The sequence below is a fragment of the Cryptomeria japonica genome, chromosome 8 (genome assembly GCF_030272615.1).
Source record: "Cryptomeria japonica chromosome 8, Sugi_1.0, whole genome shotgun sequence".
NCBI lineage: Eukaryota > Viridiplantae > Streptophyta > Pinopsida > Cupressales > Cupressaceae > Cryptomeria > Cryptomeria japonica.
In genome coordinates this window covers 271442241-271514329 of record NC_081412.1, presented here as the reverse complement: position 1 = coordinate 271514329, position 72089 = coordinate 271442241, and positions in this window count along the sequence as shown.

Below are 72089 nucleotides of genomic sequence, written 5' to 3'. Positions count from 1 at the left end.
TTAACTGCTTTATGCTTGATAGTCGACATATGGAAGAATCTTGTGTTCCTATCACCTTCCTTAAGCCAGATGCTTCTTGATCTCTCCTTCCAAAAGTATTCCTCTTTGGCAATGATGTTGTGATATTTTTTGAGAACCTCATTTTCTTCAGCAATGGACACAGTTCTAAAACCATCTTTCTGGATCTGAGTTTGAATTTCTTTGAGATCCTCTTGGACTTTATTTTTTGCCTAAAAAATGTTCCCAAAGCCAGATTTATTTCAGATTCTTATGTTATCCTTAATACTCTTAAGCTTCTTAACAACTCTATACATTGCAGTTCCTTTCACTTGGATGCTCCACCATTTCTGGATATTACTTTTGATGTCTGGGTGGAGGGTCCACATTTTTCTAAATCTGAAGGGGAAGTTTCTATTTCTGTTGATGGATTTAGCATTAAAGGTAATGGGAAAATGATCCCAAAAAACCCGAATGTGAGCCGACAGAGAACAGAAATAATGACTAAACCAGTCATTGGAAATGAGAGTCCTATCTAGGCGGACTTGGATGAGGTCAGTACCAGTTCTCCTATTAGTCCAAGTATAATTACATCCCTGAATTTCCAAATCATTGAGGGCCTAAGAATTTATGAAGTCCATAAGGGTCAATCTACTTTCACGCTAGGGGGGGCTTCCTCCATATTTTTCATCTTCTCTCAAAGGAGTGTTAAAATCTCCCATAACCAACTAGCTAAGATTCCTAAAGCAGTCCCTAGCTTGAATAATATTTTTTTAAAAGGAATTCCTTGCCTTTAAGGTGTTGGGAGCATAGATGTTAGTAAGGACCCAAGTAGTACCATCTTTCAGATGCTCGAATTTGATACATGAGAAATTATTGTTCTCGATGATAATTTTCCCTTTGACAGAATTGAGATTCCAGATGGTAGCAATGCCTCCTGAAGCACCTTCAGAACTTCCACCACTGACTTTTCCAGTTTTGAAAAACTTCAAAGATTCAACTTTCTCTTTACAAATTTTGGTTTCTTGAATTAGAAAGATATCAGGTTTACTATCCCTTATTATATTCCTAATAATGTCTTGCTTATGGGGGTTATTAAGTCCCCTAATATTCCAAGAAATAATCTTCATAGGTACTTACCAATTCCTAACTCCTTAAGAGTCTTCTAGGTTCCATCTGCAATGTTCTTGCTGGCCTCCTTAATTCTGATTGTGTGGTTAGAGGGACGGCTTGGGGAGGAGGTATACCCAACATCCACTTGAGCAATTCTGCTGGATTTTCTTATGAGAGAAGTCGATGGAGTTGATCCTTTCTTATTCCTTTGCTTTTGCATTTTCCATTCAACATCTGTCTTAGGATCCGCTATCGGGTTGGTTAATATTTTAGAGATTTCTTCTTCATTTCCCCATTTAGGAGATCTAGAAGCATCTGAGTCATTAAGATCATTGTTGGCTGATTTTGAGCTCAAGACTGAATCTGAGAGGTTCAGGTCCAAAACTGCACATTTTTGAGCTTCTTGGATTTCAAAGCTAGGCATGAACGATGAGGAATCAGTATTTTCTTCTTGGGAAACAATGATTTCCCCTTCCTCTGGTTCATAATTTTCCTCTTTCAGCTCATTTCCTTCACAGGTGTCAGCCACCACTTCTGAAATGTTGTTAGGGTGGTTAGTCTGGTCTTTCTGCTCCCCCGCTTGAGAAGTGATTAGGAGGTTGACTTTGTCTGGATCATTTATCTAAGCTTCCTACATAAGAGGCCTGGAGATAGAGGTCGCTTCCATCTTCTCCCCCAAGGGGTGATTGGGGATTTCATTTTTTCTGTCTAAGCTTTTCACTTGCCAAACCTTTTTATCTGGGGCCCTTTGGTTCTTAGACGGGGGCTTGGGTTGCCTGGATTCTGCCTTGGGTTTGGTGGGACATGACTTCGCCCAGTGCCCCACTTTTTTACAATGGAAGCAAGCAAAGGGAATAGATTCATATTCAATATGTTGCTTCCATGTTCCCAGCTTTGAAAAAAAGAAAAAGAAAACATCCATATTCATCTGCATTACATTCATCACTACTGAAAAGATATGCATACATATAGAATAAATCATATAGAACAACATCTCATAATCAATCAATACAAGTACGATGAAATCAAATCAAGAGCTCATTTATATTATCATAATATCAGTGTCTCAAAGTACAAATGATATCAACTATCAAATACAATGTCTCATCAGAGCTAGACTCGCATAGGCTACAAAAAATGGGGTATATAACAAAATCTAGGAGATATAACAAAGCTATCTCTCTGCCTCTCCCTCATCATCGGGTGGAGGAGGTGGTTCCTGCTGACCAATGTCCTGTCTAGGTGCCCTATCTCCCTTAGATCAAGTCATATATTGAGAATACGGAACAACCTGCTGCACTACTGGGATCGCTACACTATAAGCTACAACGTAATAAGTTGCATGACTCATCTGATGCAAAACCTATCACTGAAGAGCATCACACTTTTCTCTGACCTCTGCAAGTTGTCGATCTCACTCTACAAGCTGCATCTGTGCCACTATCAATTATAACAAGCTAGGTGGAAAGGCAAGGTGATAAGCCATAGGACCAATCCACTCCAAAATTTTGAAAGGTCCAACAAATTGAGAAGCCAACTTTGAGCCTTTTTCGTAATGGATCGGACTCTTTCGCAAGCAAACTCTCAAAAATACCCTATCACCAACAGAAAACAGCCTATCCACTCGATGAGCATTCGCATATTTCTTTTGTCTATCCTGAGCGGCCAACAAATACTCTCTAATGCAAGCCACCTGCTCCTCCATATCCTACAACATCTTTGATCTAACACGCACTCTATCCTCTAAACGGTCCAAACTCAAGGGCATGCGAAATGGTCTACCATATAATTCCTAATAAGGAGACATACCAATAGAGCTATGGTAACCATTATTGTATGCAAACTCAACCAAATAGAGATAATCCTCCCAACGAGACTGCTGATCCATCACTTACATCCTCGAAATATCCTCCAAAACCTGATTCACCCTCTCTGTTTGTCCATCTGTCTCGGGGTGATAAGATGAACTAAAGTTCAACTGTGTACCCAAATCATGTTGAAGAGTTGTCCAAAATGTTGATGTGAACACTAGATCGCAATCTGATATGATCCATCGAGGAATACCATGCAACCTCACAACTCCTTCCAAGAAAACCCGAGCTACTGTCACTGCTGTATACGAAGACCTAATCGGAGAAAAGTGCGATACTTTGGTCAATCTGTCTATAGTGACCATAATAGCATCATGACAACATGAAGACATGGGAAATCCAACTATAAAATCCATAGATATAATATCCCATTTCCATCTTGGAACCAAATGTGACCGTAATAATCTTGCTGGATGCTCATACTCTGCCTTCACTCACTGACACTCTAGGAAACATGCCATAAAATCTGCAACATCTCTCCTCATACCAGACCAATGTTATATCTATCTCAAATCCTAGTGCATCTTCTTGACACCTGGATGTGCTGAGTAAGGTGCACGATGTACCTCCGACATGATCAAATCTTGAAGATCGTTTGATGGTGGAACATATATACGTCCCAAATGCCTAAGACATCCATCTAATTCCACTAAGTAACCTACATATATTTCCTCAAGAGCTCTACCTATGAAAACCTTTGCAATAATCTCCTAATACCATACATCTGAAGGAAGGGCACTAAGAATATGGCTCCTCAAATCCACACTAAGAGACATTGTTGAAATATCATGCCTCCTACGATTCAATGCATCTGCTACCACTTTCTCCTTACCCTGAATATATCTCACCTCAAATTCGTACTCACATAAGAACTCCATCCAACGCCTCTACCTAGCATTCAAATTCGACTGAATTCGACTGTGTGAAGATATACTGCAAACTGCGATGATCACTGTGTAACTCAAATCTATGTCCAAGAAGGAAGTGCCTCCATCTAACCAAAGCATGAACCACTGTCGCTAACTCAAGATCATGGGTGGGATAATTCTTCTCATGATTCTTAGATTTACGTGACTCATATGTAATCACACGACCATCCTACATCAACACTGCTCCTAGACCCTCCAAAGAAGCATTTGTGCACACCACAAAATTCCCCAAAGGATCTAGCACTACAAAAATAGGTGCACTGGTCAAACACTCCTTAAGGATCTGAAATTCTAGCTCACACTACTCTATCCAAACACACTTCTTTCCTTTTCTCTGAAGAGAAATGATAGGATGAGCTATCTGGGAGAAATTCTAAACATATATGTGTTAATATCCTGCTAAACCCATGAAACTAAGCACCTCTCCCACATTAGTGGGTGTTGGCCAATTGACAATTGCCTAAATCTTTGAGGGATCAACTGTGGTACCCTCTCCAAAAATCACATGACCAAGATACCTCACCTCTGTTTGGAATAACTCACACTTTGTCAAATTGGTGTATAGCTGATTCTCCCTAAGACACTGCAAAACCTACCTCACATGATCCTCATGCTCCCCAACCAATCTTGAATAAATTAAAATATCATCCAAAAATACTAATACAAATTTGTCAAAATACAACCTGAATACACCATTCATCAAGCTCATGAAAACCGAAGGTGCATTCGTGAGATGAAAAGTTACTACTATGAAGACATAATGACAATATCTAGTGCGAAAAGTTGTGCGATGAATGTCCGCCTCCTGAATCCTCAACTGGTGATACCCAGACTTAAGGTCAATATTAGAGAATATTTTGGCATCCTTAATCTAGTCAAATAAATCATCTATCTGAGGCAAGGGATATCGGTTCTTCACCATCACCTTATTAAGTTGTCTATAATCAACAAGTGCACCCCAAGGGGACACACTAGGATGAATAAATCCATTCGCCAACAACTCCTCCAACTGAACCCTCAACTCATTCAACTCCTACGTGGTCATCCGATAGGGAGCTTTAGAAATAGGCTCAGCTCTTGGCACCAAATCAATCCTAAAATCTATATCTCACCGAGGGGCCATACCTGGAATCTCACTAGGAAAGACATCTGCAAACTCCTGAAGAATGGGATGTTTCTGCAATAAATCCTCTAAGCTAACTCCCTTATCCACATCCTTCACTCTAACTTCAAACAACTAGCAACCCTTATGCGCACACCTCTTCATCTACATAGCAAAAATCATGCGAAGAGAGATAGGTCTTTGAATACCTACAATCTCCACACTCTTCCCACTATCATCCATCCACTGCACTCTCTTACCTCTACAATCTATCTACGCTCGGTAAGATCCAAGAAGCACATCATAAGATCCCAAAGACATAACACGAAGATCCACAAAAGTATGGAAATCTCCTAAAACTAAAGGACAATTGAGCACAAGGGAATCCACTACCACTTTGGACCTCGTAGCTAACTCTACCTACTACCTATCATCTTGCTTTGTCGTAGCAAGCCCGCATCACTCTACTAGAAAAGGAGAAATAAAAGAGTCTGACGCTCTAGAATCAAATAACACTGAACAAGAGATACCACCTATCCCACTCGATGTCTCTACAATGGTGGCCTAATTCTCAGCCTGATGGTTATCAACCGTGGAAAAAACATGATGAGACCTGCCTGCATCTCCAACTATAGGCTCAGAAGTAAATGGCTTCCACTGCCCTGACATTTGAGAAGTACGCTAAGGACAATGAATGACAATGTGACCTGGTTGTTTACATGTGAAGCAATCTCTCCTGACAAACACTCTGCTACCAGGTGTTGTACTCGACTGCTGAACACTACCTCTACTAGAAGTTGGTTTTGAACTCTGCGCTGGATGAGAAGGATTAGATCTCCTGTCATGCTGACGATTGTGACTCCTATCAACCTAAAATCTAGCACCTCGAGTAAAGCTCTACCCCTGAGAAAACCTCTTCTTAAACCGCTGACCACTACGGAAAGAAGAAGGATAGCTCCTAGCATATCCTAAAGGCTATTGTTGTGGTCCTCTCACCATAGATCCTGTAACAGGTGCACTAACTATCTATCCTCTAGTCGCTCCTCCCGATTCTAATGAAAGATTCTCCTCTTCTAGTCTCGCCGTCTCCACAACTACCTCTAAGGTCATAGGTCCGTGCATCCGAACCTCTCCACTAATAAGATCATTGAGATCTCTAACAAAGTGTTGAATCAACATCAACTCATCATCTGCATATCCAGCATACTATCTAAGCTCAAAGAATCTGCGCTCATACTGCTCCACAGTCATCCTCTACTGTCTCAAATCATGGAAATCATTGGCCTTCCTCTGCCTTCAATGATCTGAAAGAAATCTAGCACGAAACCACTCCAAGAATAATTCCCAAGATATCATCGATATATCCAAATGCAACTTTTGTTCCTCCATGTGCCACCATGTCCTTGCAAAATCATGAAGATGTAAAATCACACATCTTGCCTTGGTGTTACTGCTACACTGATGCATAACAAAACACCTACCTAAGTCCAATAACCATGTCTCTACCTCCATGCCACTTCCTAAGCCATCAAAGGTAGGAGGATGAGGACTATTTAGATATCTGATGTGACTAGCTGCGAGCGCCTCCTGATCCACCTCCATTCTCCTCCTAGAAGAACGCAAATTCTCTCTCTCCTGATACTCTGAACGATGAGATCCCTCCTGCTGGTTCTCCTCCTGTCTCGATCCTAGGTGACCAAGAAGCTCTTGAATCACATTCACCAACTGTGGAATCAGATCATCTCTAGGCTTCTCCTACTCCTATTCCTCATGGTGTGACTCTTGATAAACCTCAGGGTGAAGGTTCCTACGAGTACCCATGTGACTAGCATGACGATGATCTCTACCCCTAACATGCATCTTATCTAAGAAAATGCAAAGGAAACTATAAGCTAAACTTCTAAGGGAACTATAACAAGGAAAAATAAATAGTAGGGATAAAACCACTAGGCTACCCCATGCCAAATGATAAAATGCACAATAGGCTCAATCGAAACCAAAGTACCCAGTGTTGAACATGGGCTGTGATACCAAGTTGTAATGCCTACCAAAATACCTTAAAGAAACTAAACAATAATATACAAATGGAGATAAAAAATTTCTTAATTAACATCTAATAACAAATAATGCAACATATATAATCTCCATCTATTTACATTCATTAACCAATTTACAAATATGAACATACATCAATGCTCATTTCATCAAATAACGCAAGCGGAAATAACACAACATCAATAATCTTTCTCTAGGGTACTTTAACATCATTACTTAATTCATTTCCACAATAACATACTACACACACGATAGGTATATTTCACCTTCATTAATGCACCATATTCTAATTCTTTCACCATGAGATATGTAACCTACAACATTATTTATTCCTCATGATATACATAATTTCCTTTCTACCAATGCATCTATGTGAATCATTCCTATTTACTAGACCCAATTAACATCTTCTAACATATTCACTTATTAATCTACGAATATTCCTCTTTCAAGATTATTTAACATTCTAACTAGCCTCTAAATATTCCATGAAATAATACAACTAATCCATAAAGAAATTCCATTCTATTCTAGCTATAATCCACTTTATTTCTATGATTCATAAGATCACATCTCTACAATAGTACAAATACAATATGCCTAAATTCCAATTTCCAACTATAATTCATCTTACAAATACAAGTACATTAAATACATCATGAGCATAGCTCTTTCTACTATAAGAATCCATCTACTATATACAATAATGTTACATTACATGCATTCTATTTTATCCATTACATAAATCTACTACAAGGTGATAGTTCTGATACTTAAAGATAAGTACAGATGCTAAGCTAATAAGATGAGAGGCGGGGAGTGAATCATACAAACTTAATCTTTCATAAAAACATCAGATTCAACCTCGGTAACATATGCTAAAGCAGATTCTTATTTGCTCAATACAATCTAGACATAGAACTATCTGCAACTTCACATCTAAAATGCTAAAGTAGATTCTTATTTGCTCAATACAATCTAGACATAGAACTAATCTTGTCCATATGTTGGGCTTCTATACTCTGTTATTCAAACAGGTCTTCAAGCTTCTGTGCTCGGTAATCACTATGTAGCATCCCTGTGCATACATTTGCCCGCATGCATTGTTTATCAACAGCTCCCTATTTATAAACAATTAGCTAACCGTTTAATCTCTTTGATCACATTTTCCATGATCAATCATAGCCATCAGATCTTCAATCTTGTTCAGGTTCAATGTATCCTTTGATCTGAAAAACATTTTACCCCGCCTAGGAACTTGCATACATTTCTTGGAACTTGTGCTAGGGTAATACGGTTCAATCTGCGCTGTAGATCTTCATGCCGATTTTTCTTTGCCATAGATTCATTAACAAACTTCATGCACAACATACCAATCATTTAATCAGTTCCAACTCATCAGCTTCCTTCATTAAATAACGCATGTAACCATTTAATGTATTCTGTTACAGCTCGGTTACAACTCGGTAACAACTCGGTGAATACTAAACTTTACTCGGTAGATATTCTGCCTTCATTAACCGATAGCGATAACCTTAGGGTTTACCGACTAGGTTCTTTGCTCGGTAACATAGTATAGTATTAACCTTACAATTTACAACATATGTATGATGTTAAAACAATCTAAACATCATGATCTTATCATTGTCTAACTCAGTAATAGTTGCCCATTGAATACCTTATTCATCATCTTCTTTCTATGTGTTTTACCGACATCTTTATACTCATCAAATCAAACTTCTCAAGATATGGCAACATCATACTGAATTAGAAAATCAATTTCTTGACATCAATGGCAAAATAATAATATTAAGACAGAAAATCATCCTTAATTAGTTATATCCATAATCATCAACAACCTTCTCAATACCCTTATTGAAATGCCAACAATCTCCCCCTTTGGCATTGATGGCAAAACCAATTGATTTGACCTAATTGATTCGGATTGCTGTGAGTTGTTTGTGAGATTTTGAAATGCTGTCTTCCTGTCATCAGAATTCTCCCCCATACATTAGACTTCTCCTCTTTTCTCCAGTCTTCTCCCCCTTTTTCTTCAATCTTCTTCAGTCTTCTCCCCCTTTGACAACAATGCCAACAAAATAAAAATAAAGAACTAAAACATAATTTCTTCCTGTATGAAGTGAATTCCTGCTGTAATGTGTCAACTTAGTCTCGGTCAAAGCATTTTGTCTTCAATTTCTGTTTCCTGTATTGTATCCTGCATTGTTTCATGCACACCTTTAGAAAACATCCTAAAGTGTGTAAATCAGCATCAACTCCTAAAAGATATTTTGTAGAGTCATCGAATTGATGCTTTCACCGAACTCGGTCAGTGAGTAGAAGATAGGGGTAGGACCCCTAACTTACTTCTGAGATACTCAAAAGTGTCCCTTGGTAGTGGCTTGGTAAAGATATGTGCTATTTGTTCCTTTGTGCTAACATACTCCAACACCACTTTCTTCTCTTGAGCTTCTTCTCTAAGATAATGATATTTGATAGAGATATGCTTTGACTTAGAGTGCATAACAGGATTCTTCGAAATGTTAATGGCACTAGTATTGTCACAGAATATAGTTACTGGCTCGGTAACTTTCTCATTTATACCTTCCAACAATTGTTTGATCCATGCTATCTTGGTACAATTCAATGTTGCAGCAATGTATTCAGCTTCTACTGTTGACTGTGAAACACATCCTTGTTTCTTGCTAAGCCAACTCACTAGTCTTTCTCCTAAAAAGAAAGCTCCTCCACTTGTGCTTATTCTATCATCAATGTTGCCTATCCAATCAGCATTAGTATAAACTTTTAAATCAAAATCATTTCTTTTCTGATATACTAAGCCATAATCCTCAATGCCTTTCAAGTATCTAAAAATTCTTTTGATTGCTGTCATGTGTGTTTCCTTAGGATCTGCAGAGAATCTTGCAACTATACGTATTGCATGTGCTATGTCTAGCCTACTGTGAACAACATATTGCAACTTTCCAATCATGGATCGGTAAAGTGTCTCATCAACAGATGCAGATTCATCATTTTTTGATAGTTTACAGTTGGTAGTCATAGGAGTACTTACTGGTTTTGAATCCTCCATTCCAAATTTCTTCAAGATTTCCTTTATGTACTTGGATTGAGTAATGAAAATCTCATTTTTCATTTGTAGTATCTGTAAACCTATAAAATACTTTATCTCACTAATTAATGACATCTCAAATTATTTTCTCATTTCATTTCCAAAGTTCTTGAATAAAGAGTCATTTCCACAAAATATAATATCATCAACAAATATGGCTGAGATCAGTATTCCATTTTCATCATTCTTCATGTACATATTGTTGTTCTCACTTGTCCTTATAAAACCAATCTTAATCAAATAAGAGTGAAATCTTTCATACCATGCTCTAGGTGCTTGTTTCAGACCATATAATGCTTTGTTCAATTTACATACTTGATCTTTACTCTTGTCTTCAACAAATCCTTCAGGTTGTTCAATAAAAACTTCTTCTTCTAATATTCCATTCAGAAATGTAGATTTGACATCCATTTGATATATCTTGAAGTTTTTGAAAGCAGCATATGCCAACAATGTTCTTACTCCTTCAAGTCTAGCCACAAGTGCAAAAGTTTCACCATAATCAATTCCTTCTTCTTGAGCATAACCTTTGCATACTAGTCTTGCTTTATTTCGAATGACCTCACCTTTTTCATTTAGCTTGTTTATGAAAATCCACTTTGTACTGATTACATTTTTGTCCTTCGGTCTTGGGATTAGTGTCCATGTGTCATTCTTCTTGATTTGATCAATCTCTTCTGTCATAGCATTTATCCAATCTTCACTGTTAAATGCCTCTTTCACTATTCTCGGTTCAAATTCAGATATCAAACATGTGTTCTGTCTCAGTTTGCTCCTTGTCATCATTAGATCATCCTTATCTCCTATAATCTAACTTGGTGCATGATTTCTTTTGACATACTTGGCTAATATAGGCTCGGTAGGCTCTGTATGATCTTCTTCATCACTCGGTAACTGGATATTCTCTTCATTTTCTTCAACAATTTTCTCGATAGGACTTGTCAGTTGAACATAGACAAATTCATCATAATCTTCTGGTTCTTTGGAATTTCCTTCATCATTTCTTTCTGCAAATTCATCAATTTTCACATTTGCCCTCTCTACTATTTTATTAGATGATTTGATCAGACATTTAAATGCTTTGCTTCTAGAAGAATAACCTAGAAATGTTCCTTCTTCACTTTTCTGATCAAACTTGCCATTTCTATCATCTTTGTGTACATAGCATCTACTTCCAAAGATTTTATAATAACTTACATTAGGTTTCTTGTCATACCAGATTTCATATGGTGTCTTCAAAGTACCTTTCTTCGGTTGTACTCGGTTTAGGGTGTAAACTGTTGTGCTTATTGCTTCTCTCCAAAATGTTTGTGGCACTTTCTTTTCAATCATCAGGGTTCTGGCACAATTCACAATAGATCTATTTCTTCTCTCAGCAATTCCATTTTGTTGTGGAGTTCTTAGTGCAGAGACTTTTCTTTTAATACCATGATCATTGCAGAATAAGTTGAACTCATCAGATGTGAACTCTCCTCCTCTATCTGATCTAAGACATTTCAGTTGTCTTCCTATTTCATTTTCAACTCTTGCCTTGTACCATTTAAACATTTGAAAAGATTCTAATTTTTCTTTTAAAAACACTACCGACATCATCCTTGAATAGTCATCCACAAATAATATGAAATATTTATCACCATAATAACTCTAAACCTTCATAGGACCACAAAGATCAGTGTGCACAAGATCTAAAATTCACTTAGAAGTGTAAGCCTTACTTGTAAAGCTTGATCTTGTCATCTTACCCATTCGGCATCCTCGACACATAGTATTCTCAGGTTTTTCAAGACTCGGTAGACCTCTTACTCGGTGTTTCTTGCTTATTTTGATCAGATTATCAAAGTTTACATGACAAAACCTTTTATGCCATAACCAGGTATCATCTATCTTTGCATACAAGCATTTATTCTGAGTTGAGTCAAGGTGAAATGTGTTACCTTTTGTTTGTGTCCGGGTAGCAGCTAACTTTCCATGCTTGTCATGAACTTTGACAATTCCTTTCTAAAATTCTATTCGGTATCCTGTATTGTTTAGCTATGCTACACTCAAAAAAATGTATTTCAAACCTTCAACCCAATAAACATCATTGCATCTTGCATTGTCAAGAAGTGTTATAGATCCTTTACCTCTTACTGGACATGGTGCATCATTACCAAATCTTACATAGCCTCCATCATAATCTTCTAACATAACAAACTTGTGTTTATCAACTATCATATGATGTGAGCATCCACTATCTATGATCCAAGAATCATTGGTATTTATGTGAGATATTAGGGATTTTTTTTCATACCTTTCTTCATTTGATCCATATTTGATAGCCACATAAACTACTTCCTTTGTATCAGTTTCATCTGATTTATCATCGTTGGATTCCTCATCGGCTATTAAGCATGTCTTTCTATCTCTTCTTCTAAAGTCTCGGTGTCCTCTGTAATGATTATCTTTCTGTCTGTCATCTTGGTAGTCTCTCTTCTAAGTAGAATCTTTGTCAGGATAGTTAAAAGCCCTATGTCCTATTTTATCACAATTGAAACATTTCAAAGGTAGTTTTCCTTTATACTTACCTTTGCCTCTTGATAACCTTCTGGATAATAGTGCTTCAAACTCTTCCTGCTTTCTGATTTCCTCATATAGTTTGTGTACTTCTTCCATGTTCTTATGAAATATTTCACTTGCTCCACTATGATCTCCTTCAAAGTACTTGTACTTTCTTTCATTGTAATCATTAGATTCATCAAGATGAAAAGAACTAAATGCAGATTCAACTTTATTTACCAAAGATCCACTGTTATCAAAGTTACTTAACTCAAATGCATGTAGCTTACCAATAGTAGCATCTAAAGAAACTGGCATATTAGGTACAAACCTCAATTCATTGATTGCAGAGACTTGGATTGCATAAGCCAGTAGAAGGGTTCTTAACAACTTGCTTGTTATATCCTTTTCTTCAATAGTTCCACCTGCTCCTTTGATTTGATTGACAATCTCCTTTAGTCTTGTACTGTACTGGGTTATGTTCTCACCTTCATTCATCCTCATAGATTCAAGTTGTCCTCTTAGACTATCTACTTTTTCTCTTTGAACATTTTCATCACTGCCAATATACAGATATGAGCTTGTCCCACAATGCCTTTGCATCATTGCAGCCTTCTAGATCATTAAACTCTGAGTCGGTCAATGCAGATGTTATTTCAATCATTGCTTGGATATGTTCTTGCTTTGGCTTTATTTCTTCCATAGTCAATGGATAGGTGCTCGGTGTGATGAAATCATTCTCCAAATAATATACAACATATTCTCCAACTCCTGATAGGTGTAGCTTCATCCTTTTCTGCCATGTAGAGAAACTTGACTTGTTCAACTTCGGTGCATCCCTCTTATACATCTTTGGATCTTTGCCTCAAGTACCTTTAAACTTTTCTTCCAGAGTCCAGAGCTCTGATACCAATTGATAGTTCTGATACTTAAAGATAAGTACAGATGCTAAGCTGATAAGATGAGAGGGGGGGTGAATCATACAAACTTAATCTTTCATAAAAACATCAGATTCAACCTCGGTAACATATACTTTAGTAATATAACCAAAATTGCTAAACATGCAAACTCAAAAGCATATAAAAATCATCAACCTCATAACACTAGATTTAACGTGGAAACCCAGGTAGGGAAAAACCACTGTGGGTTTTCGGACCCACTAAGAAATATACTCTTCTAGAGTATGCTCGGTTAAAAGCAAATCTTGTTAAAGATTACAAACATATTGCTAGATGTGACCCGGTTAAGGGATTTCCCTCAGATTTGTTAGGGTCTTCACCTTGTTAGAGGTGACCTTGTTAAAGGATCTTGAACACTCAATTAGAATGTCACCTTGTTAGAGGGTTTTACAAATAAGACTGTTAAGTCTACTCGATTAAGAGATTTTCTGTCACTTTCACAAAATAACAGTAATAAAAATCTATCTACAACTTCACATCTAAAATGCTAAAGCAGATTCTTATTTGCTCAATACAATCTAGACATAGAACTAATCTTGTCCATCTGTTGGGCTTCTATACTCTGTTATTCAAATAGGTCTTCAAGCTTATGTGCTCAGAAATCACTATGTAGCATCCCTGTGCATACATTTGCCCGCATGCATTGTTTATCAACAACTCCCTATTTATAAACAATTAGCTAACCACTTAATCTCTTTGATCACATTTTCCATGATCAATCATAGCCATCAGATCTTCAATCTTGTCCAGGTTCAATGTATCCTTCGATCTGAAAAACATTTTACCCCGCCTAGGAACTTGCATACATTTCTTGTAACTTGTGCTAGGGTAATGCAGTTCAATCTATGTTGTAGATCTTCATGCCAATTTTCCTTTGCCATCGATTCATTAAAAAACTTCATGCATGGCATACCAATCATTTAATCAGTTCTAGCTCATCAGCTTCCTTCATTAAATAATGCATGTAACCATTTAATGTATTCTATTACAGCTCGGTTACAACTCGGTGAATACTAAACTTTACTTGGTAGATATTCTGCCTTCATTAACCGACAGCGATAACCTTAGGGTTTACCGACTAGGTTCCTTAGGGTTTACCGACTAGATTCTTTGCTCGGTAACATAGTATAGTACTAACCTTACAATTTCCAACATATGTATGATGTTAAAACAATCTAAACATCATGATCTCATCATTGTCTGACTCGGTGATAGTTGTCCATTGAATACCTTATTCATCCCCTTATTCATCATATTCTTTCTGTGTCTTTTACCGACATATTTATTGGTGTAGGAGAACCCTTCAAAGGGCTCCCACCATTTGTTTTTTATTGTGTTTTTGCTTCTCTATGAAGCCATTGTACATAAAATAAAGAGCCATGTGCTCATTGGTCCTAGTTAGGGTCCTAGTTGAGGTCTTAGGGTCATAAGTCAAGATTGATATTTTCTTGAAAATAGAGAGTATGTGTGCCTTTGAGGTGTTTAGAGGCCCTTCATAGCATGATGGTGTCCTTAGGTTAGCCCAATATGGGTCTAGGAGTCAAGAAAAGCGACATTGAAGAAGTTGCTCAAAAGTTGCAAAAGTTGTCAAGCAACTTTTCCACCATGAGGTCAAAATATTTAATGTAGGGTGGAAAACCCTAATATGGGAACATAAACCTAGTCAAAGGTGCCATAAGTAATTGTAAACCCTAAGTTAAGGGGTTGGATGTCAGATATTGTACGGCCCAAGAAAAGTGACTTGACTGTGACTGCAATTTTGTTGCCAGTCAGCACAAATGGAGTAAAGGAGGATTGTTAATGGATTGATTTTCATGCAAAACTATGTGGAGTGTCTTGTATGGTGTGGTCACTTTCATTTTGAGCATTTAGATTAGGTTTTGGTTTGTAAGTGAGGTGTGTTTGTAAATATTTTGTAAATTGCATTCTCTTTGTCCAGTTTTGGACTAGTTTGTGTCAATGGGCTCATAACTCCATTCCCCATTGTGGAATCACCATGAAACCATGGGGAATGAGAGTACAGACCCTGTACTATACTTCACAGTAGGTAGGGCCCTTGAAAATGCAAGGAGGCCATTTGAAGACCCACTCCTAGGCGAGACTGGACAGTGCTCGGCTAGGAAGGGTTAAGTTGTAGAGGTCTTGGAGAGCAAGGAAGGTCAGAGGAGGAGGAACATTTTGAAGGAGCTATATAGGGGTGAGTGAAGCACAATTGGTGTGAAGGAGGAGCTTCCACCAATTCAGACAAGGTGGCAATAGCACCAAACCTACATTGTGACCCTGGCAAGCCTAAAAATGCTTAAAAACCTTAAAATCCACCTAGGGCAGTGTACGAACACTTGGAGGCCTAAAACCTAAAAAATCCTTGAGTCCTTGCCAAATGAATAGCAGGTCTTTTGGGAAGTTTCACAAGAAAGTGCATCATTTGTGAGAGGGAGCCCTAAAGGACCAGGTAGGAGGCCTAATTGGTCATAATCCTTGTAGCCCTGTTTTGTAGGCAAAACACAAAATAGTGAAATCGGTAAGGGGTTGGAAGCTTCAAACCTCTTGGGGGCACATGAATGGGTGGAAAAACCATGAATTAGACCTAACCTAACCTTTCTAAGACCTAGGAATATGTGGAACAAGCCTAACCCTTATTGGCCTAAGTAAGGGTTTCTTGAATCTCATGAGTAGGTGAGCCTTAGGAGTAGTTTTTCAACTTGTTGGTGGGTGGATTGGGCAAGGTCAGGGGATTCCACAAGCAAGGGGAGTCCTAGAGACCCCAGGGTGTGGTTAGAACACCTGGTGATCCAAGGAAAGGATTCAAGAGCATAGACTAGGCTAGTCTATCCCATTCTCCATCCCATTAGATTCGTATTAGAGCAGATTAAAGATTTGGTGGACTGTGTATGTCTCTGTATTATGGTGAATCAGTAGGGGAAAGCACAATGGTCACTAATGCAGAGCTGGCTAGGGAGGTAGAAGAGTAGAAGGAGAAGAATAGACTCCTTGAAGAAGCTATGAGTGAGATAAGGGATAAGTTTTAGGAAGTGGTGGATCAGAGGACACAAGGACCTTGGGGTGAAGACACCAAATATAAAGGCAAGAAAACCATTGACATAGATGACATTATACCTAAACCAAATCCCTTGTTTAATGAAGAACCATTTGTAAAGGCTATTAAGGCTTTGAACACCGAAGCTTTTGAAGGATTGGCACATTTTAGTGGAAGGATGGACATTGACACTGTCATGGAATGGATTGAGGGTATGGAAAACCACTTTGAGTGTGAGGGAGTGACAGAGGCTCAAAAGGTTAAGGTTGCCAAATCAAGATTAAGGGGAGCAACTTTAACATGGTGGAAGTACCTGCAAGAAGAGAGAGTTAGCATGGGGAAGCTACCTATTGCCAATTAGAAGGCCATGGTGAGTAAGATCAAGGAGAACTACTTACCAGAGGATTATGAAGTTCAAATTCATAAAAAGAGATAGGGATTGAAGCAAAAAGACCTTGATGTGACCTCCTACACCGAATAATTTCAAAAACTCTGTCTTAGATCCAAAGTCCAAGAAGATGAATCTATCAAGGTGGCTAGGTATCTAAGCAGCCTAAAGTGGAACATTCAAGAGGAGATAAGCCTATGGACTCCTAGTACTGTTCAAAAATGTCATCATCTTGTTGTCAAGGTGGAAGAGAGGAACAAAAGGAAAGGAGACTCCAATACCAGGGGTAGAGGCAGAGGTAGAGAGAAAATGAATCACCAGGGTGGTTACCAAAGCAAGGCAAATGAGCAGAGGAACCAAGGAGAAGCCAAGTTGACTGAACATGGCAGTGAAACCAATCTCAGAGGGGGCCATTCTAGAGGAAGAGGTACACAAGGTGGTCCAAGTAGGGTTAGAGGTACCGGCAAGGGTAACTCCTACTTTGCAACCATGAAATGTTACAATTGTGGTCAATTGGGACACCCGGCATATAAATGCCTTGACAATCCTACATCATCAAACAGTGGAAAGAGGGTTGCTTATGCACATGAAGACTCTTCAAGTAGCAAGACACCTGAGGTGGACCATATTGAATCAGAGATTGGATAAAATCTGATGTTCAATAGGGTCTTGATAAGACAGCCAGTCAAGAATGAACCTAAGCATAGGAGAGCATTGTTTAGGGTGAGATGCAAGATCCTTGGTAAAGTTTGCAAGGTGATAGTTTATTCAGGGTCAACTGATAACATAATATCAAAGGAGGCAACCAAGAAGTTGAAACTCACAAGGATACCCCACACTAACCCATATAAGGTGACATGGTTGAATCATGAGTAGAGTGTGCTTGTCAATGAACAAACTTGGGTAGAGTTTTCTATTGGAGGATACAAGGATAAGATCCTTTGTGATGTGTTACCCAATGATGCCTGTCACCTATTACTAGGTAGACCCTAGAAATTTGATAGGAAGGTGATCTATGATGGAGATGAGAACTCCATTTCCTTTAAGAAGGATACAAGACCTTCAAGATTCAATCTTTGATAGAGAATGAAGAGGGAACTTCAAGAACACCTAGTGTCTTATTGGCTACTGGTAAAGAGTTCTTACACTTTCTACATGAGGAGGAGATAGTGAAGTGTGCCATCTTTGTGAAGCCAAGGGAGATGGAAGACAAGTTGTAGGCAGAGGTACCCAAGGAGGTGAAACACATGTTGCAAGAGTATAAGGACATAGTGAGTGATGGAGCACCTGCAACACTCCCACCAAGAAGGTCTATAAGTCATCAAATAGACTTTGTTCCCAGAGCATCCCTACCTAGCAAAGCTACATATAAGCTCACATCTGACCAAAACAAGGAGGTAGCAAGGCAAGTGCAGGAGTTATTGGAACAAGGACTGATTAATAAGAGCATCAACTCATGTGCAGTCCCAGTAGTGCTAGAAACAAAGAAGGGAGGCAAGTGGAGACTTTGCACTGATTCAAGGGAAATCAATAGGATCACCATAAGGTATAGGTTTCCTATTCCTAGAATAGAGGATTTGATGGACTGTTTAGGAGGTGCTATGTATTTTACCAAGTTGGACCTTAAAAGTGGTTATCACCATATTAGAATTAAGGACGGTGATGAGTGGAAGACTGCTTTCAAGACCATAGAAGGACTGTATGAATGGCTTATGATGCCATTTGGACTCACCAATGCCCCAAGCACCTTCATGAGGTTGATGAATGAGGTGTTAAAGGATTTCACAGGAAGGTTTGTGGTGGTGTACCTAGATGACATACTCATCTATAGCAGAACCAAAGAGGAGCACCTTGAGCATTTGAGGTTAGTCTTAGAGAGGTTGCATGAGTAGAAATTATCCATCAACCTAGAGAAGTGTGACTTCTTGAAGCAAGAGCTAGTCTACTTAGGATTTGTGGTGTCTAAGGGAACCTTGAAGATGGATCCAAGCAAAGTGGAGGAAATCTTGAATTGGCTTGCACCTAGAACAGGGACTGAAGTTAGGAGTTTCCATGGTTTAGCCCAATTCTATAGAAAGTTTGTGAGGAACTTCAGTGGCATATGTGCACCAGTCCTTGACACCATAAAAGGAGGCCTTAAAACTAAGTTTAAATGGACTGAGTAGGCTGACAAAGCATTTCAATTGTTGAAGCAAGAAGTAGCCACAAAACCTATCCTACTCCTACCTACTTTTGATAAGCTATTCACATTGGAGTGTGATGCAAGTGGAATTGTAGTAGGGGGTGTATTGAGTCAAGAGGGAAGACCTGTGGCATTTTTCAGTGAGAAGCTCAATGAAGCAAAGAAGAATTACTCAGCCTATGACCTAGAGTTGTATGCATTAGTGCAGTCTCTTAAAAAATGGAGGCATTACTTACTTCCTAAGAAATTTGTGGTGTTCACAGACAACCAGGCCTTGAGTTATATTAATACTCAAGAGAAGCTTAGCAATAGACATCTGAAATGGATGGAATACCTCCAATCCTTCACCTTCACCATCAAGCATAAGAAGGGGCAACTTAACAAGGTGGCAGATGCTTTAAGTAGGATGTTGTTGACAATTCAAGAGTTATAGTTGCAGTGCATAGGAATAGAAGGTTTCAAGGACATCTATGAAGGAGATGAAGACTTCTCATCAGATTACAAGGTTTGCAAGGAGTTTGAGAACCATTTCCATGGTGAGTATGCAAATTACACTCTCCAAAATGGTCTCTTGTTCAAGGGTAATCAGTTGTGTGTGCCAAGAGGATCCATGAGGGAAAACCTCATCCAAGAGAAACACAATGGTAGTTTAAGTGGACACTTTGGACTCAAAAAACCTTGGATATAGTACAGAGGTACTACTATTGGCTAAAGTTGCCAAAAGATGTAAAGAGGTATGTGGAGCAATGTGGTGTGTGTCAAAGAGCAAAAGGAGGATCAAGCAATGCTAGTCTCTATCAACCATTACCAGTCCCAAATAGGCCTTGGGAATGTGTAAGCATGGACTTTGTAGTAGGACTTCCCAAGATAAAGATAGGTATGGACAACATCTATGTGGTAGTAGATAGATTTTACAAGATGAGCCATTTCATTCCATGTAAGACTACACATGATGCTAGCTATGTTGCACATCTCTTCTTTAAGGAGATTGTTAGGATTCATGGACTCCCTTTAAGCATTGTTTCAGACAGGGACAGCAAGTTCATGGGCCATTTTTGGCAAACATTGTGGAGGAGACTTGGAACTAACCTCTCATTTAGCTCAGCTTACCATCCACAAACTGATGGTCAAACTGAAGTCATCAATAGGGTGTTAGGCAATTTGTTGAGGTGTTTAACTAAGGAGTATGGATAGACATGGGACCTAATCATTCCTCAAGCAGAGTATGCATATAATGACAATGTGAATAGGACCACTGGAAGAAGTCCTTTTGAGGTTGTTTATGGTAGACATCCAAGAGGAGTGTGTGAACTCAGGGAACTTAGTTCCATGGAGATGAAGAGTGGGCAAGCAAAGGACTTCACTCAAACCATCAAGGAAGTTCAAGAGCAAGTCAAAAAAGCCAACCTTGAATCCACTCAAAAACTGAAGGCCAAAATGGATGAGAAAATGAGAGAGGTTCAGTTCAAGGTGGGTGACTTTGTGATGGTCCATTTGAGCAAAGCTAGGATGCAAAGTTGTCAGCCTACCAAACTACAAATGAAGACGGTAGGACCTTGTAGAATTATGGCAAAATATGGTGAGAACACCTATAAGATTGAACTTCCTTCAGACTTAGCCATTTCACTAGTCTTCAATGTTGTTGATCTGATCATGTACAAGGGTGAGATAGAAGGGCAAACTGAGAACCAAGCCAAGGTACTACAAGACTTGGATGTGAATGCCTTACCTCAAGTGAAGCAGCCTATAGAAGAGGAGATCTTGGAGTCAAGGGTGAAGAAGTCTACTAGACACCAGGTCTACATGGAGCAATTATTGAAGTGGGCAGGTCAACCTATATCTGAAGCTACTTGGGTGGAGGAGAGCAAGTTCAAGAAGCTTGGCATTGATCCGGCTCTTCTCACTCCCCTAATTCCTTAGTTTGCTGTAGGGGGGGAGTATGGTGTAGGAGCACCCTTCAAAGGGCTCCCACCATTTTCTTTTTATTGTTTTTTTGCTTCTCTATCAAGCCATTGTATATTAAATAAAGAGCCATGTGCTCATTGGTCCTAGTTAGGGTCCTAGTTGAGGTCTTAGGGTCATAAGTCAAGATTGAGATTTTATTGAAAATAGAGAGTATGTGTGCCTTTGAGGTGTTTAGGGTTCCTTCATAGCATGATGGTGTCCTTAGGTTATCCCAATATGGGTCTAGGAGTCAAGAAAAGCAACATTTAGAAAGTTGCTCAAAAGTTGCAAAAGTTGCATGACAACTTTTAAAAGTTGTCAAGCAACTTTTCCACCATGAGGTCAAAATCTTTAATGTAGCATGGAAAACCCTAATATGGGCACATAGACCAAGGAAAAGGTGCTATAAGTAATTTCAAACCCTAAGTTAAGGGGTTGGATGTCAGATATTGTATGGCCCAAGAAAAGTGACTTGACTGTGACTGCAATTTTGTTGCCAGTAGACACAAATGGAGTAAAGGAGGATTGTTAATGGATTGATTTTCATGAAAAATTGAGCGGAGTGTCTTGTATGGTGTGTTCACTTTCATTTTGAGCATTTAGATTAGTTTTTGGTTTGTAAGTGAGGTGTGTTTGTAAATATTTTGTAAATTGCATTCTCTATGTCCAGTTTTGGACTGGTTTGTGTCAATGGGCTCATAAATCCATTCCCCATTGTGGAATCACCATGAAACCATGGGGAATGAGAGTACAGACCCTATACTATACTTCAAAGTAGGCAGGGCCCTTGAAAATGCAAGGAGACCATTTGAAGACCCACTCCTAGGCGAGACTGGACAGTGCTCGACTAGGAAGGGTTAAGTTGTAGAGGTCTTGGAGAGCAAGGAATATTAGAGGAGGAGGAACCCATTGGAGGAGCTGTAGAGGGGTGAGTGAAGCACAATTAGTGTGAAGGAGGAGCTTCCACCAATCCAGAAAAGGTGCAAGAGAACCAAACCTACACTGTGACCCTGACACCTAGGGCAGTGTACGGACACTTGGAGGTCTAAAACCTAAAAAATCCTTGAGTCCTTGCCAAATGAATAGCAGGTCTTTTGGGAAGTTTCACAAGCAAGTGAATCATTTGTGAGAGGGATCCCTAAAGGACCGGGTAGGGGGCCTAATTGGTCATAATCCTTGTAGCCCTGTTTTGTTGGCAAAACACAAAATAGTGCAATCGGTAAGGGGTTGGAAGCTTCAAACCTCTTGGGGGCACATGAATGGGTGGAAAAATAATAAATTAGACCTGACCTAACCTTTCTAAGACCTAGGAAGATGTGGAACAAGCCTAACCCTTATTGGCCTAAGTAAGGGTTTCTTGAATCTCATGAGTAGGTGAGACCTTAGGAATGGTTTTTCAACTTGTTGGTGGGTGGATCGGGAAAGGTCAGGGGATTCCACAAGTAGGGGGAGTCTTAGAGACCCTAGGGTGTGGTTAGAACACTTGGTGATCCAAGGAAAGGATCCAAGAGCATAGACTAGGTTAGTCTATCCCATTCCCCATCCCATCATTTATACTCATCAAATCATACTTCTCAAGATATGGCAACATCATACTGAATTAGAAAATCAATTTCTTGACATCAATGAAAAAATCATAATATTAAGACAGTAAATCATCCTTAATCAGTTATATCCATAATCATCAATAACCTTCTCAATATCCTTATTGAAATGCCAACAATCTCCCATTGTCTATTATAATGTCAAATGCCAACACAAGGTACATCCATAGTACATCATGAAGAAGAATCCACATCCACGCAAGAAGAATCCAAGAGAACATCCCAATGGCTAAAAGCACCAACCTCCCGACCATGTGGAACCAAAGGAACCACCCCCCGTGATAGGAGATGACACAAGGTCCCAACACATACTCTAAATCTAAGCTGACATCTATAACCAAGGAGACTAACCACACAAGGACTCTCAAGGAAGAACTTACACAATACAACAAGAATGAACTCCCAGAGGAGTAAAACTCATCAAGACATAAATGCATCCAATAATAATAATCATAAATCATAAAGGGGAAACACATGTAGGAATGGAGTGTCATCACATGTCATCCTCATAACATAAGGCACTAGCCTGATGGACATGTGGAGCCATCTCAACCTATGAGAGACTAAGGGAGATTAGCTTACTATCTTCATGACATTCTCATGCTTATCCTAAAACATCCTCCCTAGGACTAAGTCATGAGGCACAAATCAATTTATCATCTTATTAATTAATCTAGCTACCCAACCCATCAATTATTAGGTTATCACTTATTTACAAATCACAAAAAACTCCAATGTGCCCTAGTGGTCTAGACTTCATGCATCCTTACAAGGAACCTCATGCAAGCCTATCTCTCGTGACCCTGGTCATCACAAGGAATCCCACTCCTAACATGGCCCAACAATAAATCACAATAGGCTCTACCAAGTTAAATACATGAAAAATAATACTCAATGGAGCCAACAACTTCCACACATACTCTTACAACATAAGCAAGCTTACAACAACATCAATATAGAAAAATGAGCCTCTTGGCTAGCAATAAACAAAGGCATAACAAGTGATCAAATGATGCCATCAAATAAAGAATAACATCATAGCAAGGCCTACTCACTTGCTAGTCCAAATAGCATAGAAATCATCTCAATCATCCATGGCCTATCCACATGGAAGAGAGTCTATAATATCTATAATGCATAGAGAAACAAATATACTCAAAACAATCAAAATGCATCAAAACTGATAAAACCCAAAATTGGGAAATATTAATAGACCTTAAAAAAAGCCTCTGGTACAAAAATCAATACGGGAAAATACCTAAAAAATTACCAAAATTGAGAAAATACAAAACACAGACAGGTTAGCGCTTTTGCCCCGCAAGACAACACTTCTTCCAAGAAGAACAACGCTTCTGTCAAGTGGAACAACGCTTATGATTCCAGTATCGCAATTATGTATCTTGAGACAACACTTATGTTGTGCAGAGTAGCACAAATGCAAGACTGAACAATGCTTTTTCTCATTAAGACAACGTTTTTGCAGAAACAACGCTTTTGCACAAGACTTACGAAAAACTTAGAAAACTTTTGGGTAAAATAATAAAATCTAGACTTTACAAAAGGGCTCGAAAAACATATGAAAAGAGACGCCAAGAAACAAGGAATACATAGGTATAAACACACCAAAATATCTCAAACTATAAACCAAGATTTAATCAAATATCTTCATGGCATAAAACAAACAAAACCACTACAAAACTCATAGAGAATCTAATGAAGACAATCCCAAACAATCACAATTGAAGGACCCACAAAGGGAAAACCAGACTACTGCCATACAAACAAAGATAAATCAATCGAAGATCTTCCAAACAATTTTCACAGAGCCGTGAAATGCCATACTCAAGAAAAATCCATATATATATATATATATATATATATATATATATATGTATGTATGTATGTATATGCCATACACAGGAAAAATCCAAATATACATACATATATGTATATGTATATGTATATGTATATGTATATATACATACATATACATATACATATACATATACATATATGTATATGTATATTTATATATACATACATATACATATACATATACATATACATATACATATATATACATATACATATACATATATATACATATACATATATATGTATGTATGTATGTATGTATGTATGTATGTATGTATATATATATATATCCCAGCAACTATATAAAAACTTTCATAACATAAAGTTTCCCTCCCAAATATTAACCTTCAGCAATTAAATAAAACTATAGAGTAAAATAATATTTCAATCTAGGCCCAAAACAATGTAGACACAATGCATACATAGAGAAGCCATTGAAAGCCAAAATGCAAAGTGAAGAACTCCAACCTGCAACTTGAAGTAATGGATTGAAGCTAAAGAAGAGCTCCCACAAGCCAAACCAAATCCAATCCAAGCTCCAGCCAAAACCAAGAGAGAAGAAATCCACAACCAAGAAGAAAACTTGTTGGGGAAATTTCAAGAGAAGAGCCAACCAACTCGAAAAACCTCACGGGAATGAACATAGAACGAAACAATAATCCAAAACCCTAGCCTCAATCTCGGCCAATCAAAATATTCCATTTTGGAGTATATTTTACCAACCCACCATATAATATAATTTATTCACCCATTTTGAATTTAACCAATGAGAGTGAAGGGTAAGTAAAGTAAAGAAAATATACTTATCCAGCTAAGTGGGATTGTTTTATTTTTTTATTTAATTTAATGTGTTCATACACCCCACTTAGGAATAAAAGTCAAACTATTAAATAAACATAAGCTGTAAATAAATAATCCAAATGGGGATTAGAATCAAATAAACCAAAAACTAATAAAATAAATTAAAGAACCAAATAAATGTAAGATATCAAATAAATATCAAACCATAGAAGGTCAAATAAATAATTAAATAATCAAATACCATTAAAGATTAAATCATAAATATTAAATAAATATCAAACAGCAATAAGGCTTATCAAATATTAAATAATCATAAAATCAATAAATGTTAATTATCAAATAAATATAGATACCAAATAATTAAATATTCAAAACATAAATTAAATGCATTAAAATAAGCATTACCAAATATAAAACTACACATCCAGAGCCACATAATTACTCTAACATAATCAAGTAAATCAACCGGCATAAACCAAACTCACAATACCAAAAGACCAAGCTTACTAACTAACATGGCGAAGTATGCTAAGATGCTGACTACTCACAGTGAACAACTTAGACCTAGAGTATATGAAGGGAACCCATGCCATCTCTGAACCACATAATCCATTGGAACTAAAGACACGCTCAGACCTGTGAAGCCAGGTGGATTTGGTGTCTAGTACCTGCAAAATCTTGCAACCACAAAATGACAATACCACATATACATATACATATATAGAACAAGCAAGTGATAGAGAATCACGACGACACATCCCACTCGCAATGAGTGATGTAGAATAGTCTCTATCACGAAGATAGTCAAACAATAGTCAAACACATCTCATCATATGTAAATCATGAAGTAGGGTTAGCGTATTCATAATCATCATCAAAACCATGATAAATCTAATCTATCAATAATCCATCACATAGTGAATGTATAAAATCCATCGAGTACATATACCATCAAATCACATGATCAATCATGATAGTACCAACATTCATATAGATAATCAAAATAGCATATGTCCAATAGTGTCTAACATCAATCATAAGTCACTAGAGCACATGAGTAATCATCATCCAAATCATCAAATATAGTCTAGATAAGTCTATCAAGCATAATATAAAAGTCAACTCTAGTCAAAATAAGTCAAATCAAGGGTGGACACTACAGTAGCAAGTTGAGATTTTTCGATGTCAAATAAAGAAATCTCTAGGGGCATATCAATTCTTTGTCCTTATCTGAATCAATCTTCAAATCGATGTTCAGTTTCATCACATCAAAATCAAGCTGGACATTTTCTCTTGCTAATCCGTTATTGTTCAATCAAGTTCAGAATCGGTTTTATCACTTTGCTCAGTCGATTCTTGTTCAATCAAGTTTGAAATTGGTTGTGTCTCTCACTTAATCTAGTTCAATCAAGTTCAAAATTGGTTGTGTCTCTCACTTAATCTAGTTCAATCAAGTTCTAGATCGATGCTCATTTCTTGATCAATCAAGTTCAGAACTGATATCTATTTGATATCAACTATTCTTTAACCAACGCGTTGCTTGCACATTAATCAAAGAGGGGAAAATGTAATACCCTAAAAATGGTCATCTAAACCATGGGCCCCTAATCTCGACAACATCACCAAGGTCCTAGCCAAAGGCAATTAAATCAACTTTGAGCACCTAATTAATTAATTCTCAATCATTAATGTTAAATGGTAAATAAATCACTCTATATTAATGAAATATTTATTTAATTAATTAAGTCAGTCCAAGTAAATAATTTTGATCAGTTATTCTATTTATTTAATTAAATATCCTAGCAAATTTAATTAATAAATAAATTTTTCATTTAATCACAAAAAAAGGAATTAATTTACAAAAAAGAGAATTAATTTACAAAAAGAAATTTATCACAAAAAGAGGAATTAATCTGCAAAAGAAACAGTTAAATTGAAAACAAAAGAAAATAATTAAATTGAGAAAAGAAATCAAACTTAAGATAGTTCTTTTTCTTAAATTGAGATAACTTGGAAAATCAGAAAAGCAATTAAATTGAATTAATCATTTTCTCTAAAATTAAGACTCAAAGCTTTTGAGAAAATAAGTTCAGTTGCATTGAAAATGCTTTTTCTAAATAAAATTCTTGAGCAAATTAAAGAAAAGTGCATGAAGTCATCTTATTTTTATCTCAAGTGCATGGAATCAACTAAATTTATCTCTAATGCAGACTTATACTTATAATCTGAATGCATTCAATCAAGCTATAAATGGAATCTATCTCAAGATTAACTGAATCTAATCTCTCAATTATTTCAATTATCCTGAAATGTGTTTTTTCTTGAATAATCTCAACCGCTCATTGCTAATTGATCTTGATCGTTGGTATCTCTTTTGAGTCTATAAATTCAGCCTTCATCTCTCATTCAAAAGACCCTGGAGTTTTATTGTTATTATGTAGTTTTTTCTCTAGAGTCATTGAATATATTGTGCTTTGAGATTATTGCATCTTAGTTTAGCTTTTTGCATATTTAGTTTAGCTTTCATTTATCTAGCTTAATCTTGCATATCTAGCTTTATCTTGCATTCATTTAGCTTATTCTTGTGCTCATATACATTAAATCCTTCATCTTGGTGTAGTCTAGTCACTGGTATTGCTTAGACAAATCTGAGAGCAAGTCAATACTCGCATCTTTTAGAAGGCAATAGGTCAATTTGTATGGTTTTCATATTCATGATTATATCTGTCTAACCGTGCATGCAATGACTTAATTGAAGTGTTGTGTCTTACAGCTTGCAAACTTTATTCCATTTTTCACACACACATTAAGCATGTGTAAAAAACAATCTAGACCCAATTAAATATAATAATAAATACAAAAATTAGAGATAGAAAGAATGTCAAAACCCTCAGGGGTTCAAAAGTAGAGTTCACCAAAATATAAAGAACTAAAATAAATGAATTCTAAGATTGGGTTTAATGAATATAACAAGCAAAACAATACAGTTAATCTTATTTATAGTTGTGATATCACATGTAATATAATTTGGAAATAGGTGAAAATCAAAACACAACAAATTTCAATCATCAATAGATAATTATCCACTATTTTTGAATCATAATTTTTTAACCATATCTCTTAATCGTGATTTATTATAGGATTTAGAAGCATAATGACAAAATCTAAATGGGATCGTTCTCAAATTTTGGATGGATCAAATCCATGAATATAAAAATAAGACAAAAAAATTTGTAAGTGCAAAAGTGAATTTGTATGGGAAATGACCTTGTAACTCACAAGAATGATCTACGAATATTTGACAGCCTAAAATTGGTTTATCTTTGTCTTCTAAAGTTTGAATATGCATAATTATAAAAAATATTTATAAAAACCTTTGAGAATTCGTCAAGTCATAAGGGTTGAGTTCTTCTCAATCAAATGCATGATGAATTGGATTTATAACTCTAAGAAATTTTGGAATGTGAAGTCCAAATTGATCTCATCTAGATGTGGTTAGTCATCATGGTTAGCCATTAGGTGACCCTGCAAGAGGTGCAAATTGTTTTGAGACTTACTATAATTAGCAAGTTTTGTTAGGAAACTTACTATAAATAGTAATTTTTCATGTGTTATACATGTAGTTGTGCGAGACATACTTACTATATTTAGTAATTTTTATTCAATTAGGACTTTGCAGGTCAGTTGTTATATGCTACACAAAGTCATGTTTTCATGAACTTTTTGAGATTGTTGTAAGTGTGAAAATTCCTAATAATTAATATACGAAAGATAATTGTCCGTGGTTTTTTACTAGTATAATTCTACCAGGTTTTTCCACGTAAATCTTTGTGTTATGCACTGTTATTCTTCTCTATAATTTTTTACATATAATTTTCCTTACAAGGAAAGCAGTTGGACAACAAGCAATTATAGAATGGAACTAGGATTATGTGATTCTATGAAGATGCTACTGGAATTATCTCATTAATCACTTATAACAATTCCTTCAAATAACCCTATCACGCTTCTAGATAATTTTGAATGAATGAGTGGACATTTTTAAATACAAGAAAGCATGCAAATCAACATAATGTATGATTGGGTTAGTTCACAATGGCTACTGAAAAATTAATGAGATGTTAATCTAAATTTTAAATTATAAAAAATAAAGAATTTAGATCCATGCTCATAGAAATGGCCTAATTCAAGTATACATGATCCATACATCTAATCTAAGGTGATAAATAACTAGTCTAGGTATCAAGATTGCAAATTTAGGAATCCAAAGAGATTGTGATAGGAACTTTCACGAGCCAATTTTAAACAAAAAAACACTAGTAAACTAATTATCGACAGTGCTTTAATTAAAATGAACTTGATACATAAATATACAATATTCATCATTATAAAATAAAAAATAATATATTTTTCAAATTATATTTACAATTTACCATAGGATTATAGCTCAATTAGTTGAGCACAATTGGTGAAGGTCATATACATTCCTTGGTTATGTCATCCCCCACGGTTCATTTATACAATGAAGATAGAAAACAAGGATTATAAAAACACAAACTAATAAACATAAAGAAATCTAAATTAGTTTTTATTTATTGATCTTGTTGGCAATTTGATGGATTTGGTTAAGTGTTGTCATTGATGTCAACAATGTATCCCGGTTAGTCTTGGTGATCTTCTTGGTTTTGGTTGTGATTCTAATCCGGTATGATCAGATCTATGGAATCGATCTTGGATGCTTATTTCGGTGGGTTACATGCTTGCTATATTCTATTGGTTCATGATTTGGTGCTTTGGTTGTTATCACTTTTGGTATTTGCCTTTACTAGCTTGCCTCTGCTATCCCAGCTAGCTTTTTCGGTATGCTATTTTGGTGACTTGGTCAGTGGATTTTGGGTCCGGCTTATGGAATGGGTTTCTCTCATGTTCAAGGTGTTTCTTGATCTTGTCCCGAACATTTGGTGAATTTTCATTGGATGGCGATGTTATTATGATGCTCCTATTGGATCTGGTTAAACTTTATGTTACTTCATTGAGGGTTTCTACCTGTTGGTGAAGCATGTTAGATTTTGGTCTTAGCGGAATTTTTGGCAGAGATAATTGTTTATTTGATTTAGGTCCATGCTATGTAATATAAATCATAATATTGGTCTGGTGGTATTGTGTGATGTAATTTTTGGTAATTATGGGTTTATGGGTTTAGGGTTTATCTGACCTTGTCAATAAGGTTGATGATCTCTATTTATAGATGACTTATTCAAGTAATTTGAGAATCGATGGTTATGGGTGGTTATGTCTACATTATCAGAGAAAGGATTATGTGCGAATAGAGTCATATCATTCCAGTGAAGGTTGGAAAGGTTTTGTATTGCACAACAGACATCAGTGCTTAACCAAAACTGTATGAGGCATTAGTAGATGCTACTTTCACAGTTCATTTCTTTCCGGATTGTAGTCCGATGTTTATGTAAGTCAGTGAGAATTCCCTTTGTGATAAGAAGTGCGCTCTAGGTTGTTGGCCTTTTCTGCAAGTGCAGAATCCATTGTAATTATTCATAATACTACTATAGAGTATTTATCTGATTGTGGGTAGGGTTTCCCACCGTGATTTTTTCCTTCATGGGTTTTCCACATCAAAATATTTGTGTTATGTGTGTTGTGCTTTCATGATATATCTTTCATTGTGTTGTGCTCCAGTATAAGGTTTATAATTAAATTAATTGATGTACTTGTGAGTGAACTGATTCACCCCCCTCTCAGTTTACTATCGGTATCAGTGCATTCCAACAATTGGTATCAGAGCGAGGTCCTCTCTGCACAAGCTTTACCACTTGAGGAGATCTTATGGCAACTGCATCAAGTTCTATATTCAGTCCTTACTGAAAGGAGAGTCCCAGATTTGATGGTACAAATTATAAAATATGGAAGGAGCGGATGAATATTCATCTCAAATGTCTTGGAGCTGAAGTTTGGGAGATAGTGGAGAAAGGCTATATACCTCATGATCCTAATTCTAGAACATTGGTACCTGTTGATGAACAAAAGAGAGTTGAAAATGATATGAGAGCAAAAGATGCATTGTTAAGCACCCTATCTGATGAAAAGCTATTGAATTTCGTAGAGTTGGAGAATTCTAAGTTGATCTAGACAAAGCTTGAAACTCTTTATGAAGGTAATCAGACTGTGAAAATTGCTAAACTGGAAGGTTTCCGGGTAAGATATGAAACTTTAAAGATGGAAGAAGATAAGAAGATAAGTTCTTTCATGGATAGAGCCAATGAGATTGTCATGGGTATCAAATGTTGCAGTGGATCAGTTAGTGAGGATGAGATTGTTGGTAATTGACACTCATCCGGTTTAGTTGTGTTGTCATTGATGGCAACACATATCATTTTGGGTTGGACACTTAACCGGTACTCACCAGTATTCATGATTCGGCAACCGACATTCAAGGAATCCGGCAAATTAGGAACCAGTACATGAGACCAATGTAGGAGATTGATCTAGCAGGTCTACATGGTAGCAATCAGCGGCATCGGTCATGAAGTTTAAAATATTTATTTTTGTCTAGGCCGACATGTAAATAAATTGTAATATCATTGTAAGCCAACATAAGGCGTTTATGTTTATCTTTGGGAAGGGTATTTAAGTCAGTCTAGTTAGGATATGAATATATTGAGAAATATACATATGATGCGAGATATAGTGTGAACAATATTGATCGACTATATGTTATAATATTATATAGTTGGTCTTGGTTATTGGTTTTAAGGTTTGGGATGCAAGGCAAGTTATCAGCAAAAGAGGACACAGTGGAAACCGATACAGTCAGTTCTTGAACCAGAACTCATCCAGCATAGCAGATGCATTCTCTGAGTTTGAAATTTTGTTTGTAAACTAGTATTTAGTGCTTGTAGTCAGTGAGGCTCCTTTTGTGATGAGCAGTTTGCTCTAGGTTGCTGGCCTTCATGCATGTGCATGCCCCTATTGTAATATTTATTCATTTGGCCAGTAGATAGATATTGTGAGTCACCAATCCCACCATAGATTTTCCTCCTTGAGGTTTTCCACGTATAAATATTTGTGTTATGGTGTATATTCTTGTGGTGGCATCATTTGTACATTTTGTTATATTCTTTTATGGTTACCAGTTACTAAAACACTTTGTTAATAAGGTTAAAATTTATCTTACCAGCAAAATACTGATTCGCCCCCCCCCCCCCCCTCTCAGTGTTCTTGGATTACAACAATTGGTATCAGAGCCTGGTGCCTTGGAGTAAGTCTAATAGCTTAAGGAAGATCCTCAATCCAGAATCCATGGAGATGAGTCTGTAGAAACAATTTTAAGTAGCTCTTGAAGACTATGATGTTGAAAGGATGAAAATTTTGAAATTGCAAGATGAGTTGAACTTTGCAAAGGAATCCATTCTTATCCTACATGAGGGGCTATCATCTGCTCAAGCAAGAAGAAAGGAACTTTTACAAAATCAGGATGATGAAGAGAAGAATGCCCTTAAATAATAATGTCAGAAGTTGAGTCGGGAGAATATTTTAATGAAGAATGAAATGTAAGCCCTAACTATGAGAATGTCCAAGGATATTGAAGACTGGAAAAAGAATGAAGGAAATCTTGGTAGATCTCTAAAAGATAGATCTGAGGAAAGCATTAGGCTAGCACATAAGAATTATATTTTGAGAATTGAACTAGTGCAATCCCAGAATAATAAGCTGGAGTTGGAAAGATTGATAACAGTCCTAAGAGGAGATCTGGATACTGCAAATGAATACAGAGACAAGTTCAAGGATAGTTCTGCAAAGATTGATGAACTGCTAAAGGATCAAAGGTGCAAGGGAGACACTAGAGGTCTTGGATTTGAGCAAGGAGAAAGCTCTGGTACTCCAAATGAAGTTGAAACAACCGATCAGAAAGAGAATCCACCCATCAACTAGGAATCACCGATAAGAAATCACAATGCACATAAATTCAATGGTAGATATTTTGTTTGCAATAAATTTGGTCATATGGCAAGACATTGTAAAAATAGAGCAAATCAGGATAATAATGTTGTTCTTAGTCAATGCTCAAATTGTAAAAAGTATGGTCAGAGGACATAAGATTGTAGAGTGAATGTGAGATGTCATACATGTGGATAGTTTGGACATATGGCTAATCAATGCAGGTCAAGGAATGATCAAGGATATAGTAAGGCAATTCAGAAAAATAATGTCACTTGCTATGCATGCAACAAAATAGGACATATTGCTAAATTTTGTAGAAGCAAGAACAATCTAGTAGGAAATGATGAAAAAGGAAAATATAAAGTTGATGATATCCGGAAGGAGCATGAGAGGAAATGCGTTAGGAAATTTGAAGATCAGTCAATAGAGACAATCAACCTGGTTACTAACCGGCAGAGCAGAATGTTCCTGCACTGGCATAAAACTTATTTGGTAAATAAGGCATTAGCCTTAAGGGGAGGCAAATTAATGATATTTCTTGCATTACCCCTGGTAGCAATCTGAAAGCTTGTTTCAGATCTTGCAGAAGTCAGTTTGAAGGTTTCCCAACACTGAGGTCATGGATTTTGAATCCGGTATGATAGACAAGCACACATTTATGTCAATGAGAAATTAGGGTTTTCGCAGAATAAAAGAGAAATGTTGATTCATTTATGATCACACATCATTCAAAGTGAAGCAAAGAAAGTTTAAGGTGATTCAAGGTGATCAAAAGCATTTCCAAATGAATTCCAGTGCATTTGGTATGGATTTTCAAGAACTTTCACCAGCAAAGGTTGTAAGGAATTTTATCAATTTTTGGACTATCTTTTGTTTGAAATGGCTTCTAGATCTACTCTTGCTCTGGTAGGTGTAGCTACCCCTATTGTCATTGACATCAAGGATCATCAATGCCCAATTTTCACGCAATGCCCTCAGATTGTGAAGGATGATGATTCAGTCGGTGCATTTTCTAGGGTTCCAGATGGAGTTTTGTATGTTGAAAATGTTTGTGCATATATCCATTGCACTCTGGAGGTTTTAGGTTCAGCTGAGATCAAAACAATGTACAAGAAAATATTTTGGATAGGAGGGGATTGATGAAACCAGATTTTTAAATTCTGAAGGATCAAGGTTTCACAGACATTTTGGAGATGCTAGAATTTGAAGATGAAATGATCTCGTATGTACTGAGCCATGTCAATAAGGAATTCATATGGTTGGACCAACCTTACAGAATCACCAAGGAGGTTATTCATGCAATCACTAGTTTGCCCCAAACCGGTCAAACTCTCGGAAGGAAGAAAATACCTAGCAATGAGGTTGAGAAATTAACTGTTGCAACTTTTGACAACCGGTCAATGAGGACAAGCACTATCAAATACAAAGTTGTTAAATTTGCAAGCATGATCATCAATTACAAGGTAACCCTATCAAACCGATTGAATTCTATTTCTAGTTCATACATTTACTATGCTCATCAGATGGTCAAAGGAAATGATAGGTATGATCTCTGTCAATGGATGTGTGAAGAGCTTATTTTAAACCTAGGGAATATTAAGGGTATGTAAGGCCTTCCCTAAACCAAGCTTTGATTAACTTAGTTGACCATGTTTGACCATATTTATAAATGCTATATAGTACAATAGAATGGATTGTGTTAGACCGATAGATTTATGAGAAAAGAAATTGAACCAAGTTATAGAGTTATTTCACCCGGTGGTGTATACTTTGATGTATTATGAATTGAAATCCTAAAAGATCCACTGATTGGATAATCTTGATCTGATGTATGTCAGCTATATCTGGATTTAGAACTTATCGGATTCCATGATTTGGATAACATTGATGTAGGATTGATGCTTCATTTATATGCTTTATGATATAGGACTCTACATGATTCTAGAATAGGATGAATTTGAGATAGTGTATGTCATTATTGGAATTGCGGGACTTTACTATGATGATAGAAATAGATTGCATGTTTTATGTATGGAGTAAAATTATGAGAATTGTGATAATTGCTTATGTGGATTTATTTGGATATAAGATGTATTGGTTTGTGTAAGTGTATATTGTATGCAGAATGTTTGATGTGTATTTTTATTCATGTCCTTTACACTATATGAGGTTATTCGAAATTACTAATGTGTGATGGAGTTGCACAGGTAAAGTTCTCCATGTAACCATGGAAATATTACGGAGAACCAAACCTAGACCTATGTATGTTCGTAAAACAAGGGTTTGTCTATTTGGAGAGACAACACCCCGTTTGTGTCATATTTTATTCATAATAGTAAATGATGCATGTGTGTTAAATGTTATTTAATTGATTTATTTAAATCCAACAAGAGACACGATTTCATGTATAATTTTGTAAAATTATTTTCTTTGTGTCACTTGACACGTGTGGATTTATGTTTGAGTTTTTAAATTTGTCTCTTGGAGGGAATTGTTTAACTATAGTTTTTTTTTCAATTAATGTAATGCGATTTCATAAATGCCTTGGGTAAAGAATCTTTGGGATGGTCATCATAGGTTTGACCCGAAAATGAACTTCAGAGGTGTTAAAAAAGGGTTAAATGGACACCTAGGGGTAGTTTAATAGGATTTCCTAAAGCCCATAAGGTATACCTAAGGGTTAGGGGTAATTTTAGGCAAGTTTCTACTCCCATGTGACCTTTTAGACACCCTAAAAAGTGACTTTTCTAAGTTGTGCGAAAATTGAAATTAGAAGACTTGAACTAAGTTGTAAACCTTCCTTTTCGAATGAGAGTTCCCTTTCCCATTTTACCTTACCTTCCTTTTAAGTTTTTAGAAGCTTTTGAGAACTCTCACAAAGGGCTTCTTAAGCAAGAATTAGAGAATTAGTGGGTAATCACCCATTCTCCATTTTTGGAGACAAAGAATTTTTGAAAAGAAAAAGATAGATTTGGGATGGAGAATTTTGGCTAAGTGTAGAACGAAAAGACTTGTGGAATTGGGTTGCTCATCCTCAACAAAACTAGCATACCCTTGGGCAGTTTAAGGTTGGTTCTACCTTTCTTGTAATGTTTTCTTATTGCATATTGGATTGAAAGAATTACTTGTGTTAAAGGCTAGCTTGCCTTGCATGTATTCCGTGGAAATTTATTTGGTGTTTTGTGATTATGCAATTTATGTGTTTTGGGAGCAATCAAGACCTCCTACCCTTGGGAGAGAGGATGTTCTTGTGGGTGGTAGAAGTGACAGCCCTCGAGTGAGAGGCTCTCGTTATGAGAGTGATCACAAGGGATTTTATGTGACCCTTGTTGCATGGCTTGTTTATGCATTGGGGGTCATAAGGAGGGAAATAAGGCATGGATGCCTTGGGGGGCATAAGGAATGTGGGGTTGTTATACTTGATGTATTTGGTTTGCCATGAGGTGGCTATATGTTTTTCAATACTTGCAGTCTCCTCAGGGTACTTGGTCCACTACCACCCTTGAAAAGACATCACAAATGTGTGGTGCAGTGTAGTCGGGCTGGGATTGTGTTTTTTTTTCCTTGTCTTTTTGTGGTTGCATGTGTGTTACCTGTCTAGGGCTTGGTTCTTTGAGCTCAGGGGTGAGCACTCCATGGTCATATCCTTTGATTTTTGCAGGTTGTTGGAAGGAAAGAAGTAAGACAAGTAGAAGGTGCTGATTTTTATTTGCTATCGAAAAGATTTGGAAATGGAAAAGTTATGTTTTAAAGTTGCAGCTATGTAATGGGAAACTATGTTGTAATCTATTCTCGAAAAGCAATGTACTTAATCTTTTTTTTAAGATCTTCATTTAATAGAAATGAGAGATCCATTTGTATTGATGGTTATATTGTATTTAAAAAAAAAAAAACTTTAAAGAGATAAAATAGAAATGGAATGAATATTTCTAGTTTTAGTCCTAAGGTTTTGAAATTAATTCCTTGTTGAGTATTTATTATTTTGGAAAAGCAAGAAATTTATTTATTCTTTTATCCTTATAAAAAAAAAATAGGAAAATAAAGAATTAGTTAGCATACATGCAAAAAGCTGGAAATTAAACAATTAAATATGTTATGGAAGAGTAAATTTTATTTTATCTAAATCTGTTATTTAAATTATTAGCAGAAAGTAAAATATATATATATATATACTATTGTTATCTCTAAGTTTTATTTAATTAAAATATAGGCTTAAATTAGTTACTGCAGATTTGTCAAACTCTGTCATTTGTTTATTTCAGAAATAAATTCTATAGTTAATCAGATTTAATGGAAATCAATAAATTCTAAAGATGATGTTTCTAAATATATCTAATGCTGTAAAATTTCTTTATTTTTTTTACCAAAAGAAAATCTATATTTAGATAGCCAAATCATTTCCTTTAGCAATTAGGAAATTGATGAAAGGAAATAAATTAAAAGTGATAGTATATCTCTGATTTATGATAATTTATATATTTAAAAAAAAGAGGTTGACCTAGATTTAGTATGCAACAAAAATAAATTTATATATATATAAACATATGTTTATTGTTTTCATTCTTAAAATAAACCTATATATATTATAAATTAAACTTACAAAAAAAAATTATTTAAACGAAATTTTAAAAAAAAAAAATTAATTAAACTTAAATTTTGGGGAACTCGGCCCCCCTGCACCGTGGGCGGCGACCCTCCAGCGGCGGTCGCAACCGCTACTATGGGCCACAACCCACAGTGGGGAAGGCTTTGGCCCCACTCTGTGGGCGGCGCCCCACAGCAGTGGCGCTGCCAGGCTGCGGGCCGCGACCCGCAGCGTCGGCCAAGGCCACCACTGTGGGGCGAGACCCGCAGTTTCGGCAGTAGCCGCCCTGCAGGGAGCCCCCACCACTCTCCTCTGCCGCGACCTATATCTTGAAACCCTCCTCCGCTGTTGCCATGGCCGCTGCTCCTCTTCGCCCCTGCATAATATCAATAAACACAAAAAGAATAAAACCCTAGCCTGGGTAGGGCTAGGGAAAATGGAAGAAAGAAGAGTTTTCTTTTAAAACATAGAAGGGGCATTAATATATAATTAAAATTAGGGTTTTCTATATTGTGAAAGCATTTTTTTTAGTTATATATATATTTTGTATATAAAAATATATACAAATATATGTCTATATACATATATACATTAATATATATATATATATATATATATATATTTTATGAATAGAGTTTTAATTAATGAATGGATACTTATAAATTTAGTATTTCTTTAAGTGGTCATAAATTATATATGTTTTAACAAACATATGAATGTAATTTTTTTATTTTTTTTTAAAGTGTGATTAAACTCAAAATATACATAGAGTTTTAAACTATTATAAACTTTAGAATAAATTGGGCAAGATTATTTTGGCTATTGGGAGATTTTTAAACTTATAAGAAAATATACATTTATGAAAATTAAATCGACCCTTTAGTCGATTTAATTTTAAACTCATTTTAATCCTTGATTTGAAAATAATATTAGATGTTAAAAATAAAGTGTTAGGTCAAATTTAAATTGTTCCTTAAAACAAATTTTGATTTTTCAAGATTAATGATATCTTCGCCAAATATCTTTAGAGATTTTTAATTAAGTTAAATTAGTGATTAAAATCGTTGAGATAATAATAATTTTCTTTTGAGAATCAATCTTCCGCATTTAATTAAGTTTACTGTCACTTACTTAAGTTAATAATTAGAGTTAACTCTAAACGTGAGATACGAAAACTTACTAGAGCATATCATTATCGCAAAATTTAATTGAGTAAGTTGCGAGTTCAAAAAAAATAAAATTATCCTGTTCTTGCCCTAAATTTTGGGCATGACATTTCGGTATCAAAGCCCTAGGTTCATACACTGGTGAACATGGGCTACATTCATAACTTAGTTGAAACCGAACTATGGCTTGAAGTATAACACCTAGGTGAAAACTTGTGAAATAACAAAGTGAAACATAAGTGAAAATTCTTTTAAATCAACAGATTAACATATATCAATTCAAGGAGTTCCAAGGGTCACTAAGAGCCCAAAAATTTGAGCTTTTTATTCATAAGGTTTATGGCATAAATAAAACCCCAAAGGCTGCGAAATATTCAACTATTTATTCAAATGAAGTAATTTCGGTGTTTATTAACGGAATTTAGTTCTTTAGTACTTATGGGGTTACCATTCAATTGGAACCTAAAACGCAATAATTGCCCTAATCAAATCAAATTTGAGGAGTTAAATTCTATAATAAATACCTCTGATGGTAACTAAAAGAATGCCTTCCATCAAGATATGTTCTTGACATGGCAAGTCAAGCAAGATGGTTAGACCTAAGATAAAGGCACAATAAACAAGATAAATACGGTCGAGATAGTTCGAGATAAGTTTTAAGCTATATGAAATCATGATGGTTATAAGATCAAGGCTGCCATTGGAGACATAAATGAAGAAGAGTTAAAAAGAACTCTTACAAATCTCAGATAGAAGCATTAACCTATCCTAATGACTAGGTACCTTAAGAATGTGGTTATGCTAGTTTTCTCATAAAGAACATTTGTTAGACAATTTTTGTAGTAGTGCAGTGAAGCTAGAGTTGGGATAACCATGAAGATTAGAACTAAAATGATGAATGGAAAACTTCCGGATCAGAAAACCCTAGTAATGCTATAGATGAGTTAGAAAAAGAGGAAGGAGGCATGAGCTTCTTGGGTAAAAACATGTAATTACAATAAACCCTAAGTTCATTCATGGTTATATAATTGGGGAAACAAGCAAGTAGAACCTCAACTAGTTCCTTTATGGGAAGATAATCTTGGAGAAAGAAAATAATGGAAGAGAGAGTAGAGTTGATTTGGGGAATCGTACAAAAAAAAACCCCATTGAAGGGCAAGGGGTGTAAAAGTATTAGAATCTTATCATCTAGAAATGATTAACTTATATTCGTTCAAAACCTAAGGAGAAAGGGGCAACCCAATCATGGCTGGTTGCTAGGTACAAGACAATATGTAACACAATTTAACTATTAGGCACAATCGAAGAAACTCTGCAATTTATGGCACTCAAGTGTGGAGGTATGCAAAAACATTAAGGATGGATGAAACAACGTGCAGATGGAAATGGCTTAGGGAAAAATAGTATAACAGTAATATAATACCAAAGTTTTAATGAGAATTAGTTGGCAGTGTAAAATATTTTATGAGAACATTGATAAGGAGCTGAAATTTGTGGTTAGCCAAGGGAGAACCTGGAAATTTATGGGAGTCTTAAGACATTGGTAGTTATTGGACACCCTTAAGTTATACCGTAATTAGGTAACAAAATACTATGACGATAAGGTGTTTATTTTTTTTGTGGATTGAAGGAAATCGTAAGTTCTGATATGTCGGAAATGGCTAGTCAGTATATATAAATAAGTAATATGGAACGAGAAAACTTCCCTCTTTACTAAATTTTAATTAAAAGGAGGAGTGTTGGTCACTTTTCAAGTGCACACCCCCTTGATTTCATAAGTTGCATAAGTGATGTAGGAGAGGATAAGTCTACTCTCTGAGTTGCTTGAAATACATATTGAAATGTGTGGGCAGAAATGGATATCAACCATTATCAATCTTACTTGATAATAATTCCACCCCAAATGGCTCTTAACCTTAAGTGTGAGTAATTTGACAACAAGCTCGTACCTAATGAAGGCAAGTGAATGTTAGAGGTAAAAATACAAGGAGCTAGCTTTAGGTGCTAAGAAAACAAATGATGTCCCTAGTAAAATTATATGATTACATTATTCAAATCCTAAGAGATTCTAACTAAACAAGTGTCAATTTTGTACCGAACTATTAACCGTGTGTGTAAGACATGAAAGTGTCGATACTTGAGCTACCATGTAACATTGAATCAAGGTTTAGCATATTAAGAATAATTAATAGAAGCCATAATAAATTAAGTTATTGAGGAAGGATGTATTAACGTGATGGAGGAAACTGGATATTTATAAAATAATTGATATTGAACCAAGTAACTATATAAATGTCTAATTAGTAAAAGATGACCTAATTAAGTACTATTAAACGCAACTGTAATGAAAGAGACTTTTGAGTGAAATTATTATTGCTCTTATTAATTTTATTCGATCCACTTGATAATAGGAGTTATTGTATTTGTTATGTTAGTAATTTTCTTAATCCTATCGCCTAGGAGTGTTATCGAAACCTAGGGTTTCATTGGATCAGCTTGTTAAGCTTTAACCTCAATTTAAGCATAGATTGCATAAAATTAAGTGTTCAAAAAGTTTAGTGCAGGAGGAATGGATGAAGAATGGTAGAGTAAGTGCAAGCACCTGTTAGAATATAATTAAGGATGTTAATAACCCTGAATAGATAGTGGATTATATCGGAAAGTGTTGGTTGAAATAGTAAGCACGTGAAAAGTTAAAATAGAACATGATTTATAAAAATGAATGCGATCTCTTGTGTATAAGAATTTATTTCATAAATCAATAAAGGATTATAAAGAATCTAAAATCTCAAGAGTCTAATAATCACTTCCTAACACACTCAAGACGTGTGATCTTGGGTGATGTGTTGTGGTTACTCCATATAGCGTGGCTAGAATGGTCATCTTGTTTTGAGTTTGATTCAACATTAATTTTGATTTTCTTTGAAAAGTATATTGTGACACTGAGGCTAGAAATTTCTTTTTATTTATTTTTTTTTATGAAGAGAGGACTACTAAATTTATGTTTCTTTTTATATGAACTATGGCACTTGCCATGTTTCTAGTTTTAATACTTTTCAATTGCCAGCATTTTTCTTCTTTGTATTGGACTTGGCAGAAGTAACTTGTATTTTGATCTTGTAAAGTGTCAAAGTGGTCATTCTGATGGTTGATATAACTAACTCTATTGATGTGATTTGTGCAGATTTCTATCATGTTCGTTGAACCGCTGATAGTGTGTCATGGGAGAATATCGCAAGGAGTGAAATTAGGCACAAGAATTAACAAAGAATGTGTTTTATCAAATTAAGATAAAGGAATGAATATCCTCCTAAGTAAAATTAATTGCGAGTAATCTAAAAGAGAAAAAAATTTATAACAATAGCGTGACCTAGACCTAATGAATTGCGAAAGTAATGATTGTTGACTAGTAAATTTGGCATGGGTATGGAGATGATTGCATGGATGATATCTAAAATAAGTATTAATAACTTCCATCACTCCCTCAGAATGGGATTGTTGTGTACCTTAATGTTTGGAAATTGTGAATGATGCTCCCTATAAAACTTAAACCTTGGAGCCTAGAAATATAAAAACATTTTTATCCCTAGTGGTAGGAAACTACCCTATATAAGGGTGGAATTGAAGAACCTAAATTTGATTTTGCCTTGTCACCTAATAAAGTTGGAAGAAATTATGCACCTAGGATGGTTTAGCAAATAGTGTATTAACACCCTAATGAGGCGCCTCGAATGTAAAATAAGTAGAGTCATTAAGAATAAACTGCAATGTCAATTCTCGTTAGTGGCAAGCATGGATGACAATCGCAGTAGGATAAGCATGCTTTTAAACAAATCCTAAACAAAGTAGGACTCCTAGAAATTCAATATGTGTAACCTTGATTGTGGGAGTTGATGTGTGTTAATGATATAGTTTGGATGGCGCATTAATGCAAGATTGTTGAAAGATAGAACATTGTAAAACACCTACCTAAGATCGAAGGGAAATCTAATAAAGAATTTAACCTTGTGAAGATGGTAAATTAATTTCAATAATAAGTTGATTTTGGTAATTCACCTTTCCAGTAGGCAAGATAAGATTTTGAGTCACTTATTGAAATTGTGGGAAATGTTATGTCCCTACTTCATAATTCTACTCATGTGACTTCCAGGAGTAAGTCGAACTCTAGGGGAGGAGGATGTAAGGCCTTCCCCAAATCAAGATTTGATTAACTTAGTTGACCATGTTTGACCCTATTTATAAATGCTATATAGTACAATAGAATGGACTGTGTTAGACCGATAGATTTGTGAGAAAAGAAATTGAACCAAGTTATAGAGTTATTTCACCCGGTGGTGTATACTTTGATGTATTATGAATTGAAATCCTAAAAGATCCACTGATTGGATAAGCTTGATTTGACATATGTCAGCTATATCTGGATTTAGAACTTATCGGATTCCATGATTTGGATAACATTGATGTAGGATTGATGCTTCATTTATATGCTTTATGATATAGGACTCTGCATGATTCTAGAATAGGATGAATTTGAGATAGTGTATGTCATTATTGGAATTGCGAGACTTTACTATGATGATAGAAATAGAATGCATTTTTTATGTATGGAGTAAAATTATGAGAATTGTGATAATTGCTTATGTGGATTTATTTGGATATAAGATGTATTGGTTTGTGTAAGTGTATATTGTATGCAAAATGTTTGATGTGTATTTTTATTCATGTGCATTACATTATATGAGGTTATTCGAAATTACTAATGTGTGATTGAGTTGCGCAGGAAAAGTTATCCATGTGACCATGGAAATATTACGGAGAACCAAACCTAGACCTATGTATGTTCGTAAAACAAAGGTTTGCCTATTTGGAGAGACAACACCCCATTTGTGTCGTATTTTATTCGTAATAGTAAATGATGCATGTGTGTTAAATGTTATTTAATTGATTTAATTAAATCCAACAAGAGACACAAATATGACATGTGGCTCAATAAGAAACAAGGGTAGGTAGGAAATAGGTGTGGGTAGGTAGGAGAAACAATATAATAGTCCACATGAGGTGGATCACCCATTGAATGTGGAGTGTAACAACAAGATCACACCATAAAAGGTGGAAATTCTCTTACACACACTATCTCAATGTGGCACAAACACCCAAGTGTCTCATACCCAAACTACTATGAAATGCATTTCCTAAGTAAACTTAAGTAAGGTGTAATAATATCCAAGATGAATAATTATTTACACCAACACCCCCCCTTAAGTGCAACTTAGGGGAATGCACTAAAGTTTACAATGCAACTAAGCAATGCAAGATGGGTCCCGACTATGAGGCCATGTTAGGTACCCATGTACAAATGCAAATGCATGAAAACCAATGCAAGGAAATCTCTCACAAAGCGTAGAAAGAGAGAAAAACCCAATGGGAAAAAACCCTCCCCCAAAAGAGAGATGAAAACTAGATACAAAGAACTCTCATAGAAGTATGTAAATGATAAAACCCCATGTGAGGAAAAAGTCCCCCACATATGAGAGAAGAAGAAGAGAGACTAGGAGGCCCTCCCTCAATCTGTAATCTACACCAATGATAGAAGCTCGAAGATGAATGAAGAAATTGCTCCATGAACGTCGAACAACATTCCTCCCCTTAGGAACAAACAAAACCAAAGGTGTATCCAAAAAGTATCCCCAACCATGAAGGGAAGATGAAACAAAAATACTCATCATTAAAGGAATCTCTGAAAAACTGCTCAAGTGTCCCCATGTTGATGCTGAAAGATACCCCCTCCAAAGGTGGTAAACTGTGCCACACTACTGAAAAAGGTACTCCAAGATCTAGTAGAGATTAATGTCCAAAGACTGATATGTCTCCTCAAAAGATAAAGAGACCTCCTCCAAGTGTTGTACAAAAGTATCCACAATCATGTCAACCTCTAAAGATTGATCATGTAGAGAATGCACGAGAGGGTCAGAGTTATCCCTCGCAAAAATCAAAGAAGGATCATCTTCATCAAAGAGAAGATGAATTTAATGAATGGTGTTTCCCAAATCTGCAATATAGGAGTCCACAAAAAAACCTGCAATGTCCGTCAAGTAGGGATCCCAATCAACTGAAGCTGGAAGACATAAAATATCCTGCTGCACTGAATCATAAGAAGGCAAAACTGTCGCACTAGTTGCATCATCAGGTGCAATAGGTGGTGTGATATCAATAGAAGGAGATGAAATGCAAGTCTCAAGAACGGGGTCACAAGTAAGAATCCCCAAGTTCAAATGCCCAAAGTTCTCCTCAAAATCTGAATCATCAACATAGGAAGAATCAACCTCATCAATAGGACCAAAATCTGAAAAAGAGTACTACCGAGATGCATGATCAACCACCCCAGTCACAATGATAGCTCCACTCTCCAAGTCTCTAATGATAACTGAATCAGGTGTGAACTCCATAGTTTTCCTAGTTGCCCCATGTGTGATTTGAAAGATGGAAAGAAGATTATTTGTCAAGTGGGGTACACACAACAAATCATTGAAGGAGTTATCCCCAATGGCAATAGATCCTTTCCCAATCACATCCATGTATGTATGATTGCCCATCAAAATCTGTGGCATGTGGCAAGGCTCAAATGTAGAAAACATAGACTACAAAGATGCCATATGATGAGAAGCCCCTGAATCTAGAAGCCATCTCCCTGAACTGGGACTTGTAGTAGCACAAAGAGCTTTTCCCTTTCCTTTATCTGTCCCAAAAGAGTGATCCTTTCCTTTATCCTTGGAAGAAGAAGCCGATGTAGACATTCTAGAAGGTAGGTTGATTCTATTATTCTCAAGAAGATTCTTCAACTCATCAATATCCTTCTTATAACAATGATGTTCATCATGTCCTAACTTCTTGCAATATCCACAAAAAAGAGTGTCCTTATATGATTTCCTCTTACGTGAGAATGGTGTATCACCTTGTTGTGGAGAGGAAGATTGTGCTCCATCTTGTTGTGGTTTTGACTTAGGCTGCTTTTGATTCTTATTTTGATTCCCTTTGTTAGCCACCAAAGCTTGTGACTTTGAAGATTTGAGAATCCCCATTGTGGTCAACTTAGATTGCTCAAGTATCAACATCTCTGTGAATGAATCAAATGATGGAGAAGTGTATGAGGAACCTTGAGCTAACCTATGGGTGTGAAAGCTAGATACAAAGGCTGCATACTCTGAAGGAAACTTGTCCAACAAGTTATAAATCAATTGAGCATCTTTTTTGTCAATTCCACAATCCTTTAGGTTTGCTCTTAATTCAGTTGCTTTTGTGACATAATCTTGGATTGTATCAAAATCCTTGGGATCCAAAGTTGTGAGTTCACTATCAAACTTGTAGCCCTTAATCTCATCAACTTGATCATGCATTTTCTTAAAAATATCCCAAGCCTCTTTAATTGTTGTACACTTATCAATGTGAAAAATGAGGTCATCTGATACATACTTTCTAAGAGTTCCAAGTGCCATAGAATTGTTAGTAAGCCATTCAATTTGAGCATTAGGATCAACCTTAGGATCAGGTGGTGCTATAATAGTTTCATTTACATAATGAATGAGTCATTTTTCCATTAGTTTACTCCATGCCTTAATTTTCCATGATGCATAATTATGAGGAGTTAAAACTGGAAATTTAGGAGAACCCATAGCACCAAAATGAAAAAACACAAGATAGAGAGAGGCACAATCACACAAGACACCCCCCCACAATACTCAATCAAAAAATCCCCCCCAAATGGTGATTTTGGCACTTTATACTTAGTGTGTATACAATGGGCCACTTGCAAAACAAGGCAAAGTGGACTTCTAGTTTCAATTTACAACTTCTCAAAATTAGATCTAAGAGACTTCAACAAATACTGCTAGTGATCTAAACTGAGATCCAAGCAAAATGCAAGTACCAAATATGCCAAAAATGGCCAAATACTGAATGTACAATTTCTACTTAAAATCACTGCAAACAAATGGCATATTATGAAAGTAGATGAAAAAATACGTACTTTCAAAAAAAAACTGCACCTAAAAAGGAGTCCATATGAACCCAAATGAAGCCTCCAAACTTGTAAAAACTGGGATTTCATGATTTTTGAAAAACCTGTATCTGAAAATCAGAAAAATCCTACACCACTATACAGATCACAAAATTCTACCCCAAAACAAAAAAAATTGCTTGGAAAAATGAGTTCGTATGAGTGACATATCGCTATTTGAAAATTGCTTGGAAATTTTTCGCTGCAGCATCAAACTTCAAATGCCTCTAGATTTGGCCTTCGAAGTCGGATTTGGATGAAACAAAAGGAAAAACTGACTTTCTTGGACCTCCTAAATCCAATGGTAACCTCATATTTGACCCATCAAGCTTCAATAATAACCTGCAATAGAAAGTTCCAAAATACACAATACCAATTAACATCAATTTCTCTCAATTAGCAAACCAATGACACTCTAATGGCTTTGATACCATGTGAGATTTTTTCAAGATCAAGAGGCAATGGAAAGCACAAATAAGAGAGACAAAATATATGATTGAAATAAACTGTATTCTATCAAGATGAAAATATTGATCAACTAGATCATCAATCAATACATACAATGAATATGAGTTTGCTTATATAGGAAAGGCTATATGGATATGTGAGCACACAAATATGACATGTGGATCAATAAGAAACAAACGTAGGTAGGAAATAGGTGTGGGTAGGTAGGAGAAACAATATAATAGTCCACATGAGATGGATCACCCACTGAATGTGGAGTGTAACAACAAGATCACACCATAAAAGGTGGAAATTCTCCTACACACACTATCCCAATATGGCACAAACACCCAAGTGTCTCATATCCAAACTACTATGAAATGCATTTCCTAAGTAAACTTAAGTAAGGTGTAATAATATCCAAGATGAATAATTATTTACACCAACACCCCCCCTTAAGTGCAACTTAGGGGAATGCACTAAAGTCCTTAACCATGGGTGCAAGTGGAATTAACCATTAATGGTCATGTAAGAGCCATAAGTGGTTTGGAAGACTTTAGAGGTTAATTAGTTGAACACACAAAGTATTAATTGCTTTTCAAAGACTTTGGAGTCTTTGAGAAGTGACTCTAATTTTCTTAAGAATGTGACAATATTTAGGGGATGGATTAGGTTAATTAGGAAGGGTTTAGAAGAATCTAGAAGGGGTTTAGGCATGCAAGTGGATTTTGTAGGAAAATGCAAGTGGGAGGAATTTTGGTATTTTTAATTAAAATAAAATCATTTATTTCAATTAAATGGTGTAATTTGCATTTGGATAAATATTCAAATAAATATTAATTTATTTAAATGAGAAAAAGGAAGATAAAGCATTAAAATGCTTGAAGACTTTGAGGGAAACCATTAAAGGCTTGAAGACTTTAAGGAAAAACCATTAAAGTCTTAAGAAGACTTTAAGGGAAGCCATTAAGTTTGAAGACTTTAAAGCCATCAAGTTTGAAGACTTTAAGGGAAACCATTAAAGGCTTAAGAAGACTATAGAAGGAAGCCATCAAGTTTGAAGACTTTAAAGCCATCAAGTTTGAAGCCATCAAGTTTGAAAACTTTAAAGCCATCAAGTTTTGAAGACTTTAAGGGAAACCATTAAAGGTTTCAAGTGGGTGAGGATAAATAGGATTTTAAATAAATAATTTATTTAAAATAGTTGTGCAACTTGCATTTGTAGGAAAATGCAAGTGGGTGGAGGATAAAGGTGATTTAAATAAATTATTTATTTAAAATAATTGTGCAACTTGCATTTGTAGGAAAATGCAAGTGGGTGGAGGATAAAGGTGATTTAAATTAATTTTAATTTATTTAAATGTGAGAGGTGGGATTTTGGGGGATTTAAATAAATATTAATTTATTTAAATGTGAGAGAATATTTAATTAAACAAATATGATTTATTTATTTAATTAATGGTCTGAATTTGGTTAAGTGAATTCAATCAAATAAATTGAATAATTTATTTAATTAATAGGAGAAGAGGGTTAAGATGAATTAATTAAATATTAATTTAATTAATTCATTAATTGATGGTTAAATAATCAAATAAATAATAAGTATTCATTTAATTAAGTGGACAGATTTATATGACTACAAATATATATATATATATATATAAATATATAAATATATATATATATAAATATATATATATATAAATATATATATATATATATATTATATTATAAATAAAACTTACAAAACAAAATTTAAAAAAAATAAATAAAAAATTAATTAAACTTTAATTTTGGGGAACTCGACCCCCCCTGCACTGTGGGCGGCGACCCTCCAGTGGCGGCCGCAGCCGCTACTATGGGCCGCAACCCACAATGGGGAAGGCTTTAGCCCCCCTCTATGGGTGGTGCCCCACAGCAGCGGCGCTGCCGAGCTGCAGGCCGCCACTATGGGCCGAGACCCGCAAGCTCGGCAGTAGCCACCCTGCGGGGAGCCCCCACCGCTCTCCTCCACTGCGACCTGTATTTTGAAACCCTCCTTCGCCATTGCCATGGCCGCCGCTCCTCTTCTACCCTGCATAATATCAATAAACACGAAAAGAATAAAACCCTAGCCCCCGGGCTAGGGAAAATGGAAGAAAGAAGAGTTTTCTTTTAAAAAATAGAAGGGGCATTAATAGATAATTAAAATTAGGGTTTTCTATATTGTGAAAGCATTTTTTTTAGTTATATATATATTTTGTATATAAAAATATATACATATATATGTATATATACATATATACATTAAAAAATATATATACATATATTTTATGAATAGAGTTTTAATTAATGAATGGATACTTGTAAATTTAGTATTTCTTTAAGTGGTCATAAATTATATATGTTTTAACAAACATATGAATGTAATTTTATTTTTATTTTTTTAAAGTGTGATTAAACTCAAAATACACATAGAGTTTTAAACTATTATAAACTTTAGAATAAATTGGGCAAGATTGTTTTGGCTATTGGGAGATTTTTAAACTTATAGGAAAATATACATTTATGAAAATTAAATCGACCCTTTAGTCGATTTAATTTTAAACTCATTTTAATCCTTGATTTAAAAATAATATTAGACGTTAAAAGTAAAGTGTTAGGTCAAATTTAAATTGTTCCTTAAAACACATTTTGATTTTTCGATATTAATGATATCTTCGCTAAATATCTTTAGAGATTTTTAATTAAGTTAAATTAGTGATTAAAATCGTTGAGATAATAATAATTTTCTTTTGAGAATTAATCTTCCCCATTTAATTAAGTTTACTATCACTTACTTAAGTTAATAATTAGAGTTAACTCTAAATGTGAGATACGAAAACTTACTAGAGCATATCATTATCGCAAAATTTAATTGAGTAAGTTGCGAGTTCAAAAAAAATAAAATTATCCCATTCTTGCCCTAAATTTTGGGCATGACAAGGTAAAAGGAAAGGTTTTTTCGGTACGGAAATCTTGTTGTTTGCTTGATGCTTTTCTTTTTGAGTGAGTTACTAAGATCCGATAAAACTCAATGGCCATTTGATATGCCAATAGCAAAGAAAATAAAGAAATCTATAAGAGGTTTAGGACAGGACAAGGAGAGAGAGTGCCTAAACATATTGTTGATAAGTGTGTGTGTGAAAACTGGATAAAGTTTGCAATCTCTAAGACACAACACTTTAATTAAGTCATTACATGCATGGATAGACAGATATAATCATGAATATAAAAACCATCACAAATCGACCTATTGCCTTCTAAAAGATGTGAGTATAGACTTGCTCTCAGATTTGTCTAAGCAATACCAGTGACTAGACTACACCAAGATGAAGGATTTAATCTATATGAGCACAAGATTAAGCTAAATGTATGCATGATTAAGCTAGATGAATGAATATTAAGCTAGATGAATGGATATTAAGCTAAATGAATGATTATTAAGATAGATGAATTCAAGCAATCATGATTAAACTAAGTATGCAAAAAGCTAAACTAAGATGCAATAATCTCAAAGCACAATATCTTCAATGACTCTTGAGAAAAAAGTGCACATTAACAATAAATCTCCAGGGTGTCTTGAATGAGAGATGAAGGTTGAATTTAGAGAGACTCAAAAGAGAGACCAATGGTCAAGATCAATTAACAAGGAGCGGTTGAGATTCCTCAAGAAAAAGCACAATCCAGGTTAATTGAAATAATTGAGAGATCAGATAAAGTTAATCTTGAGATAGATTCCAATTATAGCTTGATTGAGAGTTTGCATTGGAGATAAAATTAGTTGATTTCATGCACTTGAGATAAAATTTAGTTGATTCCACGCACATGAGATAAAATTAGTTGATTTCATGCACTTGAGATAAAATTTAGTTGATTTCATGCACATGAGATAAAATTAGCTCGAGATTTTTATTTAGAAAAAGCCTTTTCAATGTAACTGAACCTCTTTCCTCAAGAAAAGCTTCCAGTTTTAATTTTAGGGAAAATAATTAATTCAATTTAATTGCTTTTGTGATTTCTCAAGTTATCTCAATTTTAGAAAAAGAAATATTTTAAGTTTGATTTCTCCTCTCAATTTAATTATTTTCTTTTGTTTTCAATTTAACTCTTTCTTTTGTAGACTAATTCCTTTTTTTGTGATTAATCTCTTTTTGTAAATTAATTCCTCTTTTTGTGATTAATCTCTTTTTGTAAATTAATTCCTCTTTTTGTAAATTAAATGGCAAATTTATTTATTAATTAAATATGCTAGGATATCTAATTAAATAAATAGTATAATTGATCAAAATGATTTACTTGAAATTATTTAATTAATATAGAGTTATCTATTTGCCATGTAACATTAATGATTGAAGAATTAATTAATTAGGTGCTCAAGGTTGATTTAATTGCCTTTGGTTAGGACCTTGGTGATGTTGTCGAGATTAGGGGCCCTTGGTTTAGATGACCATTTTTAGGGTATTACATTGGCCCCTCTTTGAATTAATGTGCGAGCAGCGCGTTGGTTCAAAGAATAGTTGATGTCAAATAGATATCAGTTCTAAATTTGATGGATCACAAACTGATGAAGAGCGAGATGTTCAGCTTGATTTGAAGCAATGAAACTGAATAGATTTGATTAAAGCGATATTGCTCCTGAACTTGATTGAACAAGAATTGACTAAGAGTGAGATACCGTTCTTGAACTTGATTGATCAAGAAACAAGAATCGATCTAGAAATTGATTGAACTAGATTGAGTGAAGAACAAAAATTGATTCTAAACTTGATTAAACAAGAACTGATGGAGCGAGAGACAAAACTGATTCTAAACTTGGTTGAACTAGAAATGACTGAGCAAAGCAATAAAACCGATTATGAACTTGATTGAACAAGAACCGTAGTGAAGCGAGAATGTCCAACCTGATTTGATGTGATGAAACTAAACACTGATTTGAAGATTGATTCAGATAAGGACAAAAATGGTTATGTCCCTAGAGATTGCTTTATTTGACATCGAATAATCTCAACTTAATACGAGGTGATTTAGTTAAGATGCCCCTAGTAACAAGGTTTAGTTGATTTTCTTTGACTGAAAATATTTCTGCTTGACTTTAGATGAAGATTTGAAAAATTTCTCAACTTTTGAATAATGATAATCACTGAAAAGATGTAGTGAGTATGCCCCCTTGGGAGTGAAATCGAAAGATAGGGAGGGTACAACAATTTTAGGCAATTTTGAAAAGATAAAAAAGATTTAGCGATGATAATTTTGAGCACGAAGATTGATGTTGAAGATTTAAAATCAGAATTGATTTGAGCGCCAAATGATTCCAAAATTGACTTGAGGATGAAAGTGCTAAGTGGTAATTGTTGTGAAATGTTGACTAGAAAATTGACATCAGATTTTGATTTCAATCCCGAAAATGGACTCAGGACAGTTCATTTAAGTAAGGGTACAAATTTTATGTCTTTCGGAGCAAGTTTAAAAATTACGGTTTGTACTATATAAGGGGTTCAATGTGTCATTGTCAATTCATTTTTACCTCTCAAAGTACAAAATTTGAAAAACCTCCTGCGAAGAAAAATGGCAATTTCGATTCAAGAGCATCGATTTGAGCGCCAAAGATGACATAATTGACCACGGAACTATCCCCCAAAAATAAGTGATTGATCTTAAGCCTTGTGCATTTCTAATTTTTTGAATTTTTGTCAAATTTTTTATTTTGAAATTCATTTGAAGTCATGTTGTGTCGTTTTATCGTGCGGTTTCGTACTCTTTCTTGTACGAGTATCTTGTGTGTTTTGTTTTATCATATGGTCAAGTAGGGTTTCTCATATGGTGTTCACCCTTGTATCGTACGAGTATGTTCTTGAGAGACCATTTAATCATTCAACGAGTATTAAATTGTCATTTGGGTCTATTTACTCATGCGGATCGTCGTGTTTATTCGTACGATTTGTTGCTTGTCTGTGGTAACTCATATGAAAAACAACGACTAAGTTTGAAGGTTTAAAGAGCAATTTTTTATTTTGAATGTTGTAAATTTGGATTCTTTAGCATGTTTAACACATTCTTACTGAAGATTTTTGTGCCCGATTTTGCAGATTCAGTTGCCTGATATTTAGTTTCGATGTACATTTTCGCCGACGATGAGATTATTGCATAGTTTATCAAATGCACAGAGAGGTCACATAGGGCTGTGTGGATTTGGATATTTGTTATAAATGCCCGATATCCGTGTGAATCACGGTATGTTGACCGCATTGGTTGAGTGTTTCCATTCTGAACATAACACATTTTATTTGCCACTAGGAGAGATGACGATCACTCCGGAGGATATTTACAGGATATTGAGGATTTTGTTTGTTGGAGATAAAGTAGATTATGATTCTACTCCACGACTGGGTATTTTGGCTCTTAAACGTATATTCCATGCTGAGACTATCCTTGATCATTCTATTACTTGGGACGATTTGATGAGCAGGTATGGTGCAGAGTACCCTCTGGCTTGCGTTTTGGCTGACATGATTGGTTGTTTCGATATGCCTAACAGAGGACAATAGGGTTTTTTATGTGGATGGGGCATAATTTTAGAGAGATTGCTGACACAGCCATTTAGATTAGGGTGGGGTTCATGCTTACTCGCTCATATGTACCATGAGATGCACGAGATTGTCTATCGTGAGGGAAAGAGCATGGCAGCAGGTGTCCTAGTTTTGCAGATATGGGCATGGGAGCATATCCTGATTTACAGACCTATAGTGGTTGAATCTAGAGAGGCACATCAGCCTATTGTATGATGTTACTCAGGTTATGTCACACAACCCCACCTGGGCAAGACTGATTTTTGGAGGAGGGAGTTAGATGACTTGATCATTGTGGTGTGGAGACCATATAGGGGTCTAGAGATGTGGGATGATTGGAGGGCACAGTGGAGAGATATGTTTATAAATGGACCTCTCATTAGTAGATTGAGTTCTATTATTGAGCGGTTTGTAGTATCTAGGGTTTTGAGATAGTATGGGAGACTGCAGAGTATATCCCAGGAGTTCAAAGTGTATGCTAGATATGGGGAGGAGGAGAGATGAGGATGGGCACTGAGACTATCTTATGCATTGAATATGTAGGAGTTTTCGGGTTTACAGCCACAAAGATGGAAGTACCTGGAGGATGTGGCAGATGCGGAATTATTGCCCAAGTATAAAGATTGGTTTCAGAGACACCCTTTTCCTTGGTTTACAGATCCTAGAGAGCATGCGCCTTTTATAGATGAGGTTGGGGAGGATGCACCAGCATAGGCATAGGTACCAAGTTAGGTACAGGGATGAGTGCAAGTACAAGGATGGAGAGCAGATGTACCTAGATGGACAGTAGGTGATCCTAGTTCTAGTAGCAGCAGGGCATCCGTAGCAGGTTGACAGCGACAAAGAGGGGAGGGTGGATCCTTAGGAGCTATTGGGGTTGAGGCTGGCAGTTGTAGGGAAGCAGAGGTTGGAGGTGAGGAGGAGAGAGTGGCTCCTAGGCAAGTTAGGTAGTGGAGAGATGAGCAGGGAGGTGGAGAGGGGGAGATGGGGAGAGAGTAGGCAATGCCAGATGTAGTACGGTCTTTGAGGGTGAGGGTGATAGGTTTGCAATCACAGTTGATAGTGGCACAAACGTAGCTAGCAGAGCAAGATCGATAGCTTGCTAAGATTAGAGCAAAGCGAGATTCCCTTCAGCAAGAGGTTTTACATCAGACGAGTCATGCAACTTATTATGTTGCAGCTTATAGTGTAGCGGTCCCAGTAGCGCAACAAGTTGTTCCATATTCTCAATATATGGCTTGATCTGAGGGAGCTAGGGCACTCAGATTGGACATTGGTCAACAGATACCACCTCCTCCACCTGGCAATGAGGGAGAGGCAAAGAGATAGATTTTTTGTATACCTCCTAGATTTTGTTATATACCCCATTTTTGTAGCTTATACAATTCTTGCTCCGATGAGACATTGTGTATGATAGTTGATATCATTTGTACTCTTAAACACTAAGGTTATGATGAGATATACGAGATCTTGATTTGATTTCATCGTACTTGTGTTGATTGATTATGAGATGACTTTCTAAATGCTTTATTCTTTATGTATGCATATCATTTCAATATGGATGTATGTAATGGAGATGAATATGGATGTTGTTTTTATTTCTTTCTTTTTCATATGCAAATAAATGATGAAAATGAGTAACAAGTAATGCAAATGTTTATTTTTCATGTAATAATATGAATGAAATGTATGGATATATATAAGATGCTCATTTATGTAGCTAACATGTCAATACACAAGTACTCGATCAGAGAAATTATAATGAAAAAGGTTACCACTTAGCTGAGAAATGATGATTACTTCAGGCTCTCATTCAAAAGATAAAGAGATCATTGTTATCATGCCGAAATCACTTGGAATGCATAAAATTTAGAATGAATGCAACTTAAACTTAGTCACTGGATTTGGTAATGCTTAATTTTCATCACTGAGCATTTTGCAAACAGAGTAGGTAAAACATAGTTCCTTCCTTTTCATATGCAATATTAATTATCTTGTCCGCAATGACCCTTTTATCGTTCATATCCTTGGATAGATTACGCATGCATCCGGTTCGCACATTAAATAAATTCCCTCAAAAGAGACAAAGAAATGGCTCCAATCTCCCAGTAACATACAAATAAGTGGAGTTGAGGTATGTGGCAATTTCACCTTGATGTGAAGGCACTTATCACAGACACCCAGCTAATTAGATGTTTCCAAATCATCAGAATCATTCCTACAAGCAGAAAACAAAGAAAAGTATTATGCCCCCAATCCTTTCTCCTCTTAGTCAAGATAGACTTCCTCGAGTTACTCAAAGGGAATAACAATCAAAACCCAATTTAAAAGACAACACACAAAGAAAATTTCAATCATATCTCAAATAGCTTAATGATTGTTCTTAGTAGTCTTTTTTTGCTTGTTTACTCAGTGATAAAACTTGATGATAGTGTGGAGATAGGTGACTGACTCAGATTGGATGACCTGGTACTATTGGAATCCAAGAACACTGAGAGGGGGGGTGATTCATTGTTTTACTAGAATGATCAATTTTAACCTTATTAAAACATGCATACACCAACCGGTATACCGGTATATATAAAATTGAAAGAAGTAAAAAAACCAATAAGCCAGTAACATAAATGAATAGCATAACACATAGAATTATACATGGAAAACCTCAAAGAGGAAAAACCATGGTGGGATTTGTGAACCACAATATCAATTTGTTGAGACATGGACCAGCTAGGACTTGAACCTAGGACCTTCCATACGTTGTTGGAGTTCTCTACCACTGAGCTATTGGCCCCTCTTGGACCAGTCCATCATCAGTTCGGATGTGGCTTATTTGCAACACTAACACCCCCCCTTAAGCCACACCTCTCGTGTGCTTGGGGTTCCTAGCCTGGACCTAGCTCTGATACCATGTTGAGGCATTGACCAGATAGGACTCAAACCAGGACCTTCCATACGTTGTTGGAGTGCTCTACCACTAAGCTATTGGCCCCTCTTGGACTAGTCCATCGTCGGTCTGGGTGTGGCTTATTTCCAACACCAACACAGTCATCCATTGATTTATTATTTAAAGAGTGTCGATTAGTCTTCTTCTCTAATCATTGTTGTTAATCGATGATTATTAATCTTAATCGATTCCAATAACCTTAATCATCGACTTAGTTGAATCAATGCTCTTCTGATAATCAACAAGAAAATATTATCGTTGAAGTTTATAGTATTTCATGATCTCCAATATCCACAATTATGTTATTTCCTTCTGAAATATATAGTACGAATTAATATCATTGACATATCACCATTTGATGTTCACTCAATAATCATTAATTTCAAAATACCAATTGGTTTATTATTTAAAGAGTGAACATCAAATGGTGATATGTCAACGATATTAATTCCTACTATATATTTCAGAAGGAAATAACACAATTGTGGATATTGGAGATCATGTGATACTATAAACTTCAGCAATAATATTTTCTTGTTAATTAATAGAAGAGCATCGATTCAACTAAGTTGATGATTAAGGTTAAAGGAATCGATTAAGATTAATAATCATCGATTAACAACAACGATTAGAGAAGAAGACTAATCGACACTCTTTAACATTTTGAAGATTGACAACGTCGGTCATCACTTCCAGCCTAAGGAAGACAAATATGTAAGTGGCCTAATTAGCCTAACCGACTAAGAGGGAGTGCTGATGCTATGGTCGGATTCCTTTAGGCTGACATAGACTACATTAAGGTTGTGATAATATTTTGATTATATAATTATATTATATTATATTATGATAACATAATTATTATATTTTTTTGTGATAATATTATTATTGAGAGATAATATATTTATATTATTATATGATAATATAATTATATTATAATTATATTATATTATTATGTGATAATGTAATTATATTATAAATATATTGTATAATTATTATATTGCATAATAATATAATAATAATTATATTGTTATTAATAATATAATTATTGAAGACCAACTTGGAAGAGTGGTCCATGACCTTGGTGAAGGGGTACCATCGATATGTATAAAGGAAGAATAAATCTTCCTCTCTAGAGAAATTGATAAAAGAATAAAAAATATATACATTATGCATATACATCAATTCAACATGGTATCAGAGCCAGGTCCGGGCTAGGATCCCCAAGCACACAAGAGGTGTGACTTAAGGGGGGGTGTTGGTGTTGGAAATAAGCCACACTCGAACCAATGATGGAATGGTCCAAGAGGGGCTAGTAGCTCAGTGGTAGAGCACTCCAGTAGCGTATGGAAGGTCCTAGGTTCGAGTCCTAGCTGGTCCCTGTCTCAACATGGTATCAGAGCACATTGGTCTTAGGGATCTTACTGGTACTATTTATTAATGGTGTGCAAAGACATCATAATCAGAGTAAGGAAGTATGCGAAAGAGATGACAGACACATCAATATCATGAAGTAGGCCATTGTTTATTGAGCAACCACATAATAAAGTTACATGGAGTCCATGGTTGAATTTAATGAAGGAATGATCCAACATATTAGACGATATCATATCCATGTTTTATTTATCATCTTTTGTGCTAACATGAAGTTGATCGTTGTTAGAAAGGAGATTTAATACTTTGCTAGAGGTGCTTCCGATTAATACACACAAGTTGTCATTATTTGGAGGTTCTATTTAGGGCTATCAAACATCATCCAACCAAAGCGGGAACCGATGTCCACATATACACTGACATTTAAAAATTATTGATTATTGAGTGAACATCAAATGGTGATATGTCAGCAATATTAATTCGTCCTATATATTTCAAAAGGAAATAACACAATTGTGGATATTGGAGATCATGCGATACTATAAACTTCAACAATAATATTTTCTTGTTAATTAATAGAAGAGCATCGATTCAACTAAGTCGATGATTAAGGTTAATGGAATCAATTAAGATTTATAATCATCGATTAACAATTATTAGAGAAGAAGACTAATTACATCCTTTAAATAATAAACCAGTTGGTATGTAATGACACGTTGGGAAGGATACGTGCCTTATCAACATGGAGGGATGCAACTCTTCCTGTTTGCAAGCTATTAGAAGGTGATCAATCACATTTCAATCGAGGGGGAATAAGGATAAAAAGCAGATCATTAAACTATCAAGGATCATTTAGAATGACACCCTCAACAATAAACAACTATTACACAATGATCAACAGTCCATAAGCAGACTTAGCAACTAGGCATTCAGTAGAAATAATCGATCAAATTCTCATTGACTGATTGAGACCTGTTCTAAGCAATATCTAACAATTTGAGTAACTGTGTTGGTGGCAAATTCTAGGATAGATTAGAAAGGTGACATCCTATAGCCTAAGATGTGAATAGTCTATATTATTATGACTTTAATCGCTGAGTGTTATGGGATTGATAATATCAAAGGGAGCCGACCAACATCCAATGACTAAGGGCAAGAATCACTATATACATAGCAGCGATTTTCATAAAGAATTAATATTATCATGGTAATCAAGAGATGGATTAATAATAAGTTTGAAATAAAATGAAGATAGATGTTAAAAGGATGCGATTAAGAATAAAGGCATTCTTTTACATTTGTATGAGGAGGGATAAACAAAGAATCGACATTTGGTCAAAGAGATACAAACCAAAGATTGTGATTAGAATAAAGAATTGTCTTATCAAATGAGAGAAAGATATGATAAAATAATTGTATATCCCATATGGGGACATTACAAGTGGATTCATATTTTATCATTAGAAGAGTGTGATCAGGCAAAGAATAGTTAATAATTATTAAATAATATCGAAATCTTCTCTCAAAGGGACGCAACTCTTAAATTAAACATCATTGTTTAGAGAAGCAGATAATTCAACCTTAGTGCATCCTTGGAATGGATTTCCTTTGCATTTTCAGAAAAAGTAAAGTGGTTGCATCAAAATCAATAAAGAGATAAGTTTTCTTTTGGTTGAATAATGTTCATGAATTCAATATGTTGTTTTGTTGTTAATTCATGCAATTATATTATGCGTGTTATTTGTGAAACAACTTTGTCAATAGATGTTCACTTACGACAGTTGCATTTGGATATCTTGTGTTTTAAATTTCTTCAATTTAGGACATCCTTAGAATCACGGTCTATTATTTTTCAGGCCATAGAGTTTTGAAGTTCTATTTGTGATAAAGAGATTAAAATTTAGGAGGAATATGCAGAGGAGATTTTGAAATTTCCTTTTTTTATTAAAAAAATATCTACCTACAAAGGTGCAATAGTTCACTTGTGAAAGCCATAGAGGCACTTGTGTTGGTAATGATAGTGTCTAGGGTTCAAAGCCAAGATTGAGACAAGAGGGCTCTCTCAGTGAGAGGAAGCATACTAAAAGGGGATTTTGTTCTAAATCTCAAGATGATCATATTCCTTCCTAGGGATTGATCTTATGATAGTAGATCCATGGTCATTTTTGATCTAGCACTTCCAACCATATGAGGATCACATCAAATAATTAGAGTCTCCTAAAGAAATATATCTTCCATGATTGGGACCATGCGAGCAGAGGATGCTTTCATGACAGAGGGAGAAGTTAAGAGGATGTGCTTCTATTGATATTTAAGGATCTTGGTTATATTGGTTTAGAGGGAGTGGACCATGTCAAGATGGTTTCTCTAGTGATCAGTTAAAGGACTATGATTCATGGGTTGGAGTTTCATGATACTTGGTGAGCTTGGAGTGATGCAGACTCGAACCTTGCATTTCATAATAGATCAAGACATGTGGAGATTGGGTATCATTATGTTAGAGACATGGTGGAGAGTAATACTATTCAGCTATGTACTTTCGAGACAAGCTTGTATGGTGGAGAATGAAACCCTAGTTGAGATAGAGTCTCAGCATCAGTGATCTACTATATTGTACCTTAATGCATTTCTCTTTGAGAGAGACTTAAGGTGAAATCCCTTATCTAAACCCTCTAATATGGTTCATGGTGGATGTCATGTGTGTGAGTCCATGACTATTTTGGTTCAATGCTTGATGAGCCCCTGTGAACATTATTGTGAGGTGATGATCTCTCAATAGTGAACACTTTTACATCTGATCATTATCGTAAGGTGATGATCTTACGATATTGATTGATCATACCATTATGATGGATATCATGGAACGTGATATCTATGGATATGTCATAATGGTTTATATCTCTAGTATTAATATCTATGGATATGCTATAATGGTGGATATCATGAGACGTGATATCCATGGATAAGCCATAATGGTGGATATTACATAAAGAGGTATTCATGGTGGATTTCATGGGACGTGAAATCCGTGGACATGCCATGTAGTAATATATTTAGATATACCTTAATGGTGGATATCATGTGAAGTGATATTTATGGATAAGCCATAATGGTGGATATTACATAAGGAGATATCTATGGTGATTATCACGTGAAGTGATATCCATGGATATGTCATAATACCTGATATCACTATGAGGTAATATGATATCATAATGAAGCGATAAGCTTCCTACTTGCTCATGAGTATAGTCATTGTGTTGGTCATCTCGATGAGGTGATATGTCTTGTGCAGATAGAAGTATCCTCCCTAGCTGAGAGGGAGTGTTGAAGATTGGCAGTGTCGGTCATCACTTCCAGCCTTAGGAAGACAAATATATAAGTGGCCTAATCAACTTAATCAACTAAGAGGGAGTGTTGATGCTATGGTCTAATTCCTCCAGGATGACATAGACTACATTAAGGTTGTGATAATATTGTGATTATATAATATAATATAATTATATTATGATAACATAATTATATTTATTTTTTTGTTATAATATTATTATTGAGAGATAATATATTTATATTATTATATGATAATATAATTTTATTATAATTATATTATAAATATATTGTATAATTATATTTTTTGGTAATAATTTAATTATTGAAGACCAACTTGGAAGAGTGGTGACCTTGGTGAAGGGGCACCATCGATATGTATAAAGGAAGATTAAATCCTCTCTAAAGAAATTGATAAAACAATAAAAAATATATATATATAATGCATATACATCAATTTAACACAATCCTATGGCCATATGAAGAGATATTACAAAATATAGGGGCCTACACTTGCAGGAAGGCTTAGAGACTAGAGCACACTGCTCAATCACAAAAGGAGCCTCACTGACTACATACAAATCTAGACTACAATCTGGAGAAATGATTGAACTGCAAAGATAGCATCTTCTATACCTGAATATAGTTTCGGTTAAGCTCTGTCTGTTCTGGTTTGTAACCCTAAACCCTTTATCGGAATACCCCTTACATAAATATCCTCACATACATGATCTCTCTCATATATTTTGCATTACTTAGTGTAGAAACCTAAAATTGTCCAGTCTAATTAAATAAATATTTTTATTTATTTAATTATTTTAGCCTAATTCATCTATTAATTAAATAAATCTTTATTTATTTAATTAATTCATTTATCCTCTTCTAGCCTTTTTTCTCATTTAAATAAATACATTTATTTATTTAAATTTTCCTTTTCCTTAATTAAATAAATATCTTATTTATTTAATCGATCCCACTTCTTCTATTAATTAAATAAATCTTTATTTATTTAATTAATTCATTAACCTTTTCTACCCATGACACATGTCATTCATCTCTTAATTCCTACACTACCTACCCCTTTCATTATTTTATTATTTTCTTTACCTACCCTTTAATCATAGCCGACCTCTTTTACACCTCTCAATCTTATCCCTCCATTTCATATAGTGGCTTCTATATAAGGAGATGCTTCCTTCATTATCAAACCCTCACTATGCATTCAGCCCCGACTACGCTTTGCACTTTCATATGCGATCCTACTTGCAACCACATTTCTGTTCTTTGTTGAGCTCTTGTGCACACATAAAATCTAAGAGCAAATATATCAAGCAAGATCAATGGAGATAGGAAGAATGGAGATCCAAAACCCTATTGGACATGTGATGGTATAATCTTTGTGATTTCATTTGATTTGCATTGTCTTAGGTAATCTTCATATTTTATGGTGGATCTTTGTTGTTGTTAGGCTAGGGTTTTGTGGGTGAATCTATTTAGTCTTTCAATATTGTTGTTTCCACTTTCACCATATACACTTAGTATTATACTATTCTCCTATCCATCCATATTTCAAAATGATCTAACCAACTGGCCTGTATGCCCTTTATATTTCATCATGCCTTATGTCATCTTACAAAGATAATTACAATATGAATATACATGTCGGCTAGATAACATAAATACATGACTATCAAAAAAAAATTCCGATGTCGGATCCAAAAGATGTTGGCCTCCAATACCGATAACCTTATTCTAAAACATTTCGGCCTGCATTGTCGGCAACCAAAGAATTCCTTTCAACCTACCGATGTCGATGTAGTGTCTATGAAGTGCCTATTGGTACACAACTAACCCAAAATTTGAAGCCGAAATAAATTACCATGTTTCCATCAATGACAATATAGTGAAACCAACCAATTGAGTATAAATTACCAACAATCTACCACTTTGGCATTGATACAACTCCCTTTTTCTTTTTCACATCTATATCACTCCCCCTTTGACATCAATTCCATCAAAATTTCCAAAAAGTACCAAAAAGCCAAAAACTGGGATGAAGAATGAAAAACTGTACAATGAATATGTCCCAAAATAACTTACTAGAGCTGAATGTACTTGAAAATATCTGGATAGGCCTTCTCTAATAGCTCAAGATAAGTATCCCAACCAGATTTGAAAGTATTGGAAATAAATACAAGTCCATTTAGCATGTGGGCAAATGACTCTTTCCCATTAAGCTCTGTCGGTGTGGGCTTACCAACCAGATCTATACACTCCTTCTTATGTACACTTGAATCCAATCGGGGACTCACCAAACCTCTAAGACTTCTAGCTCTTCTTATGATTTTGTCTTTTTCCCTTTCAAGAGCAAAAACTTGGGCCTCAAAAACCAAAATTTGACCATCAATGGATGTAGTCAATGAATTCAATCCATCAAAAGAATTTTCTATACGTGCAATCTCCTCCTGAATATCCTTAATCTTTTTATCTGTCTCAGCTATGAGTAAACATGTGTTACAACATACTCTATAGATATTAGTACACTGCCTCAATGCATTATCTGTCAGTTTCAAACTTTTCATTAATCTTCTTCCTCTCAGACTCAATCAGTTGATCAAATTGAGCTCTTTTTGCCAGTTTGATATCTTCTACAAGGACTGAAAATCCTTTGAAATGTGATATGTGATTGTCTTAAGCTTGTTGGATGGGCTCGCTTCATTGCCAAATTTGCACTCTAGGACTAGTCTATGCAAAACATTGATAGACTAGTCAATAACACCTTTATCCATAGATCCTTCCTTCAACATTTTTTGTGCAGCCATCATCATGAGTTCAGTAGAACTCGTCTCGGTTAATCTTTTATTTTCAACATGCGAGGTGTCAATTGACAACAATGATGGACTCACTACCGGTTCCCTGTCGGATTCCTGTTTCTTCTCCTCTAATGTTTTAAACTTTATAGCTTCCTCACTTGCACCAGTGGATTCACAACTTGGTGTTGTCTCAGTAACTGTTGGTTCCTCCCTAGGAACTGTAACCTCATCCTGTACATTTGTATCCGGAGGACTTTTGTCCTCAACATTAGTATCATGTACATTTTCAACCTTTACACTCTCTGTATTTACCAATATCTCAACATTTGTCTGTACATTTGTTTCTACTGGGGGATCAATTTCCACTATCTTAATGTTTTTCAAAATTGAGGGTGAAGTACCCATAATACTTTTTCCTTTTCCTTCAATCGGGATGTCTGAAGTATCTGTCTTAGATTCTGGTGAATTATAAAAACCATTGTTCTCTTAAAAAAACTTACCCCATGCCTTCTGGGTCTCCTTGATTATCTCATTGATCCTTCCTAACATAAGACTGATTATTCTATGCTTGATGTTAAATATTTTCCTATCTACAACTTCAAGTGTCTCATCCATCCCCTCTGGACCAATAGAAACACAAATAGATAACAACTCTTGAACCTTTATATGCTTGTCCTCTTGCATAGTTGATAGTCTTCTAGCATCTAATATATAATACAACTCTATCGGTATTTGGTTTTCAATTTCTATCAAGGCTTTCTTATAAATATCCAAATCTAACAAAATTGGTTCCTCTACTTCTCTTTGTTCATCATTTTCTAAGTGTTCATAATAAAACTGTACATTCTTTAACATGCCATCTTTAGTAATCTCATCAATTAACTTTGCACAAGACTTTGGTGGAATAATAGTTACATTACCAGATTCAATTGCTAGATCAATGTCATCCTTCTTCTTTCTCCCTCCAGTACCGGATAGGGTTGAAGGTGTTACTTTTGGTGCTTTCTTCTGTGTCGGTACCCTGATAGTAACTTTCCTAACCGGTTGCTTCTTAGCCTCTACCTTGGTCTCTTCAGTTTTCTTCCTCAATACCCTTTTAAATGCCAGGGGTGTGTCATCATCAGATGCAGATTCAACTACAATAGGTTCAATGAATATTTTTGGTTCTTTCCTCTTCCTGCCTTTCTCTAGGACAGCATCAATCCATGCTTTGATGTCCTGAGAAACCTTTTCAAAAAACTTACTTGCCTTACCTTCTTTCTTCTCTCTCTTATCTGGTTGAACTTAGTTTCAATCTCTTGCATCTTATGCTTAGCAGTGCCAAAGGTCTTTATAGTTTCATCTATCGGTGCATCAATTAGCATTTGTGCATAAGCATCAATAATTTGAACATCAACTTCATAACCCATTTCCTCAATCCAAATCTTCTGAGGCCTAATAGCTTCCATCAAAGTTTCATCTTTCTTGACCATGAAGCATATGTCGGTTGAGTACTTCTCGACAAAGTGCTTAGGAACCCTCATCCGAGAATTCATAGCCTTTTGAAATGCTTTAAAATAACCCCACACTTTGTCATCTCTCTGACTACCCAATGTAGCAATAGACTGTTTTAATTGCCTCCCTACCAAGATATCAAGTGCCCAATTTCTCTTCCCAAAATTGAGAGTCTCATTGATAAAAAATAGCATTAAACAGACAATTAGGTTACCATACCCAAATGTCCCTTTATTTTCTCATTTAATCTTTCCTAGGTTAATCAAAAATTCATTTAACATCCAACCACATAGATCCAACTTCTCATTCTCCCTCATCATTTTATGTGTTGCATAAATACATGAGCTAGAAACAAGATTCAGTCAGTTTGATTGTGTTACCTTGTAACTGATGACCATACTACCGAATTTGATGTTTGTATCGGTGATAGTATTGACTCTCATTGATCATTTGTCTGATGTTGCACTTGTAATTTTGTTGACTTGATCATTTGAAAATTTCTTCTCCGGATGATGTTCAACCTACGGTAAACTGGTGATTTCCCTTATTGCCTCCTTCATTATCTTATATGGTCTATCCAACCAAATAAAATTTCCATGCACTCTGCTAAAAACATACCTAACAATTTCATCTTCAAATTCCAGAATATCCAGAATGTCGGTAAACCCTAGATCAACAATATGTTGGTATTCAAGTTTAATCTTTTCAGAATCTCCCATTAACTCATTCATGTACATGCTCTTAATATCAATCATTCCTAAATCCTCAATATGACAATGAATGTAGGCTCTTACATCTTTGACATATATGACTCCTTCCGGGAAACAGGAAAAAGCTCCAACCGAATTGCCCAGGGTAGCCACATGCAGATATTGCTTGAAAATTGGGCTGGGATAGTCCTTGACCTCAACAACAATTGGATTTGCAACAAAGATAGGTACAGATGATGATCTTGCTTCCATGATTGAAGATAAATACTTGTGAATCATTGTCGATGAAAGACCCTAAAGACCTCTTCCAATCACTGGTGAACTCGCTCAAGATGATATCAATTGCTCTGATTCACCTTAGACTTTCTCTAAATCACTCTGAATGCAACGTGGGCAGAAATGAAGTGAATTCAAACTTTTATCCTCCAAGAAACCCTGATATTTCATTGACATCAATGACTTCCAGTGGAAGATACTGGATCTTGATAAAACATCTCCATGCTAGATAAGCATCTCCAATGTATGGAACATCTTCCAGAACCTCTTCACGGGGCATATGCAGCATCTACATGAATTTTGCCTACCCCTAAGGCATCTGTCGTAGATACCGGATGAGCTACCTGTCGGTGTAGGAGCAACCTACTCTGTCGGATAAGTAACCAATGCATTCCCATCTACTGATTGTTCTTCAGTCTTCCTGACCCATCTCTGGATATGATCTTGTCCGATTTCATTAACCTTTTCTTTCCCTTTCTCATTTGATCCTCCATTACCAATTGGTGGAATTCTGCTTCTACAGAATTTAGCATTATGTCCAACCTCATTACATGCATAACATGTAACATTGTTCTTTTAAATTTCTTTGCTAAAACCAGTGTAATTGCTTGACCTGCATTTATTAGCCATATGTCCAAATTTTCCACATGCATAAAATTTAACATTCATTTAGCAATCTTTTTTCTTATGACCATAGTTATTACATTTAGAACATTGACCAGGAGTAGAATCAGGGTTCTGATTTTCTCTATTTCTACATTTCCTAGCCATGTGACCAAATTTATTACAAACAAAGCATATACCATTAAATTTATAAGCATTGAACTTCCTTACCGGTGCCTTATAGTTTTGTTCTTCATTTGCAGTATCGGAACTCTGTCCTTGATCAAATCCTAGTCCACTAGAATCTCCATTCTATCTTTGTCTCTTCAATAATCATCTAGTTGTGTTGAACTAATCTTGAATTCGTCTTTGTACTCACTTTCAATAGTCAGATCATCTCGCAGAATTATCATTTGTCTCTCAAGCTCTTGTTCATTACTCTGGGATTGTACTAAATCAGTTTTCAACATATCATTCTGATGAACCATTCTACCACATTCTTCAAATTTGTTCTTCAGAGATACAACAATATTTTGTTCCTTTTTCAAGTTTGGTCCTCAATCTCTTTAGACATTCTCATAGTTATAGCTTGCATTCCATTTCTCATGACCATGTTCTCCTAAATCGGCTTCTGACACTATTCCTTAAGTGCATCTTTCTCTTCATCATCCTTATTATGTAAAAGTTCCTTCCTCCTAGCTTGAACAGATGATAGCCTCTCTTGTAGGACAAGAATGAATTCCTGAGCAAAATTCAATTCATTTTGTAGCTTCAAGTTCTTCATCCTTTTAGCATTATAATCTTTAAGTGCCACCTCAAGTTGCTTTTCCAAACTCATATCAATGAATTTCAGATTCAAGATCTTCCTCAAGCTGTTAAACTTCCTGTGAGGCACAAGGTTCTGATACCAATTGTTGGAATCCAAGAACACTAAGAGGGGGGGGTGAATCAATGTTCTACCAGAATGATCAATTTTAACCTTATTAAAACATGCATACACCAACCTGTATACCGGTACATATACAATTGAAAGAAGTAAAGCAACCAATGAGCCAATCACATAAATGAATACCACAACACACAAAATTATATGTGGAAAACCTGAAAGAGGAAAAACCACGATGGGATTTGTGACCCACAATATCAATCCACTACCCATATGAAGACATGTAATAAAATATAGGGGTTTGCACTTGTAGGAAGGCTTACAGCCTAGAGCACACTGCTCAGTCAAAAAAGGAGCCTCACTAACTACATAAAAATTCAGACTACAATCTGGAGAAAATAATTAAACTGTAAAGATAGCATCTTCTATGCCTGAATACAGTTCTGGTTAAGCTCTGTTTGTTCTGGTTTGAAACTCTAAACCCTTTACCAGAATACCCCTTACATAAATACCCTCACATACATGACCTCTCTCATATGTTTCACATTACTTAACATTATACTATTCTCCTATCCATCTATTTCAAAATGATCTAACCAACTGACCTATATACCCTTTAAAATTCATCATGTCTTATGTCGATTTACAAAGATAATTACAATATGAATATACATGTCGGCTAGATAACATAAATACATGAATATCAAAAACAATTTCCGATGTCAGATCCAAAAGATGTCGGCCTCCAATATCGATAACCTGATTCTAAACCATGTCGGCCTGCATTGTCGGTAACCAAAGAATTCCTTTCAACTTGTCAGTGTCGGTGCTGATGTAGTGTTTGTGAAGTGCCTGTCGGTACACAACTAGCCCAAAATATGAAGCCCGAATAAATTACCATGTTGCCATCAATGACAACATAGTGAAACCAACCAATTGAGTGTCAATTGCCAACAGGTACCACTGACAAAAAGATGACTTGGTTAAATTGCTTAGGATATTTAGATTGATCAGTCGATTACCCTAAGACTAGGACATTGATCGGTTTCAAGCCATGAGGGCTCCAAAAGAACGAGGATATCACAAAATTGACTAAAAGATATGTGCAAGCGAAAGCAAAGATGCAAGAAAGCGGGAATGAAAACAGGAAATGTCAAATTTGCGTTGATAGATGGAGCACTTGAGTACAAGAGACACCTGTTTACCAGGTTTTCACCTACTTGGGAAAGATCCTTTCTTCTTTTTTTTACTACCAAGGTCCTTGTTTACCAAGTTTTCACCAAGGCATTTGATTTTTTTCATATTTTGATTTTTTAATTTTTAATTATTAATTTTTTAATTTATTTTTTATATTCTTCTCAGGATTTTTTAGTTGTACAGGTTGCTGGAGCAGATATTACTAAGTGAAGAATTTCTTCAAGTAGATGATGTTGATTGTTTGATGGAGTTGTTCTCCTTTCGATGTTGAGAGTTGATAAGCACCAAAGCCAAAGACTGCAGTAACAATGTAGGGACCTAGCCAGTTGGGTTCAAACTTCCCTTTGTTGTCTTGAAACTATTGATTTTTAGGATTCTCTCTTAAAACAAAGTCACCAACCTAAAATTCTCTTTGTCTAACTTTCTTGTTATAACCTCTAGACATTCTCTTTTGGTATGCTCTCAGATGATCAAACGCAACTTATCGACGTTCATCCAACAACTCAAGCTCTTGCAATCTAGATATTTTGTAGTCTTCATTAGTAACAAGACCTTGCAAAGAAACTCTCAAAGAAGGTATTTCCACCTCAATAGGCAAGACTAATTTGGATCCATACACCAAAGCAAAAGGTGTAGCCCTAGTAGGTGTTCCGATACTTGTTCTATAAGCCCATAGTGTAGGATTGAGCTACAGATGCCAATCCTTTCAAGATTTGTTTACTGTTCTATGCAAGATAGTCAATAGATTTTTGTTAGATGCTTCAGCTTGTCCATTACCTTGAGGGTAGTACATGGATGACTAGTGCTGCTTGATTTTGAACTTTTCACAGAGCTCATCTAGATCTTTGTTTTTGAACTGCCCTTCATTGTCAGTCACAATTGAAGAAGGTGTTCCATACCTTCAAATGATATAGTTAAGGATGAACATAGCTACTTGTTTACCAGTTGATTTGATTAGCAGAACTGCTTCAACCCACTTAGTGAAGTACTCAATGGTAGTTATGATAAACTTGTGTCCATTTGATGATGTAGGATAGATTTGGCCAATGAGCTCAAACACCCATTCTTGAAAAGTCCAATGTGTGATGACAGGTATTAGAGCCCTTGCTAGAGAATGTATGAGATTTCCATGTAGCTCACACTTCTCACAAGTTTTAGAAAATTTTATAGCATCTTTCTCCATATCTTGCCAGTAGTAGCTAGCCCTTAGCAGTTTCTGAGCGAGAGTAAGATCGTTTGAATGAGATCCACAAATACCTTCATGGAATTAAGATAACGCGTGTTGGGACTCTTCATTTTCTAGACACCTAAGCAAAGTACTATCCAAACCTCTCCAATATAAATCATTAGCGATGATGACATATCGTGAAGCATTTTGAATTAGGTTTCTTTTCTCATTACGGGTAAGATTAGTAGTGATAATTTGGTCACGCAAGTAAGAGTAAATATGAATATAGCGAGATGAGTCATGTCCAATAATAGAACAGACCATCTAGGACTCAAGGGAATCATAAGTAGGATAATGTAACTCTTCCATCAGGAATTCATAGCAGAACTCAGATTCTTGTAGCTATGGTATAGATGCCAAGGTAGCCATAGCCTCTGTTGCTCTGTTTGTTGATCTAGGAATCTACTGAAATGATACAAAGGTAAAGTATTTCTTGAGGTCATTAACCATTCTTTTATAGAGCACCAGTTTCTCATCCTGAGTCTGATATATATAATTGATCTGATTGAAAATCAGCTAAGAGTCCACATAAATGTATAACTCAACAACCTTCCATTCGATAGCCAGCTTGATTCCATTTATCAAAGCTTCATATTCTGCAATATTGTTGGTACAAGGAAAGAGAATCTTGTACACCTTTGGGATTTAATATCTCTAGTGAGTGATAAAAATTATTCCGGCATCCAAACCTTGCTGAGTGAAAGACCCATCAAAGAACATTTTTCCAAGATCGCTGAGTAAGGTGCATCATGGATTCATCTGGAAACTCTATGTGCAAAGGTTAATTGTCTTTAAGTGAAGCATCAACAAGTTGATCTGCAATGACCTATCCTTTGATAGCTTTGTGTTCTATATATTCAATATCAAATTATGTAAGAACCATGACCGATTTAGCCAGTCTCCCTGTAAGTGTTGCTTTTC